Source organism: Tachypleus tridentatus, chromosome 7 (genome assembly GCF_004210375.1).
Source record: "Tachypleus tridentatus isolate NWPU-2018 chromosome 7, ASM421037v1, whole genome shotgun sequence".
NCBI lineage: Eukaryota > Metazoa > Arthropoda > Merostomata > Xiphosura > Limulidae > Tachypleus > Tachypleus tridentatus.
Window position 1 is genome coordinate 166,246,890 of NC_134831.1, and position 72,089 is coordinate 166,318,978.

At 32.9% G+C, this 72,089-nt stretch overlaps 1 protein-coding gene, 2 long non-coding RNA genes and 1 pseudogene across 11 annotated transcripts; 1 reads left to right on the forward strand and 3 right to left on the reverse strand.

Annotated features, from left to right (window-relative positions):
• Positions 1-2,120: 2,120 nt before the first annotated feature.
• LOC143258213 (cuticle protein 10.9-like) lies at positions 2,121-47,069 on the reverse strand. Of its 8 annotated transcripts, none has more exons than XR_013032201.1 (4): positions 39,469-39,570; positions 38,884-38,946; positions 26,468-26,536; positions 2,786-2,849 (listed from the first exon to the last, which is right to left on the reverse strand). XR_013032201.1 is itself a non-coding variant. In XM_076517209.1 (3 exons), exons 1-3 carry the CDS (start codon positions 47,007-47,009, stop codon positions 2,499-2,501), a joined length of 444 nt encoding a protein of 147 aa, XP_076373324.1. In that variant the 5' UTR covers positions 47,010-47,069; the 3' UTR covers positions 2,121-2,498. The 8 variants fall into 8 exon arrangements, 2 of the variants coding, with proteins under 2 accessions (XP_076373324.1, XP_076373325.1); XR_013032203.1 differs by lacking the exon at positions 2,786-2,849 and adding an exon at positions 17,415-19,143 and having other exon boundaries at positions 39,469-39,577; XR_013032199.1 differs by lacking the exons at positions 2,786-2,849; positions 39,469-39,570 and adding exons at positions 25,896-26,193; positions 46,986-47,059.
• On the forward strand, positions 41,002-45,330 carry LOC143258214 (uncharacterized). Its single transcript, XR_013032204.1, has 2 exons — positions 41,002-41,126; positions 44,169-45,330. It is a non-coding gene; the product is annotated as an uncharacterized LOC143258214 (long non-coding RNA).
• A 3,792-nt stretch (positions 47,070-50,861) lies between the features above and the next one.
• LOC143257140 (uncharacterized) lies at positions 50,862-58,397 on the reverse strand. 2 transcript variants are annotated; one of them, XR_013031700.1, is made up of 3 exons: positions 58,336-58,397; positions 52,355-52,688; positions 50,862-51,658 (listed from the first exon to the last, which is right to left on the reverse strand). It is a non-coding gene; the product is annotated as an uncharacterized LOC143257140 (long non-coding RNA). The 2 variants fall into 2 exon arrangements; XR_013031699.1 differs by lacking the exon at positions 58,336-58,397 and adding an exon at positions 53,327-53,396 and having other exon boundaries at positions 50,865-51,658.
• Positions 58,398-68,432: 10,035 nt separating this feature from the next.
• LOC143258215 (cuticle protein 14-like) lies at positions 68,433-69,199 on the reverse strand (annotated as a pseudogene).
• Between the last annotated feature and the right edge of the window lie 2,890 nt (positions 69,200-72,089).

Genomic DNA, 72,089 nt, shown 5'->3' on the forward strand with positions numbered 1-72,089 from the left:
AAATCTTTGCTATTGACTGAAAACGATGTACACATATAAAAACGTATAAGGAAAGCACGCATGATTGATTTGAAAGTAAAAATATTAATCCCTTCAAAACGGCATGTTTGTAATTTGTTTTTCTTATTTTCCTTTCCAGTCTACAACGAAAACGGCTTTATATAATGCACTTAAACCTTTTGTAGAATACTAAATAAGGTATTGCGAAGATTGTAGGGGTATTTTAAAATATATTTGTTTCTTCTATATTTTTTATGTTTTAGATGATTATGTTTAAATTGAAAAGGATATTTTTCTACCGGTAAATGTTTTCGCGCTTAGTGGGGATTGTGTCTTTTAGTCTAAGTACATATTCAGCCATTATATATATAGAACTTAGTTACAAAGAAACTATAGACGCTCATAATATTCTCAAACGAACCTCCATGAAAATCTTCAGCTGTAGCTTAACGTTTTACATCTGAAACTAATGTGATCAAATAGTGAATAACTACAGTAAATCATCACGAACGACTGTTTCAGTAACTCGCTAGTTATGTTTATTATCATTACGATGTATAAAGTTATCTACAATGTCAAATAATTCTTTGCCCAACGTTGAGCTTTAAAAAAGCCATCAACAAGATAAATAAAATATTGGGAATTAAAAAAATGTAAATAGGGATCTCAAAAAAAGTAAGAAAACGAGGGCGGAGATACTGTGATATTACTTACTAAAAACTGCAAAATGAATATTTTGGGTCTACCGAATGAATTGTAGGTAACTTCAGGTTTGCAGTTATTAAAATCCTAATTTGTTATATATGTTTTAGTCACATGTAAAACGGATATTTTATTACATTCTAATGTTTGAAGAAATAACTATAGAAAGTTAATATGCTATATAATATAAATATATTACTTAATAGAATGAAGAAAATGGTAAACTGTAATAAAATATTTATAACTTTAGATTAACCGGAATTTTACGGATGGAGCCAGTCAAGTAGTATCGTATAAAATTGTAGGTGTTAAGATTAGATAGTTGAACGTGGGATTGTTCTCCATAAAACTGTCGTTTTCATTATAGATTTCCAAAAGTTATTTAATATTAATTAATATTATAATTTGAAATAAATAACACAATAATAACTAGCTATAGTAAGTTTGGTAATTAAAAGTAAGACTATCAGAGTTCTAACTTAGAGTTTAATGGTGTAACTTTTACTACAACTTTAAAATAGGCTTTACTTTAGGCTTAGTAATATTTCAACTTATTGGTAAATCGTAAAACAGGATAAATACATTCCTTTATTTTATAAATACAGTCTCAAAACTAGTTATTGTCTTTTGGTGTTTTAAGAATTATCTTGTTTACTTGAACTTAGATCCACTGCTTTAAGTTGAAAATATATATAAGCTATAATATAAATCAGGTTAAATATATTTTATTATTAACGTTACATTTATTGTTAATTGTAATAAATTATTAAGTTCTATTTCTAAGCTCTGTATAATTAAAGCAAACTTTCCTAATTTGGTGTAAAAAACAATGCAGTGATAACAAAATATTATTGGTTGTGAAACTTTAGGCATAACTGTAACAGTATCAACAACAGGCTACTGGTAATTGGTATTGAGTTGTTGTTTTCCAGCTATAACTATAAATACAATGTTTAAGACTACTGTAGAAGTTTATCTTTCTTAGTTTGTTGGGTGTAATGGGTGAGGTGATTGGGTTTTATTTGAGAACTTGGGAATGGCATGTACTTTTATGGAAGCTTGTAACGTAGATATACAATTTTTGTAAAGTTTGTAGGTTAAAGACTATCCTAATTAAACCTATAGGTAATAGATAAATAGAAATGGGTATTAATTTAGAATAGTTTTGTCTGATATAACATGAAACAACTGAACTTTATCCGAACTTTAGTTTGAGATCTCAGTGTTGGATATTAATATAGTATATTTTTGTCTGATATAGAATCACATAACTTGGTCCTAAATTGTAGTTTACTATAACAGTGATTGGAAAATATTGATTGAAAATATTTCTAAAGTCTTCCATTTTTATTTTTTGAATCAATTAATAGTAATGTAATTTTTTTGCGAGAGCAATCAAGGGAATGCGTATATTTTGCTATTTATAACGACTTTATTTGCAAGCTACATTAAACATCTAAAAGGCATTAGCAGTTTAACACCAGTCTCAAAAAGGAAAAAAAAAAGAAAGAAAAAGAAACAAAAGGCATACAGTATTTCAAATCCTATAGACTGCAAGTGGTTACAAGTCTATTGCAATCATATAAATAAATAAGGCAATGTATTGTAATTTAGCAGGACACATTAACGACTAAAGACTATACGAAAACCTTTTGGAGTTCAAAAGTTCAGTAAATTTGTTTTAAAGGTGACACATTACAAACTATTACTGCAGTGAAGAATATAACATGAAACTGGTTATTTGGTAGAGATCATCCTCAGTACTGCTAAATCTTATTTTCTGGAATGATAAAATTTTATCTAAGACCACGACTGTGAGACCCGTAGCCGTAGGGTATTTTTGGAAAATAATATGGAGGTGGATCTGGAGCAGACGATTGGATGAGGACACCAGCGGGGTTGCTAGTTTTGGTACCAGGTTCGTTTGTGTAGACATTAGCTCTGAATCCCTCGGGGCCAGCAGTGTATTGGACCTTCCTAATACGTCCATCTGCGTCAGCAACTTTGTACGACCCAATCACACGACCATATCCATTCCCTGATTCTTGGCGCGCGCTGAATCCACCAATGGCAGGTGCGACATAGTTAAAAACGTAAGGTGTGGGGATTGAAGGATACACTGGTTGATAAACATGACCGTAACTACCCTGTGGTTGATAGAGGGAAAAAATATTTCTCGTAATCTATATTTAGACTTCTAAGCATCACTAAGATACATAACGTACAATAAATAATAGTAATTCAGTGTTATGATTCCATGTTATTTATTTTATTTGGCAATAGATGACAGGAGAGAAGAGTTAATTTTTATTAACATTGAAAGTGCCATATCTCTCATTCCTTTATGTGTCTTTACATTTTTGTTAGATCTTCACAAAACCGTATGTGTATATTACATTATGTTTATGTCACTCTAAGCACAACTTTCTGATAACGTAAGAACAAAGCAACACATACGACAGCATTTGGAAAAATATTCCAAATTAAACTCGACCATGACGTAATTATTTAAAGAAATGTATTTACATATGACGGAACGTATATTTAATTTTAGGTTACCGTTTTTGGATTTTCAAGTTATGGGTTAGTAGACGTTATTAAAATATTCTATTTGCAAAATATATAATTGTTAAGAAATAAAAAGAATCTTTGAATTTTTATTTAAACATAATTATTCGGGTCTTAACAATTATTACTAATAAATTGTCATACTCACTGGGTAAGTAGGAATTCCTCTATATAAACCACCTTCAGATACAACTAGAAGTACCAGAACAACTAGAAACTAAAAGATAAAAAAAAATGTTTTTATGTGGACAAACATACACAAACATCAAATAATATAGAGTTCAGTGACTTACTTTTAGGACTATTTACTAGAACGTGCTCCATACAATCTCTCCACATTATATCAAATGTAAGTCTTTCCATACATGTAGTAAGTCTCTTTACATTGTATCAGGTGTGTTAATAATTCATCCTTACATGTGGTAGGTTTAAGAGTTAGTGTTTAAAATATATTTCTTCTTAAACGTAAGGAATATTAACATAACATGGGTGTCCACATGGGAGAAAGGATCGCTTGCACCCATCGAAAATGAAAAATGAGAAACAATTCTTTCTTGATTAACTCAATATATTATGTTGATTTAGACTTTGCCCCTCTCCCTGAAGAAATTCCTGCAGATGCCCATGAAAAGTATCACCAGATGTTGGTTCTTTGATACATTAGACTTGCCATGATTTGGTAACACAATTTACTTATTAACTTAGACCCTATTTATACCTGAAACATTTTTGTCTTGAACTGAACGAGTACTGGATGAATTTGTTACATACAGAACACTTTGTGTGACTTTTATACCGACGTTGATAAAACGAGATGTGACGTCATTGGTTTTACTAACCAAAAAAAGTGTTATTTCCATAAAATTAACGACAATTTCAGATCTCGAGTTCTAGTTTACAGTGTTGTTCCCCCTTTCCCCCTCGTTGAAACGATCAAGTTTGAGATAGGTCTATTTAATTACAAGTTAGACAATGAAGGAAAGTTGTCAAAAATAACAAGAGAGTCTATAAAAATAGTTTAACCGTTTCTCGATTTTCAGATATTGCGATAATACTGAAACATTTCATGTGGAAATTTCAATAAAATATACAATTGTTATGTACTTACACAAACGCACTTTCTGGTGTAATTATATACAAACGCTGGTCGTAAAACAACTGAAAACAATAAGATCTTATTGCATTACTGAATATGATACTTAAACAGAACTTTAATGCTGTGAAAACAATTAAATAACGATAAGGGAATTGTCTCGTAAACTAAGTAGAGTATATATTAATTTTCAACTTGTCTGTGTATTTCAAATCATATGTAAACCATCTCGTATAAATGTATTTTTTATATATTATTAACAGATTTAATAAATTAATTAATAATGTACATGTGTACAGTGAAAGATGTCACAGAGGTAGTTGAACAGTTGATTAACAAGAAGTTATTTTAGAACTTTAGTTAGACCTTGTGACTTTTATATGTGTAAAGATGAACGTTACATGAAAAACATGCAGAGGATTTAGTTTCAGAACATTACAAGGATAGTGTTAATCTGCAACTTTATATCTGTAACGCATGAGTTATTAAAGCTATTAGAAAAAAATATAATATTATTTTCAACTAACACGAAGAGAAATAGTGACAAACAGTACATAAAACATTATACCACCCCCATAAGCCTAAAATATTCAAAGTAAAGTTATATTGCATAGAACACTACATAATCACCGTAGGCCTAAAATATCCAGAATATTTAAACATTACACCATCACTATAGACCTAAAATATAGGGAATAATTAAACTTACATTATGTAAAATATTACACCACCACGTAGGCCTAACACATGCAGGTTATTTAAATTTATATCACATAAAACGTTACACCACCACCATAGGCCAGAAATATCCAAAGTATTTAAACTTCTGAGAAAGAGAGAAGTCTCATCTTTATGTTTTACATCAATTCCTGTGTTAGTTTACATTGTTAACAATATCGCTGTGTTAAGCATTTCCTGTATCGGTTTATTTTGGTACCAGTTTTGCTGTTTCAAAAATTCTCTGTATTATATATTATCTCAATAACAATCCTTCAGTTAATCAGTTCCTGTTCTCGTTCGTTATGGTAACAATTTTGCTGCTTCAAACATTTTCTGTATTAGTTTAATTTGGTACCAGTTTCATTGTGCTAACCCTTTGTTATTTAAAATATTTTTGTTCCGATTAGAACAGTGATGTTTTCATATTTCAATTATAAATATAATGAGTATCGTTATTATTTGCTTAAAATATGGTATGCCAGACATGTGTTGGAGATAATAATAGATTATTGAGAGAAATTTCTATTTGCATTCGCTAATACTCTAAGCCGTACAGATGTCGCTGCTTTATCTAGTGACGTAGCCATGATGTCATATGTGTCCATATTGTATACCAATTTGTTTTCTTTTTTCGAAAGTAAAAAAAACAAAAAACAAAAAAAACTCAACGTGCATTTATTTGCAGTGGCAAACACAAGACAAAAATTTAATTCTTGAAGCGCTACCTATCGGAATCATAAATATAAATAAAATATGATTATATTTGATGTAGCGTAACGATGATTAACTATAATACTTGAAGCAAACGTAGATAACTTAATTATTGTTCAAATGAAATAACAATATTTTATGGTTATTCTAATGTTTCCACACACTGCTGAACATACGACTTATCTGTCGCAACCAGGAGAGGGACAAAAATAATCTACCCCTTGTCCGGAACAATTATCTCTCGTGAGCTCGTTAAGAGAAGGAAGAGAGACAAATGTAATTGTTAGCAGTACTGATGCATGTCTTCTGGTCTGAATTTGTTCATCAACATATGCCGCTGGGTATAAGATAAGCACGTCGTTCGAACTTTCTATCTATATAAGATATGAAAAACATAATGACCACAGGCTAAGCGGAAGTACTTGAAATTATAATGGTATTAGCTTCGTTCCCTCACTGAAAATCAGCCTAAAATCATATCAGAAACGAACAGTGATTACAAATCTGTGTCATTATAAAATAAACAAACTTAACATTAAAAATACAGCAGTTGCAGTGGACGTAACTGTTTACAGTATACTTACAAATAAAATAAACAAAAAGGAGAAAAAGATTTAAAATACATGCAAATCATGATATTATATTAGGACATCGTTTCTTAGGTTATTGAGAGAGAGATGTTGGGTATCAGAGATATTTGTGTCTATTTATTCTTCAATGTTGTTTTTATTTATTTTATAACAACATAGAAGTGTTAATTTTTGATATCTAATTTCACTACTGAATTAGGGTTTCACATTTCTGATTATTTATATCTATATATAGAAGGAAACATAACGAACCCCGGTAAACAAAAATGAAACTGTAAATGAACTATCAAATCTATCTTTGTCTGACCCACTCTTATCTTCAATGGCTCACTGAGCCGTAAATACAACGTCTCACCCTCTTTATAAACCTGGTTTCGATATACTTGTTTCCATTTCGTAACTTTGCGTTTGACAACAAGCACGTCTTTGTGACCACCGAATTATTCTAAGATTACAAATGCTGTAAGTGTTCAAACCTAATGTTTACCTAATAAAATAATGACAGTTCTTTATAAAACACCATATTTTGATATCTCACCACTGTAAAACCATGTAAAGGAACAAAATGAACTGAAATGCGCATTAAAAATATTAAGTTACACTTTGTATTCCATATCGTTCTACTGACGTAATATATTTTTTTATAATTTATATGTATGCATTACAGATACAACTGGAGTGTGATTTGGTGATACTGCCGACAGAATATTCATAATTTGTGAATTATTTGTGTGAATGTGTGTGTGTGTTTTCTCATAGCAAAGCTACATTGGACTCTGTGCTGACTCCACCGAGGGGAATCGAACCCCTGATTTTCTGTGTGAGAGTTTTACATAGAAAACAACTTTTCTCTCATTTGATACGAGAGTTCTTTTAAAAATATTGGAAGAATATCGCGAAATAATGAAATATACTTTTTTTATAGAACGATGACATTTTAGTTCGCTTGTTTTCTCGAATATCTGTTTTCCTGACATACATAATTTATTTCCAAATTATTTATTTATGTTTCAGTGATAGTAACTACAAACGTTTGTTTGCATTAGTTGCTAGAATTCCATTATACTAGCGGAGGTACATTGATTATCCATGCAATATAATAATCACACAACACGGACCCTACAGGAGTATTGATACATTAAAAGAATGAATACTGGTATATTTAATAACGTAATATTTTGACACTCTTTATACTTCATTCTATAGCTGTCTTGTGATCGAGTAAAGTTCTGACACGTCAAGAAAAAAAGAGATATTTATCAGATTATTTCTTCAAACGGCTGATTAAAAATTAAAATTACGGTTTTCTTCGAGTAATTTGATGAATTTCTAGTTTAGATGGATCGTAGTTTTAGCACAAACCAGTTGAGTTATGTTTTTCTTTACATTCAGTTGAGTTGTATTCATAAAATAAAACGAAATTTTAAAGGGACAAAAAGAAGCTAATTAGCCTATCAAGAATGTCCTTTTCAGCTCCTAACAATAACCACCACTTACTACTCTAGGAAAAGTTCCTGTTTCCACCACTCTTGAAAGTAGCTTATTACAAAAGTCAACCATCCTGTTTTTAAAGTTATACAGTCTAAACTATAAACGACTGCTACGCTACTCTAACATGGATTTATGAGCTCTTGTTCTGTTGTTTTCACTGCTAAACACAAAAGTTTGTTGGATGTATATTATCAATAGCCTTAATAATCTTAAACACCTCAACTTATTCTTCTCTAACACTTCACCTCTCCAGATAAAACAATTTTAAAGATTTTAGTCTGTCGTCATAAATCAATCCCACCATTCCGGGTATCATCCACGTGGCTTTTTTCTGATAACCTTCTTGAGGAAGGAAGCCCAAAACTGTACACATCATCTCTAAATGAGGCTTTCAAATGATATATACAGTGAAACAACATCTCTTGTCGTGTATTCAATGCTACTTAAAATCCTGTTAGCTCTATTGGTAGCTGTAATACACTCTCTAGATGACGTAAGTGATTTTTATCACAATACCAAGATTATTTTTCTTGAACCACAGTATTTATTGTATTTCCATTTAAATTGTAACAATAAGTTGAACTGTGATAAACCTTCATAAATGACTTTACGTTATCAATAGTTAATCGTCTGCCACATGTTGGCTCAACCCATCAAATGATTTAAATCTCTCTGTAAATCTGCAACATCTTCGATACAGTTAGTCACCCAAAAAAATCTTAATATCATCTGTAAACTTCAAAATTTTATTAGTTATTCCAGAGTCAATATTATTAATACAACTCACAAACAGCAAAGGGCCCAGTTCAGAGTTCTGGGACACTCTGCTTGTAACTGTGATCCAGTCAGATTTAACTCCATTTATTACTTCTTTCTGTTTTCCACTCTCCAGGCAAACGTTTTGTTCAATTTAATAACATTTACCCCAAACCCATAGATTTAATTTCAGTAACATATTGTTGCTTATAATCAGTTGGGTGTTATTGTTAGTTAAAACCAGTCGGGTCTTTTACACGTTTACAGTTAGTCAAACCTTAGTTTTGTTCAGAATTAGTTGATTCTTATTGTTGTTTGTAATTAGACGAGTCTTATTGTTGTTTATAGTCAACTGATCTTTATTGTTGTTTACAATCAGTTCATTCTTACTGTTGTTTAGAGTCAGTTGAGTCGTATTTTTATTTACAGTTAATTGAGTTTTTTGCTTGTTTACAACCAGTTGAATCTTACTGCTGTTTACAGTCAGTTGATCTTATTGTTGTTTACAACCAGTTGAGATTTATTAATTTTTACAGTCAGTTGAGTTTTACTGCTGTTTACAACTAATTGAGTGTTATTGTTGTTTACAGTCAGTTGTATCTTATTGTTGTTTAAAACCAGTTCAGTCTTGTTGTTTACAGTCAGTTGCATCTTATTGTTACTTAAAACCAGTTCAGTCTTGTTGTTTACAGTCAGTTGTATCTTATTGTTGCTTAGAATTAGTTGGTTCTTGTTGTGCTTGTTTAAAACCAGTTGAGTCTTGTTGTTTACAAGCAATTGAGTTTTATTGTTACTCACAACAAATTAGATCGTATTTCTGCTCCAAACTACAAGGGTCTTCTTTGTGACGAATAGTTCGGTTTCATAATAACTTTCAACCAGATGAACTTGAACGATTCTTTGAATTGTCTAGGTCTTGTTCCAATCTGCTTGGTATATACGTTACTTACATTAGCTTGTTTTCATTGTTGCTCCCGACCCAATGGGTCTTCAGTTTACTTACAACTAACTGTGTTTTGATGTATTTGTCGATAATAAATAAATTATATTTTTCGAGAAAAGTTTGTTTGTTTTTAATGAGTTACAGAACTACACATTGGGCCGTGTGTGCTCTTGCCGATTACAGGTATTGAGACTCGATTTCTAGAGTTGTAAATCTGCAGTCATACTCCTGTGTTGGAGAAAAGAAAACACTTTTATTTCGAAATAAACATGTTAGAAGTTAAAGACAAAAGTTTCCTTGGTAATATGTGATATAAGATACATAATTATCAAACTGTGTGATAAAATTTCAGTTTATCTGTACCTGTATTTTATAAACACTAATTCTTTACTCGAAAGCTATCTTATTCAACATATGTTAAAACGGAAATAGCAGAGGTCTCAAGACTTAAGAATAGCCATTTGTAATTTAAAACTGCTGAGTAGAGGATGGTCAATTAGTCAAAAGTACCCGGCGTCTTTATTGTTTTTTCCAATCTAATACCTGGCTGGCTGGTGGTCGCGTTTATAATGCCTCTTAAGCTGAAATTAGAAGCGAATTTAGAGAATTAGCAAAACAGAGTTTGAACTATCACATCATCAGTCAACTATACTAATCACTGAAGTGATTATCAGCCAAGAATCAATTATTTACAAGAGGGGAAGATATTTTATAATTGGAAGTAATGGCTATCAACATAAACAGAATAACCAATTACGCACAAGAGGGAAGATGAAAGAAATTTCCTCTCTGAAAGTAATGGCTATCAGTATAAACAGAAGAACAAATTATTCACAACGGAGAATATAAAAAATAATTTTACATCCGTAAACACATTATTCATGTGAGAGAAGATAATAAAGGGGTAACTAAAAGCATGATTAAAGTTGTTTTTTTCTCAGGTTAAACTGCCACCAGTCTTGAATTAATGACCGATTGAACATTCCACCTCACGAATGTCATCTGAGTCTATGAAACGAATACCTAGCTGGTTGTCATTTTTTTACAGAACGCCAACGGATGAAAATCTCAAAACTGTTTCAGCAACATCACGTGTCGAACTCTCGATCTTCGATGTACAGCTGTTAAACGCTTATAGTTAAGCTTCGCTCAGACCATGTGTTTAGAAGGTTTCTCGGCGTTGTCACATAAACTGTTATATTTGTCTCATATGTCTCATATGTGTCAATCGTATACATTAATTGTACTGATTTGTATTTAATAAACACGTTTGTTTGCACACACAATATTCCAGTATTCACTTGTTATATTTTTGACAACTGAAAAACGAGTTGAGGAATTTTTAACATGTAAAATTGAACAGTATCATAAGGTATACCAGCTACACGAAGAGGCTAAATAAACAGTACCCTAAAGTATACCAGCTACAAGAATAATATAAATTAACTGTATCTTAAAATACAGCATATATACGTACAGCCGAGGTCTGTGTAGTGTAAATTCTAAAAGACTGAAATTTTGTAGAAAATGAGATCTCTCCTTCTATAGTTGGTCTTAGATATATCCTGAATAAGATATTACTGAGCTGCACACGTACAAGTAATTTAGTGCAAATTATGTTAGTGTTTATTAGTTCATAATAACATTATGGTTGTGTCCTTGTTCCGTCTAAGTTTCAACCTAATAGCTGTGATAAAAATGTGATTAGTATAGGTAATCATGACTCCAGACACGTCCAGCTCCACTCACTACTTAATAAAGTGAAACTATATAACTGTTCGTTGAGGAGAAACGGCAGAAAGCCAGAAAAACTTCAGTTAATTGAGAAATATAAAAACGATTCGTTGACTTTAGCAGTTAAACCTTTCCATTTTGATATTCCACTTCTTGTACAAAATCGTTCGCTATACGAATATTTATAAATATATTTGATATAAAAATGTTCTACTTTTCCTCGTACAATTTCTTGTACAAAATCGTTCGCTATACGATTATTTATAAATATATTTGATATAAAAATGTTCGACTTTTCCTCGCAATAAATCATTTGAACAACTTCGTTTCTTTCCTTGAAATTTAATCTCTTAGATAATCAGTATGAAATAAAAAAAAAAGATAATTTCTTAAGCGGTTAAGGTGGTTAAGGTGTTCGACTAGTAATCCCAGGGTCGCACCAAACATGCTTGCCCTTTCAGCCGTGGGGGCTTTATAATGTGACAGCCAATCCCACTATTCGTTGGTAAAAAAGTAGGCTAAGATTTGGCGGTAGATGGTGATGGCTAGCTGCCTTCCCTCTGGACTTACATTGCTAAATTAGGGTTGGCTAGTGGAGATAGTCCTTGAGTAGCTTTGCGCGAAATAAAAAAAAAACTAAAAACGAAATCAACCTGCGCTGCTCTAGTATTTTTTTTATTCTAGTTATGTTAAAAGTTTCACCTAGAATAACATATTTTTATGTTACATGAGCAACGAAACATAACTTTAAAAGCTAATTACGTTAATGTTAAAGTTCCATGAAGTTTTCCACTTTTCAAATTTGTTTTATGAATGTAAAAACTGAAACCCGTCCATGTGTGAAGGACTAAAATTATAAAAAATACATGCTCCAGCACCCGTTGATCATCGATAATTTTACAGATTTATGACGCTAAATTCCAGGGCTCGAATCGCCGCTATATACACACCACATGTAGCTGATTGTGTAGCTTTGTGCTAAATACCAACAAGAAGGGGACAGCTGTTATCACATTTATTACGCTCTACTAGGTTTGAACTGTTACGAAATGCTTTTCTTCAGAATTTTATTTTGAAGTATAAATTATGTATCTTATCAGTTTGTCAACTCAGTTTGAAAGATAAATATATTATTATGTATCTTATCAGTTTATCAACTCAGTTTGAAAGATAAATATATTATTATGTATCTTATCAGTTTGTCAACTCAGTTTGAAAGATAAATATATTATTATGTATCTTATCAGTTTGTCAACTCAGTTTGAAAGATAAATATAATATTATGTATCTTATCAGTTTATCAACTCAGTTTGAAAGATAAATATATTATTATGTATCTTATCAGTTTATACTCAGTTTGAAAGATAAATATATTATTATGTATCTTATCAGTTTGTCAACTCAGTTTGAAAGATAAATATAATATTATGTATCTTATCAGTTTATCAACTCAGTTTGAAAGATAAATATAATATTATGTATCTTATTAGTTTATTAACTCAGTTTGAAAGATAAATATAATATTATGTATCTTATTAGTTTATCAACTCAGTTTGAAAGATAAATATAATATTATGTATCTTATCAGTTTATCAACTCAGTTTGAAAGATAAATATAATATTATGTATCTTATCAGTTTATCAACTCAGTTTGAAAGATAAATATAATATTATGTATCTTATCAGTTTATCAACTCAGTTTGGAAGATAAATATAATATTACGTATCTTATCAGTTTATCAACTCAGTTTGGAAGATAAATATAATATTACGTATCTTATCAGTTTATCAACTCAGTTTGAAAGATAAATATAATATTACGTATCTTATCATATCAACTCATGAAAGATAAATATTATTATGTTTAGTTTATCAACTCAGTTTGAAAGATAAATATAATATTATGTATCTTATCAGTTTATCAACTCAGTTTGGAAGATAAATATAATATTACGTATCTTATCAGTTTATCAACTCAGTTTGAAAGATAAATATAATATTACGTGTACAAGATATGAACTTCTTTGGTTCCTTGATTTCACTGAACCTTTAATATCGTTAGTTTGTTATGAATTTTTCGATCTATATAAATATTACCCCAAAATCCTTTACCGTTTTATATGAAAGTGTGAGTTCGTGACTATCGTGAACATGAAAAAAGTAACTTGCGTAACGAAGTCCTTAATGAAATATAAAAATCACGTACCAATCAGAGTTCGACTGGTTTGGTTTGTTTGTTATTCGCAGATAGGTACACTATTTTTTTTCGCTTATCATTCCTAATTTTAACGGATATATAGTGGAGAATACATCTGGTCAATACCATCTACCGACAAGTTGTAGACCAGGGTTGGCCAAACTTGCTTAACGTAAGGGCCACATACGATAAACTTCAGATGTTTGAGAGCCTCAAAAGATGAACAAATATTACACACACGTTTTCATTGTTACACACACATTTGGTTATATAATTTTTTATAAATATAAGAAAAATCCTTTACGCAACAGTATTTATTCATGTATGTAGTTTTTAAACTGTTACTTTGTATTAGTTTCAGTAATCACAGAGTACACACATATATATATGAAATGTTTTCAAAATCCTGGCTGATTATTGTTTTAACTATATTGAGTGTATTTAATACAGTAACGAACTACGGAAACGTTTAAGAAAAATATGCAAATTTGCATTTCATTAACATTAAATAAGACTGCCAAAATTGAAATAAAAGAGGTAAAAACAGATGTTTTAATGATATTTATTTGCCTTAGTAAATGTTTGGTCAAAACATAGAGGAAAATATGCAAAACAATAAAATAAAAGATACTGTCTTACAAAATTTTAGTCTTATTATAATATTTTGACAATACAATTAAGACTATTTAGGTAGAAAAGTTTCCATCTTGGTTGTGAGTCGTTGATGCTGATATGTTGTCAATCGAATTAATTGTCAGATGTTGATTTGTAAGGATTGCACGATGCTTCGGCTTCACAAACTTCATTACAGAGTACAGTGATTCACAGCAGTATGTTGTACTGAAAATTGAGATGAGTCGCAAACTGTTTTTTTTTTTTTTTAAGTTCAGGATATTTTATTTCTGGAACTTGCTTCCAGAACTCAATTGTAGAATGCGATTTATGGATCATCTTTAGACCCAGGTCCTCCTGTAGTTCTATTAGTTCCATTTCCACAGCAAAAGATTCTGTAATTAAAGGTTCGAGAACTGGACAACCATCAAATCAACCATGAATGGATTTACAAAAAAAAGGCAGAGCAGGGCTTCAACTTCTGCAAGTCCTCAAACCTGTCTAGGAAATTATCAAGCAGTTTTTGAAACTTATCTTTGTATTCTTCCAGTTTGTGGTATTTTATTTCAATATCAGGGAATGTATTTACTCTCCTTTTGAGAATGGGAAAGTAACTGAAGTTTGTTGACAATATGTCTTTTTGAAAAAGTCTTATTTTATTCTAAAAGCTGAAAATTGTCTGAGTAAGATCAGAAACAATCTTATCCTTCCCCAGGAGTGCCAAGTTGAGAGTTTGTAGATGATTCATTATATCAGTAAGTAACATTAGATCTTGCATCCATTCATCATTTTCTAGTTGAAGATAGAATCTTTTCTTCAAGAAAAGTAATAATAGACTCCAACATATACACAAACCTATTTAAGACATTGGTGGTTGACAGTCACCTCACAAAGCAGTACAAAGAGACATTACTGGGTTTATTTTCAAGCTCCAGTTCTTCAATAATATTTTAAATTGTCGGTGGATCTACCCATTTACTCGTATGAAATTGACCATTTCAAGAACATATTTCATAACATCTTTATATTTGAAGTATCTGGGTGCCAGGTGTTTACGATAAATAATGCAATAAACAGGGAGAAAGTCTGGAAGGCTGGGATGACTTTTCATAAGTGCAATTAATCCTGTATTTTTCCTCACAATTGTAGGTGCGCCATCTGTTGCAACACTGCCGAATTTATCCAGTGGTGCATCAGCATTTGTTAAGGCTCTTTAAACCGCATTTTTAATGTCGACACCACGAGTTGTTTCTTTTAGTACTACTAAGTCCAACACTTCTTCTTTCACAGTTACATGAGAGGAAACATAACGAACAAATACCGCCAGTTGTTGGTTGTTTTGTATGTCTGTAGATTCGTCAAGGACTAAGCTGAATGCAAGGGAATTCTTTAAATCATTTTGCCTGCAACATTAGCATTGATCTGGGAGATACGTCTCTCTGTAATGTGGTGTGAAGCTGGTGTTTGTGTTATTAGTCGCTGAAGTTTTGTGTTATTTGGATCTAACACTGCAACAACTTCATCTATATTCTTCTTAACAAATTCACCATCAGAATATGGGCGTTTAGCACGAACAATATTCTATGATATAACAAAACCAGCTCCGGTCGTTGTATCAACTTCCTTACTGAACGTTGTGAACAGTGTCTGCTGGCTATTTAGTGATGATTTTAATACAGTTAACTTGTTTTTCGGTAATTCGAATTTAGGTGGATAATCCGACGAAAAATTTTTATGATTTGTCTCATAGTGGCGTTTCAAATTACTGGTTTTGCAATGACTGAGTAACACATTGCAGATAAGAAACAAAGGTTCACCTTCTTTAACGGTGAATGCAAAATCTTCTTCCCACTATGGCATAAAATTTCTGTTTTCATTTTCATACTTTCGCTTCTTACAATTTGATGACGCATCTTCCTTCACAAAATTTCACAGACACTTCTAAAAAAATTAAAGTGAAAAGAAACAATAAGATCCAACAGGCCCAACACAACCAAACTCTTCAGGGCCCAGTATTACACTAACACTCCGCTAATCTCACTTTCTGCAACACAGCCACACACGCCACAATCACGGATCGTAAGCCACGCCCACTAAAACTAATATTGTCAGCACCGGCTTATACAATTACTGATTCTCTAGCACAATTCCTCTGTAATCCTTGATGATCCGAAATTTTTTTAATCCTGACTGAAATCTAGTATTAAAATCAGGATTTAAATTCTTAAATATATTTACCCACTATGATTATTAAACTTAAGTTTTAATCCAGTGAACTCTCAGTTTATATCCGGTAAATAATTATAAAGCTTGAAATTTTTTTATCTACCTTTTATATTAATTGTGATGCAAAAAGGAGATCAGCCAACATATTTCCGCGAGCTGCACATTATATGTCAAAGATCCGCGATTTGGCCACCACCGTTCTAGACCATCCTAATCGAGTATAAAACTGACGTAATCGGCTTTCAGAGTTAGGCTGTGTCGCGCATGTACTAATGAAGAATGTTATTCTAACTAAGACTTCTAACACAACTGGAATAAAAAGCAACTAAAATAACACAAAATCACACATAAAGCTACAAAAAAGTGTGAGTTATGGCTCTTAAAACAATGTGCTTGAATATTGCTGAATAAAGGTACTTTGTTTATTATTGATAAATGGGGAAAATGTAGGACTTTTCCTGCTGTTATATTTTTTATCATATTCACATGTTTAATAGCAGTTTATTATATCATTGTTTACAGAATTCTTGTTTAAATTATGACTTTGAAGAAGAAAGGTAAAGTGTGTGTTTGTGTGTTTTCTATCTGCTGAGCCAACCGAGGGGAATCGAACCCTTGATCTTAGCATTGTAGAAAGTTAAAGAGTTCACCATATAAGGTGTTTATTTTTAGACATTAGGTTATATCCATAAGTAAACTTTAGTACTACCATGTATAGGACGTAAAGGAAGTTGATATTTCTTTATTCAGTAATTACTTTTGCCTTCAAAGGCATACGGATGTTTTGTTTTCGTCCATTTGCGTTTGTTAGAAAAAGTTAGACGAAAGTTGGTATACACTTGGACTATGACTCAACTTAGAAAGAATTAGGTTTGGAAGGTCAAGTTCACGAAAATCTGTTATATGAGGAATAATTTTTCACATTATTTTTGTTTTAAAACTCATTCAAAAATGATTTTATTTTGATAAAATAAAAATATAAATTTCTCAACAAGTGGGTTTCTCGACATCACTGAAACATGTAACAATATTTTAATTTGACTTGTAATTGTACAATAAACTAACGTTCGACTTCAGGCAAGAAAAACCAATAACTCTAATACAATAACAATAACTTTAATACTGTAAAACAAATTACGATATTTAAATTAGATATTTAGATGGTGGGAATTAGGCCTAAGGATAAAATTAAACTATAAAAACAAATTAAAATGTAAATCAATTTTACTCAATAGATCTTATCGGGAAAAAGTAACGTTTAAAACTAAAGTTGTACTTCTATCTATTATAAAAATTTAAATGGAAGCAACCAGTAAACATGCATACGGTAATTGTGAGTATTCATTAGGTTAATGTAAATATTCATAGAGCCAATGTTAATAATCAAAGGGCCATTATAAACATTTATTGGGTGAATGTAAACATTCGAAATATTTGTTGGACAAAGCCAGATTATGTCTATCAGTTTCTTTATTGTATGTATTATATAATTACAAAAGCTAAAAACTAAACTTGTCAGGGTTATAATACAACAGAAAACCTGAAAAACTAAAGGGGACAGAAATAAATGAGTTTCATGCGACGAAAACACTTTCTATACGTTAACAGCATTAAGCATATATAAAGTACGCTCACAGTAATGTTAAGATGCTAGGGTAACAGTTTATCACCATAACGTAACACACCGGAATAACTATAATTTGAAACATAATTAATATAGCTAATAGTTGCAAAGTTGTTAAGGTTTGTGGAGGTTAAACTGTTCAAATCTTTGTATTTTAGTTATTAGTGTCAAAAACTCTTTATATAAAAGAGAAAAACATTAATTATTAACGTCTATTTTAATTAATAGAGCAGTGTTTATAACTGACTTTTTAGTTTTTATTCGTGCAAGTCATACGCCAAAATAAACAATTAAATGTAACTTGTTTTAAAGTATCGTTACAAATTTTCCATAATAATATTGAATATACTGCAACATTTATGGTATTGTTGTTATTTCTTTATAAGGATGATATATATAACGTTAAATAAACAGTATGTTTAATTCTAAAAAGGATTTTACTAAAAGTACAAGTCATCTGTATAGGAAATGTTCTTATTAAAACAAAATATATGTGCGAAATAATCTTTGAATGTGTCAGTTCCTACCTATGCAAGTTTAAAAAGAGAAGTAATATATAATCTTATCTCTAATATTCATTTCATATGTGGATATTCGTTGTTCATTAGATGTTACTGTTTGATTTTTCAGTAGCAAATAACATCGTTGATAAATTCGTATCAATAATTGAACACAGCTATAGAAAAACCTGTTGATACAGTTACGGTGGTCGTTGTTGGATGATGTATTTGTGAAAGATACAGTTGTTTTATTTTTCTTCAATTCTGTAATTGTAGAGTTTCACCAAAAACCAATGGTTTCAAGTGTTAATTACAATTAAACATAAATTGTTTACAATAATGATGCTAAAATATTGAACTGTTCCACATAAATTGCCATCTTTCATCCACGTGTCCATAATGATTACAATATCAGTCAATCAAACTGTTTTCAAGATGTAGCTCACATTACAACAAAATAAACATATTTTAAATGTTCATGCTTTCTTTCTAACAGTTCAATACATATTTAGTTCAAGTTACATGTTTCCGTATCAACATATTCTACTTCATCAAGACATGCTACTTTCGCTTCCCAAACAGTTCACCCGCCATGTTGTTTAACTGTAGGTCAACAGGATCCAGAAGTAGAACCTTGATACAGTCGGTGAACATGTCGTTCTGGAAACAATTTAATCTAAACACAAATATATTTAATTACATTCAACTTTCTTTTCTCTCCACAGAATGTGGTTCAGTAACAAATAATGATTGTGTAAGAGTTTAAGAAGTGACGAAATAGTCATTAGTATAGTTATAAATAAAACGGTTTATTAGTCCAGTAGCAACGATATAAAAGTGTGTGTGATAACGTTAGGTAGTCGAACGTGAGATTATTCTCCATAAATGTGTATTTATAATTAGTTTTCATTACTGATATATTTATGCTAGGTTCTTCAATATTAAACTTCAATAATAAGAATAGAATATCAATATAGACTCTGTTATTTTAACCAATCTCTATATTATGTTTACAGTTATAAGTCACACACGCAAAGATATTTTTCAGCCTACTAACATTGATAGTAACCAGTTCTTGTATCACCAGCAGGTTTAACAAATGAGTGGAACCCCGTAAATATTATAACATTCTTCACAGATTCGATTTAGACGAGCAAGTTTGGTGCTGTCGTAAGTTCCCATAAATCCTTGGTCAGTGAAACCACGTTTTTCACTTAATTGTGTAGAATATGACGTTCTAAGAAGTAGTGTTACTAGTACGATAAATGGAAGTAATAAACACGTGTTCATTGTTATCTGTAAACAAAACAATGTTCTTGTAGAGATTGATGTATAGAAACTTAGTGAAATACACCTCGTTTTTATTTTTCAATCAACAGTAACTATATATTAATATTATATGTTTCACATAAATTTTCACTCATAAAAGAAGGAGTCTCAAGTTCAAGACCAGGTTTTGGAGTCAATTTTTGCTTCTTGATGTTTCACGTAAAATATTTAATATTGTGATATAATAATATTACTATTTTACTGTTTCCTAAAATAGGTAGAAGATATTTCTTCAAAATGTTAAGGATTCACTTTATTGTATCGAAATCATCCAACATCAATAGTTTGCCTCGAATAAAGTAAAAACTACATAGCTTAAAATGATTTTTCACTGCTTGTAATTTTCTTTAAAAATGAAGCTACCGAACGTTCTAACAGATAAGAAGATAAAAACAAGACATACCGTGCAGATGTCTACTTGTAGAATATTGTAACCTTGATGATTGGCAGATATAGAATGAGAGGTGATTGAAGTACCGCTAGGTTTTATACTTGCATGTATCTGTCATCAACCTAAGCATTTATAACTCAAATAAAACTACTTTAGGGATTTGCAAAAAAACGTGTAAAGAATTACGTATAGAATATATTTTCTCGTCTACAGACTGTAGGTATTGTGATTATTAATAAACTCACGTCCTAACTCAGTATCGTAATTTAGATGAAACCTCAAGTGTTCTTGACACAAAAATACCGTTCTCGTATCGTTCTGTGAAGACTAAGAACATATCTTTTTTAGAATCTGCTCCGAGAATAGTTTATTACAGTAATTAAGGAAATTGTGCTATCTATTGAAATACTATTACATGTACTTGGTAACCATGGTCACAGTGGAAATCTTTATTTCTTCGAGAGATTTTTAGAAGCGAATAGAAGTCGTCATCAACTACCTCTGGGAGTTTCTTTCATCTATAAGCCATAAATGAGCTTATATATATATTGATAGTTTGATCTTACGTACTCACTGACATAGTACCAAGACTCAACAATAGGAACATGTTGTTAGGGTTGCTTGTAACTAAATAACAATATAATATAATTAACGTGATGTTACATGAAATTCTACACTGGTTTTAAACTTAATTAATGTTAGTCGATTTTGTCTTAATGGTTCAGTATGGTTACTAATCTTTTCTACAAGATTATGATAAATATAATAATAATTTATTTTCTTTTTATTTTTAATACAGGTCCTTGTATTCATCTAGAGGTAGGAATTGGCTGATAGATTATGATCTCTTTTATAATAAAGAAATGCTCAACTCCTGAAATAAATAAATTCATTTTTGAATCAAATAAGTGTTTGAAACTGATTATTATTATTTATTTGATCAATTTTTCATTCCTTGTCTCATAACACCATAACACCATCAGACGGTGAACGTTATTTTTAAAAGTTGATATTCAAATAAATGGATGTTGAATAACATTTAAATGTTTTGTACACACTTATTTGGGTGTATTCTGTTAAATGTATAAAAGTTAAAATCTGGTTTTGTTTTTAAATTCTGTAACACGTTCTGTGTGCTTTAAATTGTCTTCAGTGGAAGTGAATATATTCATTCATTAATATAGTGTTAGTGGATGTTTGGTTAATATCACGGTGGACGATTCTTGAATTAAAATAGTTATTTTAGTAAAGTTTGAAATATTGAATAAAACTGCTGTTATTACATATTATGAATCAAACTTTGATTTTGTTCCAAATGATTAAATGCTGCTGTTATTAATTTTTCGAAACACACCTAAATATTCTTACAACATGCCTGTGACACCAGGTTCGTATCTATTTAATATTAAGATAAAAGAGTTGTAAAATTGCTGTTGTTGTGGATGTTAAAACATTTATATGATAAACACAAGAAAACAGTCGCTAAAGTAATATTTACACCGGTAGGTATAAACCTAAAATATACTTCAGCAGTTACAGCAAATATACAAATATTTTAATGAAAATGCTTAAAAATAATAGTAAATTGTTATCCTCAGCTACTAGGACGAAACAAGTGACTTATGACCTTTAGTGCAGGTGAAAGAAAGGGTGGAATTAGGGAATGACATTACGTTACAAGATGTTATCCTTGTTCTGATAGCTTACCCTGACAGCTGGTGTTTCAACCTCAGTTTGGGAGGAATCTTATTTTTAATAAAACTTAATAAAATAACCAATACAAAGAACATTGTGGTTTTAAATGTTCGCATGTAGCCAAAATACAACATTCGTCCTCCTAAAGATATGAACCTAACATATTAAAGGACAAATCCTTGAAACTACGGGTAATTTAGACAGAAACCTATACCACTCTTGCAGCTGGTTATATTTTCAATAAATACGGGAACAAAGTTTGTTCTAGGGGCTGATAAACTGATAATTTTGAATCATTAATGAACTAGAATTTTTGTTAAATACCGAGGCTGAATAATTGTGAGATTTAGAATACACTAAGATCTACTAACCGTAATATAAGAATTATGTTTTGATTGTTTAAATTGTGTTTGATTCCAATAAAAAATATTTTAACGAGTTTCATTGAGATGTCGACAAAAACTTAAAATTAAACTCAGTTACAATCTAAATATTTCACGACGTAAGTATCAACTATTATATTGTTTGTTTGTTTTCTAGCAATATTTGTTACAGTTTCTTAACAACATCATTAAATATAGGCGAACTTGAGTATATTTTTTATAATCTTATATTCATATTATTTACATTAGTTGCATAACTAAATGGAAAGTTTAAGAAAATGAAAAGTTAATTTATTGAATTACTTCTAAGTATTTTATCTGGTATTTCAATATTCTTACTTTACTATTGTTGTGTTTTCGTTTTGAACAATGCAGTAGAATTAATGATAAGGAAGATAACCATATTTCAGTTTTATATTAATCTGGTTTTCTCCAGTTGTTTACTCATCTAGTTATTCTCCGGTTTTAAACTCATCTGGTTATCTTCCAGTTTAGTGGTTTCCACATTGTGGCCTTCGGCGCCAAGCGAACTTACAGGGAATATCCGACGGATATTTCAAATTTTCGAGGGAAACACAGCGATATCGAAATCTGTAGGACACCTCGCGAACTACTAGCTCGAGGTAGTTCACACTTTTAACATTAGCTCGCGCTACATTCCTTTCGATGATATAGAATGCTTGAGATATGATTTTGTTTACTCGTACTTCGGCTACGTCAGTAGCTTCTTAAACATTCTCGTTTCTTATATTTTGTATATAGATACCTGTGAACTCCCCAGTTATCGGTTAGTAATCGAAATAACTGAAGAGTGTTGTGATCATGTGTCCGCGAGGTCTAGTGAAGTACAGTGAATTAGTTTGTTGATTTTTATTATTTAAGCCTTCAGAAAAAGTTACTACTATGGAAAAGAAAAATGAATGAAGATGGTGGCAAAGACTGTTTCCCATGTTGCAGCAGTTTGTTACATTCAATAAAGTTGATTTGACTCATGAGCTAAAATCTGTTTTTGAGGAGCACCTAATATAGTTCAGTGACTGGTTTGAAAATTACTTTGCAGAAGATATGGAGAAGTTTGCATGGATCCAAGACCCATTCATGGCTAAGGTCCAAATTGAATTTACCTGTGCAGAAGAAGAAAATCTTATTGAACTGTCTTGTGACAAGACTTTAAAAACAATATTTGGCAGCATGGAACTAACTGAGTTTTGGATATCAGTAAAAGATCAATATCCGCTGCTAAATGCTGAAGCTCAGCGAATCCTAATTCTATTTGCGACATCATATTTCTGTGAGGCTGGGTTTTCGGTGGTCGCTGTGATAAAAAATCAAGTACCACGGAAAATTCAATGTGGAACAAGAAATCATGGTGGTGGTGTCCAAGGTGAGAAGCTACATATGTTCAACAGACGCACACATCCCATTAGTAATTGAGGTTATGTAAAAATGAAATAAAAATATTGTTTTTACTTTCAATTTACGTGTTTCATTCTTTCAAACGGCTACTAGGTTGTTAGCATAGAAATACTTATTAAGCTGTTTGGACCTAACTACTTAATAAACGGAACTGGTAAGTTTTTTCTTTTTGCCTAGGGGCGTCGTGAAAATATTGCTGAGATACTAAGTGTGCCGCGAACCGAGAAAGTTTGGGATTCGCTCTCTTAGTTTTAAACTCATCTAGTCATCCTCTGTTTCTATTGTCATCTACTCATCACTTGATTTTTTAATCATACGGTCTTCCTTCAGTTTCGTATTAATATTTCATACGTTCTTTATCTGTGTATATTGAATCCAAAAACTGTTTTGTATTTAGCGGGATATGTAAGATTGAAAATAAGCCACTATTAGCAACGTTCTCAATGACTTCCGGTATCTCGTCGTTAACGTACAGCTTTCGTTATTACTAATCAGTTAGGATTTCTGTTTTCCATATCATTTGTTATATCGTAGTTCCAAATGGACCACTGTTACCATAATTATTTACCAGTGCCACGTGAACAGTACCATACTAATATACCAGTATCTATCATTAATTTACAAATAATGTGATATACTTCCCTTATTGGTGCTAGTTAATATGTGCATAGTAGTGTATAGTTATAATAGATATTTAGAACTCTTTGTCTTCGACAGATAACTTTTCATGTATTGTTGCAACTCAGCATTGTTTTACTTAAATTGTGTTCGATAACACAGTATTGTGCCTATAACTGTTTTGAGATTATGTTTATATTTGAGCTTTGTGTAAGTAAGCAATTAATATAAAAATTATTTATTTTAATAGATGGTATAGATATACAAATAATTTAAAATTTTAATTGTAGTATCTCAGTTCAGTTGTACAATTTTCTTCGGTTTTGGTCCTGGCATGGCCTAGCGCGTAAGGCGTGCGACTCGTAATCCGAGGGTCGCTGGTTCACGCCCGCGTCGCGCCAAACATGCTCGCCCTCCTAGCCGTGGGGGCGTTATAATGTGACGATCAATCCCACTATTCGTTGGTAAAAGAGTAGCCCAAGAGTTGGCGGTGAGTGGTGATGACTAGCTGCCTTCCCTCTAGTCTTACACTGCTAAATTAGGGACGGCTAGCACAGATAGCCCTCGAGTAGCTTTGTGCGAAATTCAAAAACAAACATTCTTCGGTTTTAACTTTCTCGTATTTTATATTTTATTATTTTTGTTTTATTTTTTTAATACATTTTCAATTTTATCTGAAATAAATGGGCTGTTGTAGGTGTTGAAGGAATTTAGAATATCATCTCCATTGTCAAATAAGACCGAGATAAACTAACCCTGATGTAGAGTAAATTGTGATGATCCCAATGAAATACAAGTTTGTGTATCACTGTTGAGATGAAGAGTTGATTTTTACTAGGATTATAAAATATTGCGGACGTAAAGCTACAGTAGGTTAATATTAGTACACATTCTTAGAATGTTCTATAAGTTATATCATATCAGTTGATATAAAAACTATTAACACTTGTTAACTGATAACAATATGTAAGGTAAGGAATTGTTAAACATAATTTGCTTTACTTCATTGGTTCTCCATTATAATCACCAAGACATTCAGATGTTTACTGATTGAGAAACAGTGGATTTGTTTTTAAAACGGATTGCACCAAAAGTACAAGTATAAATATTTTGCAAAATTTGTTCCTTAAATTGTTAATTATAGGAATGTTTCCCGTTTAGTCTTATCGAACGACCTCAAAGTTTACACTGAAGTAATGTAATTTTATCACATAAATTACAGTAAATTATTGATTAATTTTTCAAAGCAAACAAACTGAAATTGAGAAGTTTCAGAAAACAAAATGTAAATGAGAAGATTCAATACTTTTGATTTTTTTAAAGAGTTATGTGCAAGAAAACGAGTTTTTTCGCGGGTTTTTGCTGTCTCAATAAAATGGTTTGTATCGTGTTTTTTGTATCGATTATATCTGTATCTAAAGATATATAATATGTAAATTTATATTATAGTTTTCAAGGTGTTATATTATATTAAGCAGATAATTTTAATTTTACAATGGTATTTTGTTTTCTTCCGAAAATCTATGATAACAGTCGCAATATATTAAGGAAATATGAAAACATTTTATAAGTTATCTAACATTTCAGCAAACTATATAATTATTTATATTTTATTTATACCCCTAATTCGGTACAAGTTGGCAACAGGTTTAGTTTTGGTTATGTGAACATATTTCACTTCACCAAGAGATGCTACTTTCGCTGTCCAAACAGTTCACTCGCCAAGTTCTTCAACACTTGTTCCACAGGTTCCAAAAGTAGAACCTTGATACTGTCGGTGAAGATGTCGTGCTTGAAGAAATTTGATCTAAACACAAAGATGCGACCCTCTATGGCCAGGTGGTTAAGGTACTCCACTCGTAGCCCAAGGTTATATTTAGACTTTTAAGCATCGCTAAGATACATAACGTACAATAAATAATAGTAATTCAGTGTAATGATTTCATATTAATTATTTTATTTGTCAATAGATGACAGGATAGAAGAGTTACTTTTTATTGACATTGAAATAGCCATATCTCTCATTCCTTTTCAAGTTATTAAACGTAATATAATTATTTTATCAGAAGAATATATAATTGTTAAGAAATATAAAAAAAAATTACATATTTATTTAAACATCATTATTCGAGTCTTAACAACTATTACTAATAAATTTTGATACTCACTGGATAAGAAGAAATTCCTCTATATAAACCACCTTCAGATACAACTAGAAGTACCAGAACAACAAGAAGCTAAAAGGTAAAAAATGTCGTTTTTATTTGGGACATACTTACACAAACATCTAATAACACAGAGTTGAGTGACTTATTTCGAGGCTTTGTGTAATAATGGATTATTCTAGGACTAATTATTAGAACGTACTCTACCCAGTCTGCCTATGTTACACCAAATGTAACTCTTTCTATACAATATCAAGTGTAGTAAGCTCTTTGCATTGTATCAGATGCGTTGATAAGTCATCCTCACATACGGTAGGGTTAAGAGTTAGTGTTTTTTGAATTTCGCGCAAAGCTACTTGAGGGCTGTCTGCGCTTAAGAGTTAGTGTTTCAAACACATCTCTTTCTTAAACGTAAGGAATATAAACATAATAATTGGTGTTCAGAAGAGAACAAGAGTCGCTTGCATCAATCGAAAATGACAAATAATTCTTTCTTAATTCATTAAGAATATAGATTATATTGATTTAGACTTTCTCCCCTCACACCGGTGAAATTATCACCGGATGTAGGTTCTTTGTTACATTCGACTTGCTATGGTTTGGTCGCAAAATTGAACTATTAACATAGACTTCTATTCATACCTGAAACATTTCTCTCTCTTTAAACGTCTGGAACTGGACGAATACTGGTTGTATTTGTCACGCATACAACAGTCTGTGTGACTTTTATACCTACGTTGGTAAATCGTTTGACGTAACGTCACTGGTTTTACTGATAAATAAAGTTCCATATCCATAAAATTGAAGACAATTTCAGATCTCGAGTTCTAATTTACAGTGTTATACCCCCCGACAACCTTTGAGAGCAAAACCGTTTTCGGTTTCAATTATGACACGGTAGAGTTTGAGATAGGTCTATTTGATTACAAAATAGTCAATGAAGGAAAGTTGTCAAAAACAACAAGAAAGTCTATAAAAATAGTTTAACCGTTTCTCGATTTTCAGATATTGCGATAATACTGAAACATTTCATGTGGAAATTTCAATAAAATATATAATTGTTATGTATTTACACAAACGCACTTTCTGGTGTAATTATATACAAACACTGGTCGTAAAACAACTGAAAACAATAAGATCTTATTACATTACTGAATATGATACTTAAACAGAACTTTAATGCTGTGAAAACAATTTAATAACGATAAGGGAATTGTCTCGTAAACTAAGTAGAGTATATATTAATTTTCAACTTGTCTGTGTATTTCAAGTCCCATGTAAGCCATCTTGTGTAAATATATTTACGTATGTTATTTACAGATTTAGTGAACTAATTAATGATGTACATGCATACAGTAAAAGATGTCACAGAGGTAGTTGAACAATTGATTAAGAAAAATTATTTTAGAACTTTAGTTAGACCTTGTGACTTTTATATGTCTAAAGATGAACGTTACATGAAAAACATGCAGAGGATTTATATTTAGCACATGACAAAAGAAATAGTGACAAACTCTACATAAAACTTTACATGACTCCCATAAGCCTAAAATATTCAAAGTATTTAAAGTTACATTGTATAGAATATTACATAATCACCATAGGTCCAATATGCAGACTATTTAGACTCACATTACATGAAACATTACACCACCACTATAGGCTGAAATATCTAGAATAATTGAATTTACATTATGTAAAATATTACATCACCACCACAGGCGTAAGATATCCAAAGTATTCAAACTTACTTCTGAGAAAGAGAGAATCCTCTTGTTTATGTTTTATATCATTTCCAGTGCCAGTGTAGATTACTAACAATATCGCTGTATTAAGTATTTCCTGTATCAATTTATTTTAGTACCAGTTTTGTCATTTAAAAAATTCTCAATGTTATATATTATTCAGTAACCAGAGGCGTAGATCCTGGGAGGATGGAGGATACATCCCCCTTCATTTTAGGTGGGGAGTATGGTGCATACAGTCATCCCCCCTACAGTTTGGTCTGTTGAATTGTTTTATTGCATCACAGGTCTACAAACTGTGTGTTTGTTCTTGTGATTCTCGTGTTCTTACCAATTGAATTACATAATTAGGCCTAGATGTAGGTTTTTTCAGTAGCCGAAATGTACATCTTTAATATAAGCGTGCTTCTAAGCTTTTCGATCTAAGCGATAGTTCGTAAGTATCAGTCAATAGGCCTAAGTATACATGCAAGGCTTGCAAGCACTATCACAGAATCTACCTACGTCTTGTACGTAGTGAAAGATTAAATAAAATTTTCATTACAACAGATTGAACAGAGCATGAAATTCGAAAATATTACTCCCAAGCGTGAACTCTTGTGACCTAGATCTGACAGGCCATTTGCAGCTTGTAGCTGCATCAATCTTATGTGTATATTGTGCGGTTTTCCTACGCCATTTGTTCTTATGCATGTCCAGCCAGTTTTATTGTCGAACGTCTTACTCTCCTTAGCTGCCGAAGTCGTTGACTATAGTCTACGTTTAGTGTACAGTTAACGACAGGTTTGGGCCGCTCGGATTCAGACGCGTCCTACATCACCCCCCTCCGCTTCCTGTAGTCTGAGCCTCGATTTTACAACAGGTCTCATTAGACCTGTGTTTGTGGCCCTCATTAATCCGTGAAATTTCAGATTATCACCGCCCTCTAATAAAGTGCTGATGATTTATGGTAAAATAACAATATATTCTCTTATCATAGGTAGTAAAAATATTGTATTTTCGTGTATAATTAGAACACAAAAGGAGCGATTTCAACGGCTTGAAGTCTCTACTTGAATTGTATTGCTAGTTTTTGTTTAGGTGTTTTTATTTAATAGACGTGCTTATAGAATATATCACAACGTGTTTGTCTTTTGATGAGCTTTAACAGGAATATAATATATTTGTTATTGTTTAAGCATTTTTTGAGAAACTTGCGATTACTTATGTTGTAACTAGCACACATTATTGTTCCAGCGATGCCCAGGTGGTCAGTCGGCTCGGACGCCTACAGACCTAGAATACCTTTGCGTGCCGTGCAACACCGAAATTAATATCATATACTTACCGACCAAAATCCGAACAAGCCTTTTTTTTCTGTTTTCCTGAGAGGAATACACCCTTCCATACACCCAAGCGAAATCAAATGCGCCATCGAAAACCAAACAAAGTCCAAGATGTACGCCGTCCACCGAATCTTCTCGAAATCCACCAAACAAGCTACAAACTTCGTGAAAATAGTCACAACCTTCAAACATATTGCCGATACCATTTTACGTAATGGGTGCTTTTATCACATTTTTCACTTTAGTGCCAAACGCCCCCGACGCCACCCAACCAAACCAAGGACGCCCAAGCAACCTGAACCTGTCTTGCAACCTAACGTAATATCTACTCCGCCCATCGACCCTCCGCAAGTTATAAATTAATCATCCGACAAGTGTGCCCAAGCAGATTCCTGTAACAAAATAACTCAGAGCTCTCAAACTACCACTGAAGCCTCAGCTTCGACCGATCATGTCCAAACAGTAGACGATGATTATCAAACAAACATAGCCATGAATCACCAAAAAACCCAGACTCCTGGAAACATGCGATTCACGAGAGTATCCAGCAAGTTAGTACAGGAAGAAGCGCAGCCTACTTCTTCAGTCAAGTCATCCATGGATCCCGACTCTTTCCTCCATCGTCCATTTGGACTCAAGAGAAATATACCCTTTTCGCCTAGGAATAATTTCCTCCTCTGCCCAAGCTGGAATCAGACCTATGCGTCCCAGGTGATCCGTTATGTCCTTTCTAACATTCCTCTTCTTTGTTTAAAATGCACCCTATTTGCAATCTATGTTTATTATTATCATTTGCACATCTCTTTGTTATTGTTATTGTTCCCGTATGCCCCTATTAATTAATCCTTGTATTTTTCCCTTACAGCTCTTCTTCCGGACACGGTCAGGGCCTTTTATTCGGCGCCCCGGTCGTGAAAGTGGGTTTTCTCGGGGTACTCCCGTTTCTCCCCACAGCAAACGTTCCGTTTCATAGGATCTATAGATCCCAGCCCTGAAAAGAGAACCGTCACTTTAGTACCTAAATTTTAAGAGTTTAAATTCCAGTTAATCCAAGTCATGAGTCTTAATTATGTCGGCTTACTGTGTTTTCATCTCTCTGCTCCCTTCACTTCGACAATATTTACATCACGTAGTTCTTCGGACGCTTGTGAATGTTGTGCTGAACCTTTTCCTTTTGTTCTTCGTTTTCCCTTCGGCTCGTCGGCCCACTTCTTAGCTGTTTCCCGACGTTCCTCAAATAGATACATAAAACTGTCAACTCCACAAGGTCATTTGTGACCATCACTCTAGATTAACAATCAACGTGCCACTCTAATTCAGTTAACTATTTTCGAGATCAGGTGACTAATTGTTTCTTGCCTTGTGTGGGGTGAAGAGAAATAGCAGTTTCTGACCGCCCTGGGTTATTTTAACGGAAAAATAAGTTAACCCAAATACCTACCCAGAATACCACCTCTTCCTACTTCCATTCTGTTCTATCTTCGTTCGTTGGAGTTTTTCAATAAAGACTGTATTTTAGCCTGTTGAGTCATCTTGGAAACAGATTCCGATTATGACAAGCAAGCGTCTAAAACTTTCCAATATTAAACAGTTCTGCAAGCCAGTTACTAGTACTACAAGTGACAATGTAGATGCAGATAATCCAACAACCTCAAGCAAAGGAATAGAAACTTGCCATACAGAGGAAATACCATGTTCATCAGAGGACGAAACTGAAAATGCTTGTGCAACCACTGCATATCATGAACCACCAGATAGTTGTGAAACAAGTTTGTGCAATAATGAAAAATCTGACACTCCACAGATACAGTGTGGAAATCCATATCATCCAGACGCACAACTAATACCACGACAAAAAGCAAAATTTCAAAATATCAACTTCCAGGGCAAGTGGTTTGATGAGTTCCCATGGATAGACTTCGACAATCAGACTTAAAAAGCCATATGTTTTCATTGTGCCAAGACGGAAAATAGAGGCCTTTTTACAGGAAATTTGGAGAGGCCAGTGGAGTATACCTTTATATCCACTGGATTTTGCAACTGGAAAAAGGCAAAACAGAAATTCAACGAACACCAATCCTCCTCTCACCACAGATTTGCTATATCTCCAGAAGGTTCACTTGATGTAACTCCAGTGACTGTCCAGCTACATAATGGAAAAAAGAAGCAGCAGAAAGAATGCAAAAGAAGTCTAGCCAAAAATATTCAGAAGTTTACGTTTCTTACTGCGTCAAGGTTTACGTGGACATACTAATACGGAGGGGAACTTACTGCAGTTAATGAAGATCCTGGAAGAAGAAGATCCTAAGTTGACGGCCTACTTGTCAAAGAAAACCACATTCACATCACCCCAGGCTCAGAATGAAATAATAGAGATGTTCAGCCATCAAATACTGAGGAACATAGCACACAAAGTGCAGCAAAGTAAAATCTTTGCATTAATGGTTGATGGCACTCAAGATGTTACAGGTGCCGAACAGGATGTGTACGTAGATGAGAACCTTGACGTCCATGAGACATTTCTTGGTTTGTACAGTGTTTCCAATACAACTGGTGAAACAATTTTCTCGACTATACTTGAAGTACTGACTAGACTCAATTTACTCACTCTCAGGATTAAGAGCACAAACTTATAATGGAGCCGCTAACATGAGTGGTGCATACAGTGGATACCAGACAAAAACAAAAGAGAAGCGACCATCAGCTTTGTTTTTTCATTGCGGAGCACACAAGACTAATTTAATAATGCAACATGCATGAACCTTGTGAATGTGTTCGAGATTCTATCCAGTGGGTACATGAACTTGGTGTGTTGCTTCAGAGGTCAGGCAAATACAAGACAATCTTAGAAAATATTGTATCGTCAGACAGCCACAATGGTCCAGTTAAATACATCCGACCACTGTGTCCAACACGCTGGTTGTGCCGCCTATCTGCAAGTACATGTGCTAATGATCACTACAGTGACATTGTTGATTCTTTGACTGAATTAGCAAATGAAAAATCAGATGTAGCAGTGAACGCACGAGGGCTGCTGGACAGATATGACAAAGGAAAGACAGTTTTAGGATTGTTGATGGCTCAGCATCCATCAGCTGCATCAGCGACAGTATCTAGCATGATTGAAGCATCTGCAATGACAGTTGAGCAATTGCGGGTATTGCAAACAGAGGAAAATTACAATAAGATATTTGATGAAGCTGAGAAAAAGGTAACTTCCCTAGATCTGGTGCCTATGGAACTACCAAGCATTCGCAGACCCCCCAGAAGGATCACAGGTGATGGCTCAGCACACCATTCTGCAACAGCTAGAAATTACTACAGAAGCCAATATTTTGAATTTGTGGACACAGTCATATAACATCTGACCACTAGATTCAATGCAGACAACAATGACTTGAGGCAATAATTGGCACTTGGGAACATGATCACATCTGACAAGATTGACAATTTGGTTATAAACTTCTATCCAGAAATCTCTGCACAACGGTTCGAGTTTCAGTTGCCCATGTTCAAAGGAACAACAAAAGCAGTATCTCTGAAAGGTGCGAAGGATGTTTACTGTAAAATGCATGAAACAAGCCAGCAGATGTTTAGTGAAGTGTTTCTTCTCATGAAAATTTTGCTTGTATGTCCAGTATCCAGGTGCGAATGTGAACGCAGCATTTCTGCATTAAGACGGTTGAAGACGTGGTTAAGGTTAACTATGCCTCAACTATGTGGCAGTTTGTCACACTCACAAAGATGAGATCGACAAGATAAATATAGAAGAGCTTATGAAGGAATTCATAAACAGATCATTACAAAGGAGGTCTATGTTTGGGAACATGCAGACTAGAGGATTAAATGAATTTTACTTCAATAAAAAGTATGAATAATTATGTGCTACATTGTATTGATGTGTAATTTTCAAGAATTCGCAAAGACATTTTAATTATTTTTATCAAACAACATGAACAGTTTTTCAGTAGATATAAACTTATCAAGTGTAATTACTAATTTTATTAATATTTGAAAACGTAATTCATGCAATGAAAGTTATTAGTAACCTTGTCAAGTATAATGGCCATCTTTTATACTGTGCAGTGTGCAGGAATAAATTCATGTGGCAGTTAATTTGTGACACATTTGTCTTTATTCTATTAACATTTTGAAAACTGTTCACAGCACCTCACTTATACAAACCTACATGGAAACCTTGAAGTATCGTGGCAACAAGATTACACTGTGACTGTATGTTTACAGCTTTCAGGTTCACGTAATCAGAGATTACCAATTTGCAAATTGAACAATCCCCATAAGCTGTTGCAAAAATCAACCCCATCGAGTGTAAAAAATCTACGCCCCTATCAGTCACAATTCCGATGGCAATCAGTTCCTGTTTTAGATCGTTATGTCAACAATTTTACTGGTTCAAGTATTTTCTGTATAAGTTTATTTTCGTATCAACTTCGCTGTGCCAATCGTTTCTTATTTTAAAGTATTTTGTTCCGATTATCATAGCGAATATTTCATATTTTGATTACAAATATAACGAGTAACGTTATTATTTATTTAAGATACGGTATTCTAGATATGTTATTGATAATAACAGATTACTGAGAGAAATCTCTATTTGCCCTCGTTAACAGTGTTAGCCATACACATGTCTCTGCTTTATCTAATGACGTCACCATGACATCATATGTGCCCATATTGTACATTATTATGTTTTCTTTCTTCGAAAGTGGAAAAAAATTAATTTGAACGTGCGTTTATTTCCACCAAAATACAATAATAACAATAAAATAGCCATGTCAAAGACAAGACAAAACTTAAAGCGCTACCGATCGCAATCTAAAAATATAAAGAATATATGATTATATTTGATGTAGCGTAACAGTGATTAACTATAATACTTGAAACAAACACAGATAAAATAGCTATTATTCAAATGAAATAAAAATATTTTATGGTTATTCTAATGTTTCCACACTGTTGAACATACGACTTATCTGTCGCAACCAGGAGAGGGACAAAAATGATCTACCCCTCGTCCTTAACAATTATCCCTCGTGGGCACGTTAAGAGAAGGAAGAGAGACTTATAAAGGTAACTGTTAGCAGTACTGACGCATGTATTCTGGTCTGAATTTGTTCATCAACATATGCTGCTGGGTATAAGATAAGCACGTCGTTCGAACCCTCTATCTACATAAGATATGAAAAACATAATGACCACAGGTGATTGGAAGTAGTTCAACTAATGGTATTAGCTTCGTTCCCTCACTGAGAATTAGACTAAAATCATATCAGAAACGAACAGTGATTACAAATCTGAGTCATTATAAAACATGAACAAAATATTCATAAGAGGGAAGATAAAATAATCTTACATCCGTAAACACATTAGTAACGTGAGAGAAGATGATGAAGGAGAAACTGAAAGATAAATATAATATTATGTATCTTATTAGTTTATTAACTCAGTTTGAAAGATAAATATAATATTATGTATCTTATCAGTTTATTAACTCAGTTTGAAAGATAAATATAATATTATGTATCTTATTAATTTATTAACTCAGTTTGAAAGATAAATATAATATTATGTATCTTATCAGTTTATTAACTCAGTTTGAAAGATAAATATAACATTATGTATCTTATCAGTTTATTAACTCAGTTTGAAAGATAAATATAACATTATGTGTCTTATTAGTTTATTAACTCAGTTTGAAAGATAAATATAACATTATGTATCTTATTAGTTTATTAACTCAGTTTGAAAGATAAATATAATATTACGTATCTTATTAGTTTATTAACTCAGTTTGAAAGATAAATATAATATTATGTATCTTATCAGTTTATTAACTCAGTTTGAAAGATAAATATAATATTATGTATCTTATTAGTTTATTAACTCAGTTTGAAAGATAAATATAATATTATGTATCTTATTAGTTTAATAACTCAGTTTGAAAGATAAATATAACATTATGTATCTTATCAGTTTATCAACTCAGTTTGAAAGATAAATATAATATTATGTATCTTATCAGTTTATTAACCCAGGTCGAAAGATAAATATAATATTACGTGTACAAGATATGAACTTCTTTGGTTCCTTGATTTCACTGAACCTGTAATATCGTTAGTTTGTTATGAATTTTTCGATCTGTATAAATATTACCCCAAAATCCTTTACCGTTTTATATGAAAGTACGAGTTCGGGACTGTCTTAAACATAAAATATTAACTTATATAATGAAGTCCTTAATGAAATATAAAAATCATATACCAATCACAATTCGACTGGTTTGGATTGTTTTGATATTAGCAGATACGTACAACATTTTTTGTTTGAGCTAATAGTTTCTATAGTTAACGGACTTACATAAGATAATGCATCTGATCAATACTATATACAGATAAGTTCTAGACTATTCTAATCAAGTAGTTAGATTTGATCATCACTCTTATAACACATCCAAGTTCGATCGTGCAACAACATGACACGAAATATAAAAGTGTATGAAATATAAAACTGACGTAATTAGTTTTGAGGGTTAGGCCGTGTTGCTTAAGTTCTATTCAAGAATGTTATTCTAACTGAAACTTCTCACATACGTAAATTAAAAAACTAGAAACAATCATTTAACAGAAGGATTGTATTGAAGGACAAATCTACAAAAATATGTTTCTCTGTGATAGTGTTGTTTACTACGTGGGATAATCCAATGCGAAATTTATTGGAATTATTTATTCACGCACAGTCAACATTCTTAATTTTCATTTGGCTGTATTACTTTTGCTACCACTAGAGGACACTACAACGCAGGAAAGACAGTAATAAATATCTTGATTGGTGAACTCTCAGATTCATACAGAATCACATTTTCAGCTACTAAACAGTGCGAGTTATGGCTTTTAAAAAACTGCTTGAATATTATTGAATAAAGTTATTTTGTTCATTATTGATGAAAGGGGAAAATGTGGGACTTTCTCTGCTGCTACATATTTTTCATTATATTCACATTTTCCATGAAAGTTTATTATATCATTGTTCACAGAATTCCTGTTTAAATTATGACTCTGAAGAAGAGAGGTAAAGAGTTCGCTTTATAAGATGTTTATTGTTAGACATTAGGTTATATCCATAAGTAAACTTTAGTGCTACCATCTGTAGGACGTAAGGGAAGTTGATACTTTATTCAGTAATTACTTTTGTGCTGAAGGCGGACGGGTGTTTTCTTTTAGCCCATTTGCGTTTTTTAGAAACATTTAGACGAAAGTTGGTATACACTAGGACTACGAATGAAATTAGAACCAATTAGGTTTGGAAGGTCAGGATCATGTGAATCCCAAATATATAACATGAGGACTAATGTTTTTACCATATTATAGCTCTATAATTTAGTCAAAACTTATTTTATTTTGATTAAATTTTGTAAACATGTGTAGAACATTACTGTACTGCCTCAAATTGTCAGTGTCCGTTCCTAGAGATGTAATTTTCTAGGATCGAATATCATCAGCGCTCTAGTTTTTTATTCTTTAAATCAGTTTACATTTATGAGTAAGGTTTAGTGCTGCCATCTAGAGAATATAGTTCAGGTATTTATTTTTTGTTGTTAATTTCATGATTTAAGCAATATATAAGAAAAAAACAAAGATGAAAACTGACACAAAACTACCTTAAAGATGTCAATGAAGAATGCTAAAGTAATTATGTTTTAGAAATATACAGGAATGATTAATTAATACTGTTCGAATTATTAATTATTATATTTATCAATTGTGTAACTGGTTTCTGATGAAGACAACACGTTTACCTCAATAAGGCAGAATTAAAGAAATGTTTTGTTTAGCAACACTACAATAAGGTTATGTAGAAATACCTATCATTTAAGTAGTTTTGAATTACACGAATTACAATGGTATTAGAAGGTCCTTCTTTAGTAAAATTTCTAAACATATTGTGTCATTTTGTGAGAGAATCAATACTTACTGGTTAATGTGTACGCCGATTGAACAAGTATTTTAACCAGATTATTATTAAAAAACAATTGCATGTAACTATTAAAATTAAAATATAAACCAGTGATAATTTTCTTATGGAAAATTTCACATTAAAATTTACCAAATTTATTACAAATAACGAGGCCTAAAAATTGAATTTGGTGATTATGTTTATATTCGACAGTGATTCAAATGTTACGACGTCTACTGTTAAAATAGTTTTTTAAAATATCAATGTGTTCAGATTCTCTGTACTTATTTAAATGCAACTTATTTATTTATAGTTACAATCTGTTGTAGACTAGCTCGTTAAGATGTGTGGTTAAATTGGAATATCATCCTTCGTTAAAATTATTGTAGGACTTGATTGTTATCTATAGTAATAATTTGTGTTAGGATTGGTTCGATACGTTCTTTTGACAGAACTGAAAGAATACGATCTTGGTAGACTTAATAACAACCTTCATTGGAAGAGTAAATTGTTATGATCTCAGTGAGGACTAACTCTTTAGAATCTGAGTTAGGATCAGGTCCTTTCGATTTCGGACTGGACTTCATCTGCCCTCCTATCGTGAACTGAATCATTAGATATGTGATATCACACTATTAGATGAAGTATAACAGACTCGAAGTTTTCAAACGGAAGTTCGCCATTAAATATATGTTACGTTGTTTGTAGAATAACATTTTATATTATTTTATAATTTTGTTGAATTTGCTGAGAATTTCTCAAAAATCTCACTGTTTCCTCGATTTGGTTATAAAATTATTTTTTTCTTGAACGTAACGATATTATTTTCTATCTAGTTTCCATTTTAAAGTTGACAGCACCAAACATGACACTAATTTTAAAGAATTTTTTTTACCACAGTGAAACCTAAATAAGAATTCTGTTGTTTGAACTAGAAGCTAATTGTCCCCTATATTAGAGTTGTTTAATATTACAATAAATAATAGCAATTCAGCGAAAACAGTGTTATGATTCCATATTAATTTTTTTATTGACATTAAAATTGCCATATCTCTCATTCCTTTATGTGTTTTTAAAATTTTTGTTAGATCTTCCCAAAACCGTATGTGTATATTACATTATGTATATGTCACTCTAAGCTCAAATTTTTGCGACTTACAAACGCAATCATTTTAAGAAATGTATTTGCATATTAAGGAATATATGTTTAATTTCGGATTATCGTTTTGGGGATTTTCAAGTTATTAGACATTATTTTATTATTTCTTCAGCAGAATATGTAAATGTTAAGGAATATGAAAAAAATATTTATATTTTTATTTAACCACCATCATCTGAGTCTTTACAACCATTACTAATAAATTTTCTTACTTACTGGATCAGAAGAAATTTTTTCTGTATAAACCACCTTCAGATACAGCTAGAAATATCAGAACAACTAGATGCAAAAAGATAAAAATATCGTCGTTATGTGGGACAAACATACACAAACATCAAAATATACAGAGTTGAATGATTTATTTCTAGGTTTGTGTAGTAATGGATTATTCTAGGACTAATTATTAAAACATACTCCTTACAGTCTCATGATATTACATCAAATGTAAGTCTTTCCATACAATATCAAATGTAGTAGGCTCTTTACATTATATCAAATGTGTTAATAATTCATCGTCACATGTGGCAGGGTATAGAGTTAGTGTTTCAAACATATCGTTTTCTTAAACGTAAGGAATATAAACATAATAATTGGTGTCCACAAGGGAGCAAGGGTCGCTTGCATCAATCGAAAATGACAAACAATTCTTTCTTAATTCATTAAGAATATAGATTATATTGATTTAGACTTTCTCCCCCCCCACACCGGTGAAATTATCACCGGATGTAGGTTCTTTGCTACATTCGACTTGCTATGGTTTGGTCACAGAATTGAACTATTAACATAGACTCCTATTCATACCTGAAACATTTCTCTGTCTTTAAACGTCTGGAACTGGACGAGTACTGGTTGTATTTGTCACGCATACAACAGCCTGTGTGACTTTTATACCTACGTTGGTAAATCGTTTGATCTAACGTCACAGGCTTTACCACACTCTAAATAAAAGTTGTTCATTTCGACTACCAGGGCATAGTCACGTCTATTTTCTGCTTTAGAGATATCGTGGTCGCTGTCAACTTGACTATCTAAAATGTATCAATTTGTAGTCGTGGATATGATTATTAAATAGTAACGATGATCTAGTACCTGTTTGTTTTGGAATTTCGCACGAAGCTATTCGAGGACTATCTGTGCTAGCCGTCCCTAATTTAGCAGTGTAAGACTAGAGGGAAGGCAGCTAGTCATCACCACCCACCGCCAACTCTTGGGCTACTCTTTTACCAACGAATAGTGGGATTGATCGTCACATTATAACGCCCCCACGGCTGGGAGGGCGAGCATGTTTGGCGCGACTCGGGCGCAAACCCGCGACCCTCAGATTACGAAGCGCACGCCTTAACGCGCTAGGCGATCTAGTACCAGTCAGTTTGAATGACTGTTAGTCAATTTAAGCAATTAGTCAGTTTGACTACTTCCCAGTCAGAATGACCATGCCCCAGTCTGTTTGACAACTTCCCAGTCAGAATGACCGTGTCCCAGTCTGTTTGACCATTTCCCAGTCACCTTGACTACTTCATAGCAGCACTGCTATGCTAGTCTTAAGGACTACTTTGTGGTCAGGAAGACCAACACCATAGTCAGCATTAACTCATGAATTGACACTCTTAATGTTTCTTATAGCATTAAGGCGCCAGTCAAGCTGTATACATGCATTTTGTTCCATAAATACAGCAACTGAAACGTGACCAGGGCTAAACTTTGCAAGAATTTATTTATTTATTTATTTCTTTTTTTTTTTTGGTGGGGAGAATAAATTTCTTTCACACAAAATAAATCCTATCTAAATAAATCTTATTTATTCACCACTATTATTTCTTCACTGTTTTATTTGACAATTGTGTTTTTATATTGTTGTGTGCGTGTGTTGGAATATTCGAATATGACATCCAATAATAAATACATTTATTATCACAATCCACAATGATCTAAGTTATGACTGAAATAAGCTTTCCCCCAAGTGGTTAACACTCGCGCTGACACTACACGTCCGGAAAATGCATCCGATTCGTCTACTGGTCCGCAGCACAAATCGAGTACAAAAGGAAAGCAGCTACATAAGGCGTGAGCGAGACTATCTCTTTTCCAGAGGGGTATACCAAGTCGAGTTTACCAAGGCGGGAGTTACTTGTGCAAGGAGGGCTGTAGGTGTTATTTGTGGAGAGAGGTTCATCATTCCTCAAGATGGTCGAGAGGGAATTTAGGGGCTCACATACAACAATACATACACAGGGGGGGGGGGGGGGAGGGAGTTAAGACGGCCCAGTCCACTCCTTAGCGGCAGCCGAAGGTAGGAATGGTACTATAAACCCAAAGGGGGGCGGGGTGGAGAAATCACACACAGCAATATTTTGTCGCACATTCGAGAATTACATATAACGTTTACATATGACCGAAACTTGTACTGACATTGCACAATTGCCATGCAACCGCGCAGATGACGGAAAGAAGAAATCCAGGTAAATATTAATCGTTTATATCTTATTTTCCTATACTATGTTTCAATAAAACAATACAAGAATACGAATGTTTAACTTTCTAGATTAGCTGAAGTGATTTCATCCGTATTTTTTGTACAACTCGTTATGTGTAAACAAGGATGGTTACCCGTTACATTTTGTAGGTCTGTACTACTGTAGTCTAGTAGTGGTAGAGTAGGAATATTTATATTTAGGTAATGCTTTGAAGCAAGTATGAAATCGAAAACATTCCCCAGTCTTGACATCACAAATGCACATATTTGGTATCTTGAATGCATATCTTGTGGTAGAATCAAAAGCCCACAGTGATTCATGTTGCTGCTCTGTTAAATTTAGCGCCAACTACACCGCTGCTAAAAAGATTTGTTACGGCTATCGCTACACAGATGAAAGTTGTATACTCATTAAAAGAGACCTCGTCTGCTATTATTTTATAGACCTTTGATAACGAAAGATGACATACGATAATACGTAAATAATAAATCCTTATTTTTAATAAATAAGCAGAGCTACAAATGCAAAAGCGTACACATTTTATGCGACGTGTGTATTATGGGGGGATCCATTGACACAGCCAACAATGGAGTTACAAATGGGGGTGGCAAGACAAATCATTTGAAAACAGCAAAAAAGTGAAACATATATTGTGTTTAATCTGTGTTTCTTTAATTTAATATTACCAACTATCTAAAAATCTCTTTAGGTACAAAATGTATTTAAATTTTAAACTCTATACTTTGAAATCGAATGGTGCGAGATAGGAGCCAGCGTCAGGCCGTACACTATGAATAGAAGGCCTGTGATCCTGCAAAATATTCCCCCAACCCCCTCTCCCTTCTTTGCTCCCAGGAAACTTTCTCAGACTTTGGGTCCCTCCCATAATCCATACCACATCCATACCGGTGAGAGAAATGTAGGATCCGGGGGATATTGTATCGAGTCATGAACAACCGAGTTGTGTAGTTAAAATAATAAACATTGTATACCCTTACTAAAATCGGGGGATACCATGGATCACGCATCAGTATGCGTTTGCAGAGATATCCTTGTGTTCACTCTACAGTCTACAATTCCTTTCGGATTTCTGTCCAATTTGGTGAATATGTTAGTTAGGTCGAGGTCTGGCCAATGTTTTTGGCCACCCCCCCGAGGGGTTGTGGCAAGAATTTGCATTTTGAAGTACGTTTAATCGCTAGATTGAGGGCAAGTCCGATGATACACCGTCGGTTCGTGGGCGACCGACATTTGCTTGTTGTTATTGTTGAAATTTATCATTAAATTTAGTTAAATAAATGATACATTTTACGCTCCAGAATGAAAACCCGTGATATTTGGATGCATGTCTTGCATGATATTTATTAATAGACACTGTGAAGTTTGGTAAACTTTGGAGTTAAACATGGCAGAACAGCCAGAAGCTTTCAATATTTTCCCTTGCATTAAATGTAATTATAAGGTTAGGCATTTTAACAAGTTTCTTTCACATTTTTCTTTGGTTCATGAGCATGATTCTGGATTTGTTGTCCCATTTGGGGTTATTGGATGTGAAAGACCATTCAAAAGCATCAGATGTTTGAAAAGATACATAAATAAAAAGCATGGATGGCTTGCTACTACCAGTATGCATGATATTGAAGCTGGTGGTGAATGTGTCGAGTACTTTATAGAACAGAGGTATAAAAACTCTGACAGTGATGAGCCAGTTGATGGTAATAAGGAGATGGTTTTCACAGACAAGCGAAGAACCTTAGTTAAAACAATTCTGCAGCTGCGTGAAAATGAGAAAAAAATACTTACAAAACTACAAGTAATGTTTTAAATTTGTCCTGTTCTATTATGGCTGCCAAAGATGAAAATTTATTCCAAACCATATAAAGAACATTGATCAGTGAGTATAGTTGCAGTGATGGAAGTTTGCAAGAAAGAAAGTCTTGACTTTCATTCCATGTTTTAAAATTTCACTGACCACAATAATTTCCAGTCTTACATTGAAGATAATTTGGTTCTTGAAAACATTGGTATGGAACATTCAAATTCAGAGGTGCACCTCTTGTTGTTGTTGCAGATAATTTGGAAAGCCATGCTACTGAAGGGTTTCTTGAATCAATTTCTGCACTTAGATCATATAGATTCTGCATGGTAACTCGGAATGATTTAAGAAAGTTGACTGATATTTAAAAATGTTCAGAGAGATCTATTGCATCCTGTAATTACTAAGTTGCAATGGTCGAAGCTGAACCGACTTTGTCAAGTACATATGGGGTTAAAAAAAGATCGCCCCTGAACATTCTGCAGCAATTTCATGTGACAAATGCTCTACCACCTGATATATTACATTACCTTTTTGAATCTGGCTTGGTGTCAGAAATTTTAGTTTTACTCATAGATCAGTATGTCTTGTCTGGATACTTCAGCCTTCAGTACCTTGCAGACAGAGTGAAGGAGTTCCACTACAAAGGAACTGATAAAATCAATAGGCCTGAGATTGTTATTTTGTATCATATTAATATGTATCATGCATATTTGCACCAAAATTACCTCTATCATCACCATCTATTGAGGTCAGACTAATTATATTTGCTTTCACCTTTTAAAGGCGACTATTTGTTAGGGAAAAACCAAATTACTTATTTAGCTGCTTTATACCAGTCCTGCTGATGTTAAATATATGGAAATTTAATATATCTTTTTGGTGTTTTGTAGTTGTTCTTCAATGACAACTTTTCTGCATGTGTATACGTATAAATCATTTTTGATCAGAACAATACTTTTAGATACCAGAGAGATGGCTTTATCCTACCACATTACCTACAATGAAAAAAAAATGAGAATACATTGTCGAGATGAACTCGTACAACTAATTTATTAACCAGTATGTGTATAACTTTCAGTTTCTCAGAGTAAACCTGAAAAACGCCAAAAGTGGTTTAAAAGAAATACTGTTTAAAATAATTATAGTTATACCAGGGCAGTTTTGTTATTCATTCTCAATAAAAATAATTCTGTCAATTCTAATTGCAGGAGCTGTGGAGGATGAGACTTCGTCAGAAATTCCAGAATAATAGAAAGCGAAAGAATTCATCATTGCCTTGAGTCCAAGAAAGAAAGAAAAAGATGAAAACTGTAACAGATGAAACCCCATCTCCAAACCACATCTCAGAACAGAGGCTATATGGATTAAAGCAATACTTGTGTAAAAAGCCAGTGGGTGGATGAAACTTCCACCGACAAACACAAGAAATAGATGAAAACTCGTCTACATTTCAGAAAAAAGGGTGATATTTGTAAAGTGGACTTGCTTATGGACAAAACTCTGCATGATCGTAGGAAACTGGTCATTGACACCACTCCTGTCAATGAACTTATAGAGCATTATCCTTTCATTGTGGCATCACCAGCACAGCTATTGAATAAATTTAAGCGGCTAGGAAATGATGCAGAAGGTGTCCAACTTTCTTTCTCAATATAAGGACTCCGTAAATTCTCACTTGCAGCACAGAAACATATCACCAGAAAATAATCCATTGCTAGCATTTCTTATGAAACAGTCCTCACACATGCCTGATGTTACATCTAGTATTGCCATTCTTGGTATCCCTTTTCTTCTAAAAGAAAGTGAAAGTATCATGGTGAGTACTGAAGTTAGGGAACCTACTGAGAGTGGTATATACATTCAATGTGGTTCAATTTCTCAGTTTTGTGATCAGGAATTCAAACTATATGTTGATGGCTTTGTTATTTGTGCCACTAAAGATTTTGTGGAAGCATTCACTATGTATGTAGGGAGTTTTTTATATCTTTAACTTTGCATTTCCAGTAAAACTCAAGTTGTTTTGAAGCTCTATGATGAGTCCAGGAAAATAACCAAATCTGAAAAAGATGCAGACAGATGTGTTCTTCAGTTGCTTGATCTCTTGAATGTCAAAAAACATAGCAGCGGGAAATCTGTCAAAACTTCCAAAGGTAAAGGAAGAGGAAAGTGTTCAAAGCCATAAGGTTATATTAGATCTGGTAATAGTAACTTGTCATGTGTATTTGATACAGGGTGAATTTTCAAAAAACCAAGTGTAAAGTTCAGTTGTTTATTTTCAAATTGTTGCTGCATTTTGAATTTTATTTTGGTACATGTATATTGATGTACACTTGTGTTCAGTTTAGAATAAAATGGTGCTACTAAAATGCATTTTATATTTTTCAGGATGATGGCAGGTTACTGGGACTTAGGCTGAATCATCAGATGGCTGCGGGGTTGACTGCTCAGTGATAGTTCTGCTGACCACAACTGACTGAAAATGGTCTCTTTGCCTAACAGTGGCATTGCAGAGGTGGTCCTGACCGGGTCAACGTGACTTATCTTCCATGGTCGTTGGATCGTCATAATGACAACAGTCAATTGTTAGTGGATGGTCATAATGACAACCGCTCCTTGGACGAATAGGATCATACTGACCATGTTATGACTACTCTGTAGTGGTTTGCAGGTAGGCAATGCGACTATTGTCAGGTAGTCAGCATTGGTCAGAATGACTACCTAACGAAATTCATAACGACTATCATAGAGCAGTCAAATTTATTACCTGCCAGGTATCCCTGACACCATCACCTGACTATTTTCCGACTACACAATAGTAAAAAATGACTAATATTTAATAGTCATATTAGGTAGTTATCGATTTTAGCGACTACTTGGAGAGTTTTTTGGCACCGCTTGACTACCTGATTTACTATTCAAAAGTCGTTGCCTTGACTAGTTCTTATTTTGAGTGTAACAAATAAAGTTCCATATCCATAAAATTGAAGACAATTTCAGATCTCGAGTTCTAGTTTACAGTGTTATACCCCCCGACAACCTTGGAGAGCAAAACCGTTTTCGGTTTCAATTATGACACGGTGGAGTTTGAGATAGGTCTATTTGATTACAAGTTAGACAATGAAGGAAAGTTGTCAAAAACAACAAGAGAGTCTATAAAAATAGTTTAACCGTTTTTCGATTTTCAGATATTGCGATAATACTGAAACATTTCATGTGGAAATTTTAATAAAATATATAATTGTTATGTATTTACACAAACGCACTTTCTGGTGTAATTATATACAAACACTGGTCGTAAAACAACTGAAAACAATAAGATCTTATTACATTACTGAATATGATACTTAAACAGAACTTTAATGCTGTGAAAACAATTTAATAACGATAAGGGAATTGTCTCGTAAACTAAGTAGAGTATATATTAATTTTCAACTTGTCTGTGTATTTCAAGTCCCATGTAAGCCATCTTGTGTAAATATATTTACGTATGTTATTTACAGATTTAGTGAACTAATTAATGATGTACATGCATACAGTAAAAGATGTCACAGAGGTAGTTGAACAATTGATTAAGAAAAAGTTATTTTAGAACTTTAGTTAGACCTTGTGACTTTTATATGTCTAAAGATGAACGTTACATGAAAAACATGCAGAGGATTTAGTTTCAGAACATTACAAGGATAATGTTAATGTACAGCTTTATATCTGTAACGCATGAGTTATTAAAGCTATTAGAAAGAAATATAATATTATTTTCAACTAACACGAAGAGAAATAGTGACAAACAGTACATAAAACATTATACCACCTCCATAAGCCTAAAATGTTCAAAGTATTTAAAGTTATATTGCATAGAATATTACATAACCACCGTAGGCCTCACATATGCAGAAAATTTAAACTGACATTACATAAAATATTACATATCACTACAGACCTAAAATATCCAGAATATTTAAACTTAGATTGCATATAACGTTAAACCATCACATTAAGCCTAAAACATCCAAAGTATTTAAACTTACTTCTGAGAGAGAGAGAAGTCTCATCTTTATGTTTTACATCATTTCCAGTGTCAGTTTACATTGTTAACAATATCGCTGTATTAAGCATTTCCTGTATCAGTTTATTTTGGTACAAGTTTTGCTGAGATAATTATATATTATCTCAGTAACAATCCTTCTGTCAATCAGTTCCTGTTTTAGTTCATTATTTCAACAATTTTGCTGTTTTAAACGTTATCTGTATTAGTTTATTTTGGTACAAGTTTCATTGTGCTAACCGTTTGTTATTTTAAATGATTTTTGTTCCGATTATCACAGCGATGATTTAATATTTTAATCACAGATATAACGAGTAACGTTATTATTTGCTTAAAATATGGTATGCCAGACATGTGTTGGAGATAATAATAGATTATTGAGAGAAATTTCTATTTGCATTCGCTAATACTCTAAGCCGTACACATATCGCTGCTTTATCTAGTGACGTAGCCATGATGTCATATGTGTCCATATTGTATACCAATTTGTGTTTTCTTTTTTCGAAAAATGAAAAAAAAATTCAACGTGCATTTATTTGAATTGGCAAACACAAGACAAAAATTTAAATTTTTAAAGCGCTACCTATCGGAATCATAAATATAAATAATATATGATTATATTTGATGTAGCGTAACGATGATTAACTATAATACTTGAAGCAAACGTAGATAACTTAATTATTGTTCAAATGAAATAACAATATTTTATGGTTATTCTAGTGTTTCCACACACTTCTGAACATACGACTTATCTGTCGCAGCCATGAGAGGGACAAAAATGATCTACCCCTCGTCCGTAACAATTATCCCTCGCGGGCACGTTAAGAGAAGGAAGAGAGACAAAGATAATTGATAGCAGTATTTATGCATGCCTTCTGAACTGAAATTGTTTATCAACATATGCTGCTGGTTATAAGATAAGCACGTCTTTCGAACTTTCTATCTATATAAAATATGAAAAACATAATGACCACAGGTGATCGGAAGTAGTTGAAATTATAATGGTATTAGTTTCGTTCCCTCACTGAGAATCAGCCTAAAATCATATCAGAAACGAACAGTGATTACATTACGGGTATTGGGACCCGGTATCTAGTGTTGTAAGTCTGCAGTCATACAGCTGTGTTGGAGAAAAGAAAACACTTTTCTTTAGAAATAAACATGTTAGAAGTTAAAGACAAAAGTTTCCGTGGTAATTTGTGATATAAGATACATAATTAACAAACTGTGTGATAAAAATTCAGTTTATCTGTACCTGTATTTTATAAACACTAATTCTTTACTCGAAAGCCATCTTATTCAACACATGTTAAAACGGAAATAGCAGAGGTCTCAAGACTTAAGAATAGCCATTCGTAATTTAAAACTGCTGAGTAGAGGATGGTCAATTAGTCAAAAGTACCCGGCGTCTTTATTGTTTTATTCCAATCTCATACCTGGCTGGTGGTCACGTTTATAATGCCTCTTAAGCTGAAATTAGAAGCGAATTTGGAGAATTAGCGAAACAGAGTTTGAACTATCACATCATCAGTCAACTATACTAATCACTGAAGTGATTATCAGCCAAGAATCAATTATTTACAAGAGGGGGAAGATAAAAGTTATTTTATAATTGGAAGTAATGGCTATCAACATAAACAGAATAACCAATTACGCACAAGAGGGAAGATGAAAGAAATTTCCTCTCTGAAAGTAATGGCTATCAGTATAAACAGAAGAACAAATTATTCACAACGGAGAATATAAAAAATAATTTTACATCCGTAAACACATTATTCATGTGAGAGAAGATAATAAAGGGGTAACTAAAAGCATGATTAAAGTTGTTTTTTTCTCAGGTTAAACTGCCACCAGTCTTGAATTAATGACCGGTTGAACATTCCACCTCGCGAATGTCACCCGAGTCTTTCAAACAAATACCTGGTTGATTGTCATTTTTATAGAACGCTTGCATTAGAAAATCTCAATACTGTTTCAGCAGCATCACGTTTCGAACCCTGGACTCTTCGATGGGCAGCTTCTAAACTCTAACCGTTAGGCCACGCTCAGACCATATGTTTAGAACGTTTCACGGTATTGTCAGATAAAATAGCATATTTGAACAAAATATTAAAAAGTACTTATAACTGTATTTCGTTTCTCACTTTCCATTAAATGTTCGCTCATTTTTACTCTTTATTCTGATCTTATGGCCGTCCTTAACCTAATTAGAAAGGCAAAAAAATCGAGAAATTATTACATCTTATTAGTTGTTTGTTCTCATACGAGTAAAACGTTAATACATTTATTGTATTTAATATTCACGTGTGTTTACCCACACAATATTCCGTCAATTAACCTGCTATATTTTTATCACTAAAACATTAGTTGAAGAGTTTATAAGATGTGAAAATGAACAGTATCATAATATATAACAGCTACACGAGCAGCTTAAGTAAACAATACCTTAAAGTATAGAGCTATACGAACAGGCTAAATAAACAGTTCCCTAAATAATACAAGCTACAGGAACTATCTACATAAACAGTACCCTAAAGTATACCAGCTACACGAACAATATAAATAAACTGTATCTTAAATAATAGCATATATACATATAGCCGAGGTTTGTATTGTGTAACTTCTAGAAGACTGAAATTTTGAAGAAAATGAAATCTCTCCTCTTGTAGTTGGTATCTGATATTTCTTGAGTAAGATATTATGAAGCTGTACACGTACAGGTAGTTTAGTGTTTATAAGTTGATAATTACATTATGGTTGTGTCCTCGCTCTGTCTAAGTTGCAACCTAATAATTGTGATAAAGATGTAAATAGGATAGGTTGTTTGTTTTTGAATTTCGTATAAAGCTACTCGGAGGCTATCTGTGTTAGCCGTCCCTAATTTAGCAATGTAAAACTAGAGGGAAGGCAGCTAGTCATCCCCACCCACCGCCAACTCTTGGGCTACTCTTTTACCCAGGAATAGTGGGATTGATCGTCACATTATAATGCCTCCACGACTGAAAGGGGGAGCATGTTTGGTGTGACTGGGATTAGAACCCGCGACCCTTAGATTACGAGTCGAATGCTTTAACCCACCTGGCCATGCTGGGCGAATTAGGATAGGTAATCATGACTCCAGACACGTCCAGCTCCACTCTCTACTTAATAAAGTGAAACTATATAAGTGTTCGTTGAAAAAAACGGCAGAAAGCAAGAAAAGCTTTAGTTAAATGAGAACTATAAAAACGATTCGTTGACTTTAGCAGTTAAGCCTTTCCATTTTGATATTCCACTCCCTATACAAAATCGTTCGCTATACGATTATTTATAAATATATTTGATGTAAAAATGTTGGACTTTTCATCGCAATAAATCATTTGATCAACTTCGTTTTTTTCTTTTAAAGAAATTGTAATATTTTTATTTTGTTTCTTTTTCAAGTTTTTGAAGTTAGGCTATTTATTCCTGTTTTACTTGTGATTTAAGGCATTCGGTTTCAACATAAACCTTTTTTTTTTAATTTTACAGTTTGAAGAAACTATCCAACATTATTTAATCCCTGCTTTACTGACCTTATGAAGACCTGTTAACTTTATTTATCTGGACTACATCCCCGTTCATTATTTATTTGGAAGCTGTTCTCGGGTATTTTGACAATACTAATGTGTTACCCCGATCACAGAAATTTCTTGTACGTCTAAACCAAACTGGCCGGTTGAGTTTTATTATTTACTTTATGAGTTGATATTTCATATGTGTCTCTTCTTTACTTATAATAATTTCTCCTTTGTTTATATATAAATCCAAGACTTTAATTTTTGTAATGGAATCGTCAACAAAGTTTAAAATCCCAAATATTAACTTTAAGAAATGTAACTTTAGTTTTATTTAACTTCTAAGGAAGGAGTATTTTGCATAAAACATTGTTATAATTTTCACCGTTAAGTAATCAAACAATTAATCAACAAATTTACATTTATTTACACATTTTTATTTATAAATCACATTTGTTTTTGTTCTTGTCCAACATGGAGTTCCAGTAATCCACAAAGTTCCCAGTTAGTAATAGGTAACACTGAGATTAGCTTCAGCTTTAAGAGAATTTGCTTCGAAAATCCTCAATTATATATGAGAGGAAAAGCAGACAGCAAATGAAGTATTGATAGAATATATAAACCAGTAAAATGTTATTTAAATACAACAATATTTGTATTATTATTGATTATTTAACTAAGCACTGAGATACACAAAAACATTTCCATAAAGTTTTACTATAAATTCACCAAGTTATTGCCAAGGTCTGCTATTTGGAACAGGGTGTTTTGGATAACCACAAACACCACCACAAGGGATTCCGTATCCAGGGCGTTGCCTAGTTGGGTAATAAGGAGGTGGAACAGTAGCAGAGGACTAAAAGTTGATGTCAGCAGGACTTTCACTCTTGGTACCTGGTTCGTTGGTGTATACTTGAGCTTAGAATCCTTGAGGACCAGCAGTGTATTGGACTTTCCTAAACCGTCCATCTGGGTCAGAAAACTTGTTAGATCCTTTTACTTGACCATATTAATCTCCAACCTCCTGCCGTACAATAAAAGCCCCGTCGGCGGGTGCAATATTGCTAAATGAATGGGTTGTAAGGATTAAAGGGTACACTTGTTGTTGGCCGTAACGTCCCTGCGTGAAAACATGGAACTAATCTATATCTATACGTAATAAAAATATTGTTGATTCTATGTTCGTTACAAGCGTTTTCTTCAAATGGTCTGTTTATACGTTGTCTGTTTATTACCATGTTTATTTTTATGTGTATCTAATGTCATTTAAACTATAAACTTGATTTTTCGATTCTTTTTAAACATAAAATAAAACATTTCCTTACTGTTTTCGGTTGTTTATCAATTGACGGATTTAATTATGAAAAGATAACCTATAAATCAAGAGATATTAGTTATTTGCTTATCCAGATGGATTAGTGAAATATATATCAAATACAATTTTACTGAAATAAACATTAAACAAAGATTTACTGAAATCTACTTCAAGAGAAATAGTAGTAATAATCAAAGTAAAGACAGCATTAGTATTTGGAGCGTACATTCTCCAGATCATTTTAATTTCCTAAACGGAAAAAAATCACTTCCTTTTTTGAACTTATGGTGTTTAGGTGAGCAAATTCAGTTCCCTATTAGCAAATAAAGAACTTATTTCAACACTGATGGATGAAGAACTAAAGTTGGTAAATTGTGTAACAAGTTCCACCAAACTAGAGTTTCTCCAAAATATTAATACATTTGTATGACAAACATACATATCTCTGGTTCCACTTAAAAATGTAACTACACAACTATATATCAAATTGTAACTACTTACTTCTCGTTCACCACTAATGAATCCGTCTGCTGGTCCACCTCCCGCACCAAAAGAGTCCACTTACTGCTAATCCTTCAGTACAGAACTGTCCACTAGCAGCTTCTCAACTTCCAGTACCAAACTCTCCACAAACTCCAAATACCCCACCACTTAACTGTCTATCTCTCCAAAATCCTCTTCCATCAAAATGCCCATCAGTTCCCAATCCTCTACCACCAAAGCAGCCACCAGTTCCTAATTCTCCACCACCATACTGTCCACCAGCTGTTAATCCTCCCCTTGCCCCAAGGAATCCACCTTCACATACAGCTAGAAATCCCAAAACCGTCAAGATCTGTAGAATGTAAAGAAAAGTTTATAACGCAAATAATTTTGTTCAATATGCTGAGAATTATTCAAAGACATTAGTCTTTTCTGAATATGTTGATAAAACATTTTTTCTTGAACGTTACGATATCATTTTCTACCAAGACTCCATCTTATATAGTCTAGAGAAAATATGGTTCCTTTTTTAAAGTGTTTATTCTAAGATATTGAAATCTGAATAAGTATTGCGTTATTTGAACTAAAAAACTAACTTACGCTTTCTTAGAGTTTTTTGATATGATAAGTTTTGTTTTTGGAGAAATAAGTCCGTGTTTGGGTCAGAGAATCGCTTGTTGATGATTGTATACCAGTCAACACAAAGTTAGCACAGAAAAAGAAACTTCGTGTCTTTTAAAAACATTTCTCTGTATATTTCAACTCTTCCTAACGAAAAATTTACTTTAACGGTTTAGAAACTTCTATGTAAAGTTATTACACAGGCGGGAGTAAAATTAAAGATAAAATAATGAAAATATTTAACATGAACAACGTCCTTATATCTTATATAATACATCATTAATTTAACAATGCTATATAACGAATAAAATACTATTTATACGATTCATGTTAACATTACTTACAAGGAAAGTTGTAACGTGTACTTACTCTAATCATGCTCCCTGATTTGGATAACTTTGAAAATGGAGCAAGTCGTAGCAGAAGAACTGTTGGTTGGTGTTGTGATTTGTTGTTCAGTTTAGAGAGAGAGTGAAGAGTTCTCTCTCCAACTGGGGTGTTCAGGAACTTTGTTTTATTGTATTCGGATTGTTATTAGGATTAAGTGGTGGGTTTCTTTTATACGATAATAAAAATTATGTTATTATTCTTGAGTTTTGTTGACGTCACCAGTGATTAACCAATGAGCGTTTCTTACACCATAAATAATTGTGTAATAAACTCAATGGTCTAATTTCTGGTTTTCTCAAACAGCCTTGGTTTGAAACATCTATGTTTCTTCAGTTTGAAAAGCGTGTTTGTTAAAAAAACAATGACCGACTTTCTTCTCTGATTGTGTGTGATAAAAGACAGGTTTTAGTGATTACGAATCTCAAACAATAAGTAGCTATATAACGTTATAAAATTCATATAATCTCATGTCTCTTACGGGTTGTTTATGAAGAACTTATTAGCCTCGATAAAAAATATATGAACCTCTTTGAAAATCTTATTAAAAACCACGAGGTCACATGATACTCTATCAACGTTCATTGTTGACATCTTTAATAATGATCCATTGACCCCTTTGACGTTATTTAACAATATTAGCTATAAATCTTTATTCTATTACGTTATGTTCATGTGACATAATTTTTATATCTGTCGATAAGCCTTACAATCTGGGATACTCAATAATTACGAAAATGTCTTTAAACATTAATTTTTAAGGTGTGTAATCGTGCTAGAAAACATAATCCAACGTCTTACCTTTCGTGTACCAGCATTCATAATTCATGACCTTGTGCTATTAACAACTCGTATATCGAATCAAGAAAATGATATAAAAATAATTAATCAGACCGTATTGTATCGTGTTAACTTCCACAAGGGTGGAGTTTAAACTTTGATCTCGGTTAAACGTTATTCGTTCTTCGATGCTTCAGAGCTACAAACGTTGATGCAGGTGTTCGATCTCTGTAGTAGATATTTCATCTTATACATTCTATTTGGTTAAGAAGTCGTTGTTTTTTAATTTCTGAAATGAAGACGAATAAAGAGTAGATTTTTTATTAGCTTATTACCAGGGACGTAGATTTTTTACACCCGATGGGGGGGGATGATTTTTGCAACCACTTTTGTGGACTGTTCAATTTGCAAGTTGGTAATATCTGATTACGTGAACCTGAAAGCTGTAAACATGCAGTCACAGAGTAATTTTGTTGTCACGATACTTGCATGTATACTTAGACCTACTGACTGATACTTACAAAGTATCGCTTTGATCGAAAAGTTTAGAAGCATGCCTATATTAAAGATGTACATTTCGGCTACTGAAAAAGCCTACATCTAGGCCTAATTATGTGATTCGATTGGTAAGAACACGAGAATCACAAGAACAAACACACAATTTGTAGGCCTGTGATTTTGATGCAACAAAACAATTCAACAGACCAAACTGTAGGGGGATGATTGTATGCACCATACCCCCACCTAAAATTAAGGGGATGTATACCCCGATCTCCCAGGATCTCTCCCCCCCTGCTTATTACTCACCAGCTGGTGTACCTGACAAATGGACACAAATTATGTGGAATTACAACAGAGAGTAGTATTATATTTATATAGATGACATACAGCAGAAAATGCAATTATGTTTCTACACATCACATTTCCTATAATTTTATTTAAACATAAAATTTCTGTGATTATATGAAGACATAAAATGTTCTTATGACTGATTATATAAAATTTTCACTGTCTTACGAAATACCTAGTTTTTGTGTGTAATAAGAAATAAATTTCTCCAACTTTATGACATAATATATTTTCTGTAACTTCATTATATGATAAGTTTTTAAAACTTTATTTTACAGGTATTGTACCTTTCTTGAGAGTTTTATTACGCAACGAGTTTCTTATACTTTTATGACGTAGTGAGCTTTCTATGGCAGTAATATTTCTAGAATTTTAATATATAAGTTTTATTATATAATGTTATGATCTAATGGTATTTATTATGTTATATATGTATAATAGATTAGGATTTTATACCTGTAACTACTCGGTAACACATGGTTGTCACAAGTAAAATAAAATAGTAAGATTTTAGTTTTTCTAAAAATCGTCTGTTTTGAGAGTGACTTGAAAAAACATTTGTCCATCTAAATTCTATCGTTTTATGTTTGTGTAAAATAAACTGCAAATCATGCTGGAAAATATGAGTGTTTTGTTGAAACGCAGATTAACTGGCAATGAATAAATAAAAGTATTTAATAAACCGAGACAGGACTGGGCTGTTCTTTTGACAAAACTGGGTTGTTACCACATGTGTTAAAACTCATTCGTTACAATCTTTTATAAGACTGAAAATATTACTATCCATGCAAATAAATAATCGTTACATTCTTTGATAAATCTGAATGTACAGTGTGTTCGGAAACTCACTGTGCACTTATATATTTATTAACAGACATGTTTCAATATAAAATACAGGAGGTAAATATGAATGACAATTATAAACAATGTTGAAAGTGACCCCGTTGGCATCAATACAGGCTTGGATCATTCTTATTTTGTTTCTAAACACCGCTATTATTTGCTGGCTTGAAATAGACTGAATAGACATACGATTAAAAACTGCACAGTGACTCTCCGAACACCTTGTATTACAACTTGTGGTAGAACTAAGTCGTTACGTTTTTTGGCAAGACTGAAAATTATTGAACCTGTGGTAAGACTGAGTCGTTAAGTTCTTTGGCAAAACTGGATCGTTACAATTTGATCTGGGCTGGAGTCAAAGTGGAATAAACTTTGTGATACTACACTGTTTAGTAAGCAGTAATAATGATAAGAATAGTAATTATTGTACTATTGGTACATTTGAATATTTATGTAGGCCTTCTACTGGTAGCTCTGCACTAAGCTTCAGGGCTTATTAGGCTAAAACTCATGATTTGGCCCTGGCGTCAGAAACGGCACAGATAACTTATTGTGAAACGTTTTGTTAAAGGTGAATTTTCAACAAATTTAATAATTGCCTTAGAAACTGTACTTTGGTTAGGTATAATTCCTGTGTGGTTGCCATATTTTTAACCACTTTAGTTTTTGAGTAAAATATGAAACAAAATATGCGGGTCTTCAAACTCATGTTTCTCTCGGTCGTTCGGCTGTTTCCATGACGTTTTACAACTATGACCTAATAGTTGCCAAACACGCGTCGTTTTGTTCCTTCAGTGCTGGTGTTTTATGTAAATCTATCGGTGATTTTTTTCGGATTACATACTTTTAATCGGTTTGACATCTTGTCGTATGAACGACAACAAACGCACTCACTCCTGGTTGGCATCTGCTCGCATAAACCACACCTTGCACAAACATACGGAATATGTCATATAAATTATACATTTATGGTGAATATTAAATTAACTATTCAGACTGCTGCATCTAGTTTGATTTTATAGACAGAATTATGACGTATAATTGAAATTTATTTTGTTACGAATTATAAATACCTGGTACAATGATTGTGGAAGGGCCGAGTATTAGTTATCATAGTCGACAAAGTATAAACAAATAAAACCCAGTCTGTGATACCAATAATTTATAAACACCAGACAGGTTTTGAGATGCTTAAAATTGCACGTGAAATAATACAAACCATATTTATTGTTATGACTTAGGCTTACCATTCTTCCACTGGTGTTATGATCGACTCGCAACCGGCCTGGGCGCTATTAGTATCATTCACAGTTCCGCTACTCTCGCTCGTGGAACTGTCCTCATCACTAGAACTTGTCAGATCTGTGTTAAAAGTAACTGTTCTAGGTTCGTTCAGAGTAGGTTCGAATTCATATGGCACTACTAGGCACTGTTCAGAACACAAAGTCAAAACAGACTCCGCCTCTCCGTATGCACTGGCCATGTTTATTTACATTCAACGCGCTTGCGTTGGCGGTTTGTTTGGCAACTATTACGTCACAGTACTTTTCCTAGCGGCAAACGTACAAACTGAAATGTTCGAATTGCCGCTCGGAAAGGGCTCTTTCTGCACCGAGTTCTATGTTTCATTTATTAACATATATTTTTTATAAAAAATGTGAACCTGCAAAATTAATCAGTATGAGTAGTTCTTTTGACTGCAAAGTTTTCATTTTTCTGTAAAATTCACCTTTAAAACGAACAATTAAGAACTCAATGTTTGTGCTGACTAATAAAAATGCATTGAAGTACATTTATCTGCACCCAGCGCCCCTGTGTGCAAATAATATATATTTTAAAATCCCCACTTTGTGATGTAAAAATTATTCGCTATCTTTCTATATGGCGCTATATGAGTTGGGTTAATTTATTATAAAAGTGTAAACGGTAAAAACGGAAAGAATAAATGAATCCCTCCCAGCCGTGGGGGTGTATAATGTGACGGTCAATCCAACTATTCGTTGGTAAAAGAGTAGCCCAAGAGTTGGCGGTGGGTGGTGATGACTAGCTGCCTTCCCTCTAGTCTTACACTGCTAAACTAGGGACGGCTAGCACAGATAGCCCTCGAGTAGCTTTGTGCGAAATTCCAAAACAAACAATAAATGAACAATATCCCGACGTTTCGGTGGAGGCTCTGTTCACCTACTTAAAAAGAAACTGACTTTGTGAAGAATACCTTCAAAGTCATAGAAGTGTTTGAACAAGATTAATTATCTTATTCGCTATTATTGAAATGTTTAAAATATGAACGCGTTTATATTGGAAAAATTAGATTAATAACCACTTTCTAGGAAGGTACATATAAAAATGTTTAATTAAGCAACATAAGATATGAAGTCTAAATATCGAAAGAAATCTAAGAGATTAGCTGATGTTTGATTGGCAATTTGACTAGCCCAAGGGAAACTCACTTTAGAGAAAAGGTGTTCGCCAATACGTAAGTTAACCGATAGATAGAACATTTAGAATCATGTGCTTACCTGGAACATTGCTGTTCGCTCGAAGTTTGCTAAGAAAGATTAGACACAAAAGAAGTTCTTTGGTTGAGTGTATTAGCTGTTGGAGTTTATAAACTTTTATAGCAACTAAAAATTACGTTTTTCTTGACGTCACTGTAGTTGTAAGCCAATGAAATGAAAGGCGGAAGTTAGTATTCGAATGTCAATCACGTAAGATATGTATGTTTTATTAATTAAAGGGTAGGTACTTCTGTGGTCTACTTCATGGGCTATTTCCTTCAATGTCTTTCTCTGTATTCTTTCAACTGCACCCAGTTTAGATGTCACTTTTTCAACTCCAAGAGTAACCAAGTAAAAAAAGTGACCTACTTTATCGAATTCGAAAATTGAAGTCTTATTAAAACAGGAAAAAAGGCCTTATATAATTTCCCCAAGTGGTTACTTTAACTAGTGAATTTCTTTCTTTTATGTTTCGGGCATAAAGGTTCTGTTTGATTTTGAGCTCTGAATATTGCGTTTCCAAGAACTAAAATTGAAGGTTAAGTGAAAAGGTTTCTTCCCCAGTAGAATAATAGTTCGACCTTCAGCATTGCCGCAATAGATACATCAACAAATCAAAGCTCATACTGTGAGATTTACGGAAAGAAACACCTGTTGTGACTTATAAACGTGTTCTTGAACTGTAAAAATAAGTCATTAAACTTTTGTCATTTTTTTAGTAACATCTTTCACTATACGTGACATAAATAATTATTTATTTCAGCCTAATTTAATTCGTCAGTAAAGTTTATTTATAATTTTTTCCATGAATTTGAGAATAAACCAGAAGACAGAAACGTTATTTTATAAGCCTGGTATTTTTTAAGCTTAGAGTAACTCATTAGTGGCACAGTGGTAAGTCTGCGGACTTACAACGCTAGAAACAGGATTTTAATACCCATAGTGTGCAGAACATAAAAGGCTTATTGTGTAGCCTTGGACTTAGTTTTAAACAAAAACTAAGAATAACATTACTCTTTATATTTGTTAAAGTTACTGTTCATTGAAATAAATATCAACAATACACTTTTGACTGGAGCAAATACTAATATCACACTGTTGACTGAAACAAATAATAACAATATTATAACTTGTCCTTTCTAAACACTATTTTTATGGATATTTTGTTTGAATATTTGTAAGCTTGAACTTTTTGTCATTCGTAAACAAAGTATTTGGTTCTTTTATGTTTTAATCCACATTTATTTTAGGCTTAGTTCAGTACACTTTTCTCCTCTAATAATAACCTATTTTCATCGGTAAAACCCAAAGGTGCGCAGGATTTTACATTTGAAGAACAGAAAGATAAAATATCGTTTATTGGAGACATAATTTTTTATAATAATCAATAATAATTTTTTTTACCTTATTTCTTTTTTTCACACTATTTTAGATATAAAGAATGACACAAGAGTTATATAAATCCACTTATACGGAAGCTAGGTTGTTTTTAGATCCACAGTTTGTGCACCGTTGGTACAAAAACACAGTCCGCACTTTGGGGAAGTAGGTTTGTTAGTAACTGAAATTTGGAACGATATTTTCAGCCTGAATTCCTTTTCGGACAGGTCAAAATATAAGGTTTAGACATCCCTAAGTATAAATTACTCATCAGTATCCATAAATGGCTTTTTTTCTTTTTTGAATCTTTGAACTGAATAGTGCTACGAAATCGAAAGTGCGAAGCTTGTTTAGTGATATCGTAGCTTGAACTTTTATGATGAGTCACAACTCGGTCTTTTCGATCCGAAGCCCGCCACGCTAATCTCGGCCTCATTCCTAACTTTGTGTTATAATAAAATCTGTCATTTTAATTATCTCAATACGATTTTTCTTTTTCATTCTTTAAGCATAAGCTACACAATATGAGTGTCACGGGATGGGACAAGAGGGAGAATTACCTTTTCCCAGAAAATAATAAACGTAATTATTAATTATTCATTAGGGTAGGAATATGATTATTCATTTTCATTTTCCACTACTTTATGCCCTCATCACCCGGTATAATTTCTGCAGAAGCTTATGCTACGCAATGACTAATCAGAGCTTGTTGTGTGCCCTCAGGATTAGTTATCAGTGCTTGCTGTTTGTTTCCTCCCAGTGTCAGAGTGGCATGTTTGTGGGCTCCTTCATCTAGAACCAGGTTTCGATACCCGAGTTGGACAGAGCAAAGGGAGTTCTCTATGTAACTTTGTGCTTAATTCCTAACAAGAAAATAAATCAGTGCAGTTTTAACCACGGGTGTTGAAGCCTGTATATTAGCACTGTAAGCAGCTTAGACACTGTAGGAGGAGGTAATCCATGAGACCTGTTTGATTAAAAATAATGTATAATAAAATGTAACTTGGGTGTGGTGGAATTTTTCTAAGAATTAATAAAATATGAAAAATTTTCCATATGATTTCGTATATGTAACACTAACAATATATGAAACAAATTTTTTACTTGTTTTTGTTCCAGGGCAAAAAGTGTCATTTCCCAATTCCTTACGCCTAAAGTAAATGGAAAGACCTATTTTTATTTTCAAACTTTGTTTTTGTGACCTGGGTGATGAAATTTTTAAATTTACCCATTTTCCAGAACATTTTACGTAGATTCAGCACTGAGTAGCTGATAGAGAATTTTCCCGAACTTATAAGAATTTTCAAGAACTTTCTAGAATGTTGTAGAACTTACGAGAATTTTTAAGAACCTTTTAGAATTTTCTAGAACTTTCCACAGTAATATATATACAGGGGCTCACTGCTCATCACTTCAGTTTAGTCCCAGCTGCCAAAGTGAACACATAGACCTATCTGATTTTATCAGAAATAGCATCAAGAAGCTGCAAGCATTCTCCAGACACATTCTGCTATGTATGTGGTCAATTTATCAAGACAAGAGCGAAAAAGTACTCTGTGACAGCAACTGCTAAAATGCTTTGTAGCATATTTCGCCTTGCCTGTCAGGGATCAAGACAAACCCTGGGCAACTCATTTTACATGCGAGCACTGCGATAAAACTCTAGAAGATAAGACGGACAATTTTTCTTGCTTGAATTGTAAGATTTTATATTATACATATTTTAGACTATGAAAGCCGCTACTAAGGAGTGTATAACGAAAACATGATGAGAGACTATATTTGAGGGTTGATACGTGAAAGTGATTTACATTACAGTCTCAAATCTCGAAAAAAAACGATTCACTTCTGAACATTTTTGTATAACTTTAGTATAAACACATGTTAATTTTGATTCATATGTTGTTTTATTCAGACCTTATGTAAATGAAAATGTGCAAATTTGCCCGTTTTTACATAGAAAATAGGTTAATGTCTAAATTTCATTATCCAGGTCACAAAAACAAAGTCTAAAGGGAATAATGGCATTTTCTGTACTTTTACAACATAATCAATTACGAAATAACACATACTGTCCGAGAATAAAATTTGTGTTACATAGTGTTATCAGTGTTTTAAATATTCAACGAAACCTGATAAATGTTTCCAAATATTTCTAATAAAAATTATCTTTAAAATTTCGACTTTATCTCCGGATTATGAAAACTTAACATAATCCTGCGGCTTGTTTATCAGATTCTGATATTTCTTACAGTTTTTTTTTAATATGATAAGTTTTGTTTTTGGATGAATAAATCCGTGTTTGTGTCAGTGAATTGTTTGTTGATGATTGCACATCAGTCAACACAAAGTTAGCTCAGACAATGAAACATTTCTTTTGAAAACATTTCTCTGCGTATTTCAATCCTATCTAACAATAAATGTGAGTTAACGGGTTTAGGAATTTCTGTGTATGGTTATAACATAGACTTGACCAAGAATTAAAGACAGAATAATAAAAATATTTAACATGAACAACGTCCTTATATCCTATATAATACACCACTAATTTAACACAACTATATAACAAAAAATATTATTTATACTATACATGTTAACATTACTTAGAAGGAAAGTTGTAACGTGTAGTTATTTCAATCATGCTCCCTGATTTGGATAACTTTGAAAATGGAGCAAACCTTAACAGAAGAACTATTGGTTATGGTTTGTTTGACTTTATGCGGATTTATAAGATCAATGACTTTGGGTATCGGTGACGTCCCTGTGATTAGCCAATGAGCATTTCTCACACCATAAGTATTAAAATGGTCTAAGTTTTCGTTTTCTCAAACAGCCTTGGTGAGAAACATTTCTGTTTCTTCAATTTGAAAAGAGTGTTTTGTTAAAAAGACAGTGGCCTCTGTGATAGTGTGTTATGAAAGACAGGTTCTAGTGATTAGGAATCTCACACAATAAGTAGCTATATAACGTTATGAAATCCATATAATATCACGTCTCTTAGGATTTGTTTATCATAGACCTATTAGCTTTGATAAAAACATATGAACTTTTTTGAAAAATCTCATTAAAAATATCAATGTCACATGATACTCTATCAATGTTCATTGTTCACATCTTTAATATTGATCCGTTGACCCCTTTGATGTCATTTCACATTATTAGCTAAAAACCTTTATTCTATTACGTTATGTCCATGGGACATATAATTTTCATATGTATATATAAGCTTTATAATCAGGGATATTCAGTAATTATGAATTTTTTTTAACATTAATTTTTAAGGTGTGTAATCATGCTAAAAAACATAATCCAATGTCTTACCTTTCATGCTCCAGTATTCATAATTCATGACCTTGTGCTATTAACAACTCGTATATCGAATCAAGAAAGTGATATAACAGTAATTAATCAGATCGTATTGTGTCGTGTTAACTTCTACAAGGGTGGAGTTTAAACTTTGACCTGAATTAATCCTTATTGTTTCTTCAATGCTTCAGTGGTAAACTTCAGAGCTACAAACGTTGATGCAGGTGTTCGATCTCTGTAGTGGATATCTCATTTTATTCATTCTATTTTTTTAAGAAGTTGTTTTTTAATTTTTGAAATGAAGATGAATGAAGATTAGATCTTTTATTATCTTATTACTCACCAGCTGGCGTACCTGACACATGGACAGAAGTTATGTGGAATTAGAATAGAAAGTAGTATTATATTTATATAGATAACATACAACAGAAAATGCTATTATGTTTATACAGATTATATTTGCTATAATTCCATTTAAACATAAAATTTCTATAATTCTATGAGAAATAAAATGTTCTTATGACTGATAATGTAACATTTTCACTGTCTAATCAAACAGTTAGTTTTTAATTGTAATAGGAAATAAATTTCTCCAACTTTATCATATAATATTTTTTCTGTAACTTCATTATATGATAAGTTTTTAAAACTTTATTTTACAGGTATAGAACCTTTTTTGACAGTTTAATAATGCAACGAGGTTCTTAGACTTTTATGACGCGGTAAGCTTTATATGGCCCTGTCATTGGGTAAGATTTCTAGAATATATGTTTTATTATACAAGGTTATGATTTAGTGATATTTATTATGTTATATATGCATAATAAGTAAGTTTAATATCTTATTTTTTTAATCCATTAACCTTCACTAGGAGAACATTATGATCCAATTTTAATAATACAATATTGACAACATATAAATAACATGACAAACGACGAGAGTGGTATTTCAGTACTTTTTTTCTGTTTGCACATTTTATGGTTATTGTCTATTAGTAGGAGTTATTTATTTTATTAGACATGTTTCATCTGTTTCTGAAATGGTGGGACGGAAAATCTTAAAATGTCTTACGATTGTTCGCTACCACTTCTGATATTCATATATTTTTGGCAGATTTTGATCACTTCTATTGTTAGAGTGAACAAAACTCATAACACATAGTAAACTTAAAAAGATTGAATGGCGGAAGAGATATTTTTAGAACTGTTACTCTTTATAAGTATAGTACTTATTTGGAACCTTAGAAAAATCGTCTGTAAACGACGCTGATCGAGAAAACGTGACGTCTGAAATAGTAAGATGTTAGTTTTTCTAAAAATCGTCTGTTTTGGCAGTGACTTGAAATAAACATTTGTCCATCTAAATTCTATCGTTTTATGTTTGTGCAAAATAAACTGCAAATCATTCTGGAAAATATGAGTGTTTTGTTAAAACGTAGATTAATTAGCAACGAATAAATAAAAGTATTTAATAAATCGAGACAGGACTGGGCTGTTCTTTGACAATACTAGGTTGTTACCGCATGTGTTAAGACTCATTCGTTACGTTCTTTTACAAGACTGAAAATATTACAAATTGTGGTATAACTAAATCATTGCATTCTTTGATAAGACTGAAAATATTACAAACTGTGGTAGGACAGAGTCGTTAAGTTCTTTGGCAAGATTGGATCGTTACAATTTGAGTTAGGCTGGAGTCAAAATGGATTAAACTTTGTGATACTGTTTAGAAGAAGTATATCATATACAAAAGATACAATGTCACATTCTCCATGGAAAGTTGAAGGTTAACACACGTGTTGTACTGTATATCTACCATAGTAAGTTCATAACAGCACCACAACCTTAACCCTAAATAGCCTCAACTTCTCGCCATTATAATTCCGTATTCCGTTATTAGCGAATAGTACTTTTTGTTTTTCATTGAGTAATCATTGTACTGTTGGTACATTTGAATATTTATGCAAGCATTCTCAGGGCTTATTAGGCTAAAACTCATGCTTTCACCACCGCGTCAGATTCAGCACAGATAACTTATTGTGAAACTTTTTGTTGAAACGAACAATCAAGAAATCAATCTTTGTGCTAACGCAGCGCCTTCTACTGTGCAAGTAATATATATTTTAATATCCCAACTTTGTGATATGAAAATTATTCGCCATCTTTCTATATGGCGCTATATGAGTTGGGTTAATTTATTGTAAAAGTGTAAACGGTATAAACGGAAAGAATAAATGAACAATATACCGACGTTTCGGTGAAAGCTCTGTTCACCTACTTAAAAAGAAACTGACTTTGTGAAGAATACCTTCAAAGTCATAGAATAAAATTAATTATCTTATTTGTTATTATTGAAATATGTGAAACATGAACGCGTTTATTTCAGAAAAATTAGATTAACAATGACTTTCTAAGGGGGTGGGGTACCACTGCATGCCAGTGTCTCAGAAGAACGCTCCCTACAGGCTAAACGGTAAGTTTGAAGCCTTACAGCGCATAAATCCGGGATTTGATAACCGTAGTGGACACAACACAGATATCTCATTGTTTAGGTTTACGTTTAACGACAAACAGTTACAAGACACTCAAAAGAAAACGTGACGGCTCTTAACGCTGAAATATAGGTTTCGATTTCTAACAAATCGTGTACAAATAGCTGATTATATAGTTTCGCGCTAATCAACTAAGAAATAAATCCCGTGCTCTTCTGTCACGCAACAGATCAACTGTTAGTCTGAACAATTTAATCTATAGAGTTTTCTTGATTTTTTTTCTGCAATTTTTATAACGAGGTTAAGTGACGTAAGCCTACATAATAACTTTTGTTACTTTTTCGATTTTTTCACTCCGAATGATTATTTGTCTATTTCACCATAAAGAATAAACCATTAATTCTACTACATCAGATATCCTCGTTCAGAATATTACACTGAATGACAAACATTTAATCCTAACTTAACAAGAAATGACGATATTACTGGATAATAATTTTCTTTGGTGTTTTATACTAAAATAATAAATGTTATTAGACAAGTTGTTGAACGTCGTGAATCACTACAAACGTGTTTTTCATACCCATAGTAACATCTGTGTCTTGTAACAGATCCATTTTATTTTAGAAGCAAAGACCTCAGGTGTTCCTAACTTTATAAACTGTAGGGAAAGAAAGATGTAGACATAACGTAATAGTATTATTATGCCCAACTCATCAAATTTAGTCTGTGTTTATTCTGTAAGCAACCAGATGGGATAACCTACATATGAACATTTTTGCTTTGTTTGTTTGTTTTGAATTTCGCGCAAAGCTACACGAGAGATATCTGCGCTACCCGTCCCTAATTTACCATTGTAAGACTAGAGGGAATGCAGCTAGTCATCACCACCCACCGCCAACTCTTGGACTACTTTCTTACCAACACATAGAGGGACTGACCGCCACATTATAACGCCCCACGGCTGAAAGGGCGAGCATGTTTGGTGTGACTGGGATTCGAACCCGCGACCATCGGATTACGAGAAGAGTGCCTTAACCACCTGGCCATGCCGGGCCCATTTTTGGTTAATTAACTTGATGACTGTGTGTCACCTCTCCAGTGTCACAGCGAAAGGTCTGTGGATTTACAATGCTAGAAAAGAGGTTTTGATACCCGTGGTGGACAGAGCACATATAGCCCATTCTCTAATTTTATTGTGAACAACAAACAATTACCGTGTTTCCAGACAGCGATAACAACTTTGTGTGCGTACGTCTACAGAATTGAGGTAGAGTGGGGAGAGATAACCAAGAGAAATAAGATGCTAATTGGTAAACATTATGGCAGTGTATAAACAATACATAACTTTCTACAATCTGCTGGTACGTCCTAAAGACAATGGCAACAGAGAAACCCACATATTTTATTCCGTCTACGAAATCTGACAATTATATTACAAATAAACATTCAAACAATTAGCAACAAAACAAAAAGAGCACAAAACAACATATATTATAACATAGAACAATGGTTAAAGCTTGCTAACTCTCCACCATGTTCATATAAAATACTAAAACTACAGCAAGAATTTCTGTGAGTAAAACAAATATTAATGTTAGTTGTTTCGATAATTTTAATAGGGTCCACGTGGGTTTATGTTTAGCGTTTCAAATCTTGAACCCGATGCTCTACGGTTCGTGTTGTTTTGTTGTAAATTCCTGCTTCACATTTTAGGGCCGTGAGTGTGTTACAAGAGTAAAACATTTGACAATGTTTGTCAAATCCCTATATGAGTAGCCTATTTGCTGTTAGTAAATGTGTTTCCTGAGCTGCTACTCCTGCCGGTCTTTATGTTCAGAATTAAAGATGGCTAACATAAATGGTCCTAGGTAAATCTAAGCGAAATTAGAATAAAAAGTCGAAATGTTTTATTATAGCTTTTATGTTATCAGTAACTCCGTTACCAAGAAAGTCGTAAAGCAGGAGATTAGAAAAAATTTAGACAAAAATTAATGTACGATACATTATTAAAAGTATTGATGTATCATCTCCAGTTATCTCTCACTTGTCTTTCTATTTATATACAGAGATTTTCCCTTGGCTTGTTTTTATGTTTAGTTGAATGATTAATGACTCTTTCCAAAGATTATGTTTGACTTCCGATCGATCAGTAGGGGTAAAGGGTTTATAACGTTAAAATTTGGGTTTCGATATCAACGGTGACAAGAGCACCGAAGGATAGCTATTTGTAACTTGGTTCTCTGTTTGTTTCGAATGCAGCGCAAAACTATACGAGGGCTATCTGCGATAGCCGTGCCTAATTTAGCAGTGTAATACAAAAGGGAAGGCAGCTAGTCATTACCATTCAACGCCAACTCATGGCTTGCTCTTTTTGCAACGAATAGTAGAATTGACATCACATAATAACGCCCTCACAGCTGAAAGGACTGGGCATTTTTGGTGTAGTGGTTATTGGAACACCATTCGAACACCCTAACGACTTGGTCATTTTTAGAGCTAAAAACTGGGTTCCGTAGCCTCTTGCTTAATAAGCAAACAAACAAATAGTTCTACAATTTATTTTGATCACGAAGAAGTTGTGAAGCATACAACAGTAAAATCAAATGTTTTCGAATAAAGATATTTCACTAAGACTAAAAAAAACAATATTTACAATATAGTGTTAATATTGTTGAAAATCATCATGACTCTCAGTTTAATTTATATGAGACAAATTTATTTGGAAACAAATTTGTTTGTTGTTTAACCGCCCTACTATACAATAGTCAGGACACTAGAAAAGTTTCAATAATATATAGGACAATCTTTATTGACATTTGGATTCAACCACCAAAAGATTCTAACTGTACAAACTAAATACTTATAGACGTATAATGTAGAAGAAAAAAACTAGGTATTGAAACATTAAACAATAACATATACAAGTTTCGTCTATCAAGCTTTTCAAAATATCTTAAACAATTATGTATGTTACTGCCAGGGTCCACTAGCTGGAACAGCAATGTGTTTTTGATGACCATATCCAACAGCAGCCCCAGAGCCAGAATGTTGCCTGGGTGGGTAGTAAGGAGGAGGAACAGGAGCAGAGGACTGGAAATCGATGTCAGCAGGGTTCTCGCTTTTGGTACCAGGTTCGTTGGTGTAGACGTGAGCTTGGTATCCTTGAGGACCTGCAACGTACTGAACCTTCCTCTGGCGTCCATCTGCATCAGAAAGTTTGTAGGATCCTCTTACCTGACCGTATTCAGTCTGCAGGTTTCTGGTGCGCGCTAAACCCGCCAATAGCAGGAGTGACGTAACCGAAAGAATAAGGTGACGGAATGGAAGGATACACTGGTTGTTGATCATCGCCACCAGTAGTTCCCTGTATTTGTAGAAATGAAAAAGATAAATCATACATTACAGTGCGATAGTCGTTCGATAAGTATATTATTTTATACCAGTAAATTACGTTCATACTTCAGCTCATGTATTTGTGTTTGGTTTATATTTGACATTTTGTTTTCTTAAACGTGTACATCATCGAAACGTTAAAACTTATCAATGTTGTTTATCGTTGTCAGTAAAATACTAAACTTTATCTCTGTTTAAGTGTGATTTCAAACATTCACATTTCCTCATTGACTTCATTAGGTTAATTGCACACAAATAATATCAACTAAAATGATGTATAATTTACAGTCTGGACAGGAACCAGGTTTATATAGTTTCCTTCTACACCTCCCCCTCAAGCACCAATGAATCCACCCACACCACCTCCTCCTCCACCAATGTATCCGGCTTCAGGCATGAAAAACAGCCAGGAAATAATGATCAAAATGTAATGTTAGAAATCAGGACCAGTTAAGAAAACAACTATTAGTAATTCGAACAACTTTTGAAACTTAATAATTTTGAAGATGAATAACTACGTAAAAATTTATTAACTTGGTCTAGAGGATGTGGAGCCCCATCTATAACTATGTTTCAATTCTATACTGACATAAGCAGTTATGTTAAAACCGCTAAGTATGCTAGGTGGGGCGAGACATTCTTCTGAAATCATATTTTCTTTTTATATTCATAGTTAACTGTCACAAACAAAACCTGAACGCAGTGTTGCTATTGTTTCAAATGGATACCTTAATTCAATATAATGTTTTTATTGTTTTGAAATGGATCCTGTAACTTAGGATAGTGTTGCTAATGTTTAAAATTGATTCTGTGACTCAGCATAATGTTGCTATCGTTTAAAATGGATCCTCTAATTCAATATGGTGTTGCAAATGTTTAGAATGGATCCTGTAACTCAATAATATAACGCTGTTTTTTAAGTCATCATCAGGGTTGTAAATGGATATATTATTTTGTTTAAACTGTTTACTAATAACATACTGATTAATAGAAACTTTCTTGTGGATCGGCAATAAGGTGACGGACTTATAATTCTATAATTCGGTGTACGATTCCTCACTGTGAAGAGAGAGCAGGTTGTCATTCTGTGGCTTTGCGCTAAAACATATTAACAATAATATCTTGGTACATATAAAAACGTTTAACTAAGCAACATAAGATATGAAGTCTAAGAATTCAGAGAAATGTAAAAGATGTTCTGATGTTAGATTGGCGATTTGACTAGCCCAAGAAAAACTCCCTTTAGAGAGAAGGTGTTCGCCAATGCTTAAGTTAACCGACAGATGGAATATATAGGATCGTGTACTTGCCTGGAACATTTTTGTTGGTTCGAAGTTTGCTAAAAAAGATACGAAAGTAGTTCTTTGGTTGAATGTATAACCTATTGGAGTTTATAAGCTTTTATAGCAGCTAGAAATGACTTCTTTCTTGACGTCACTGTAGTTGTAAGCCAATGACATGAAAGGTGGAAGTCAGAATTCGAATGTCAATCACGTAAGATATGTTTTATCAATTAAAGGTCAGGTATTTCTGTGGTCTACTTCATGAGCTATTTTCTTCAATGTCCTTCCCCGTATTCTTTCAACTGTCTCGAGTTTAGACGTCACTTTCTTCAGCTCTAAGAAGCAGTTAACTGAAAAAAGGGTCCTCTTTTATTGAATTCGGAAATTGAAGTCTTATTATAAACAATTAGGGAACGCTGTGCTATCAAAGCGCGGCTTAGAAACAATTATGATAAATTTGAAACAAGAAAAAGAAACTTACATAATTTCTCCAAGTGATTACTTTAACCGGTGAATTATTCATTGGAAATTATATATTTTTGTTAGGTTTCGGACATAAAAGTATTGTTTGATTTTGAACTTTGGATATTTAATTTCTTTAAACTAAAAATACAGGTTATTTGAAAAGGTTTCTTCACCAGTAGAATAGTAGTTCGACCTTCAGCATTGCTAAACTAGATACATCAACAAATAAAAGCACCTACAGTGTAATTCAGGGAAAGAGACACCTGTTGTGACTTATAAACGTGTTCTTGAACAACTGTAAATAGAAGTCGTTAAACTTTCGTAATTTTTTAGTAACGTCCTTCATTATACGTGACACAAATAATTATTTATTTCAGTCTAATTTAATTCGTCAGTAAAGTTTATTTCTAATTTTTTCCATGAATCTAAGAATAAACTAGATGAAAGGAATGTTATTTTAAAAACTTAGTATTTTTTAAGCTTAGAATAAACCACTAGTGGCACCACGGTAAGTCTCCGGACTTAAACGCTAGAAACAGGATTTTAATACCCGTAGTAGACAGAGCCCAGAAGGCCCATTGTTTAGCTTTGGGCTTAGCTTTAAACAATAAACTAAGAATAATATTACTGTTAATATTTGTTAGAGTTACTTTTGATTGAATTAAATATCAACAATACACTGTTGATTGAAACAAATACTAACAAGATTATAACTTCAATGTCTTTTCTAAATACTATTTTTATGAATAATTTGTTTTAATATTTGTAAACTTGAATATATTGTCATCCGTAAAATAAGTGTTTGGTTCTTTTATTTTGAATCCACATTTAATGCAGTTTAGGCTTAGCTCAGTACACTTTTCTGCGCTCAATGAATGACCGATTTTCATCAGTAAAACCCAAAGGGGCGCAGCTATTTCCATTTAAGAACAAAGAAAAAGATAAAATAATGAAATATTGTTCACTGGAGACAATTTTTTTATTATAATAAATAATAAATCTTTGACTATATTACTTTTCTCAGAGTAACTTACAGGTAAAGAATGGAACAAGAGTTAAATAAATCCACATATACGTAAGTTAGGTTGTTCTTAGATCCAGAGTTTGTGCACTGCTGTTACAAAAACACAATCCGCACTTTGGGGACGGAGGTTCGTTAATAACTGAAATTTGGAATGACATTTTCAGCCTGAACCCCTTTTCGGACAGATCAAAATATAATGTTCAGACATTCCTTATTACAAACTACTGTTTAGTCTCTATAAATGTCTTTTTTTCTATCTTTTTCGATTCTTTGAGCTGAATAGTTCTACGTATTCGAAAGTGCAAACCTTGTTCAGTTATATCGTATCTTGAACCTTGAATTTTGCGATTTGCAGTTCAACACGCTAATCCTGGACTCTTATAGACCCACAAAAGTTTGTTTGTTTTCACACGTGAATTGTTGTTGTTAA

Excerpts from the sequence above, each read along its gene's own strand:
- LOC143258213 (XM_076517209.1), bottom strand. The coding sequence starts at position 47,009 with ATGAGACTTCTCTCTCTCTCAGAA. Across the intron at positions 26,537-46,985 it reads GACTTCTCTCTCTCTCAGAA|CTTCTTGTTGTTCTGGTACT; the intron begins GTAAGTTTAAAT and ends TTTACCTTTTAG. Across the intron at positions 2,850-26,467 it reads GAGGAATTTCTTCTTATCCA|GGTAGTTACGGTCATGTTTA; the intron begins GTGAGTATCAAA and ends TATCAACCACAG.